The sequence below is a fragment of the Sinohyriopsis cumingii genome, chromosome 4 (genome assembly GCF_028554795.1).
Source record: "Sinohyriopsis cumingii isolate HCF-2022 chromosome 4, ASM2855479v2, whole genome shotgun sequence".
NCBI lineage: Eukaryota > Metazoa > Mollusca > Bivalvia > Unionida > Unionidae > Sinohyriopsis > Sinohyriopsis cumingii.
In genome coordinates, this window is record NC_142964.1 from 134,011,962 (window position 1) to 134,084,050 (window position 72,089).

At 35.0% G+C, this 72,089-nt stretch overlaps 1 protein-coding gene across 2 annotated transcripts; it reads right to left on the reverse strand.

The window, feature by feature from the left end:
* Window positions 1-5,556: 5,556 nt before the first annotated feature.
* On the reverse strand, window positions 5,557-55,544 carry LOC149802123 (protein PRRC1-like). Of its 2 annotated transcripts, none has more exons than XM_089956512.1 (9): window positions 55,471-55,544; window positions 49,410-49,553; window positions 45,216-45,349; window positions 38,801-38,885; window positions 35,912-36,069; window positions 33,852-33,906; window positions 23,316-23,425; window positions 15,061-15,218; window positions 5,557-14,007 (listed from the first exon to the last, which is right to left on the reverse strand). In XM_089956512.1, the coding sequence occupies exons 2-9, from the start codon at window positions 49,510-49,512 to the stop codon at window positions 13,692-13,694; spliced, it is 1,119 nt and encodes a 372-aa protein (XP_089812638.1). In that variant the 5' UTR covers window positions 49,513-49,553; window positions 55,471-55,544; the 3' UTR covers window positions 5,557-13,691. The 2 variants fall into 2 exon arrangements, with proteins under 2 accessions (XP_089812638.1, XP_089812637.1); XM_089956511.1 differs by having other exon boundaries at window positions 45,216-45,361.
* Window positions 55,545-72,089: the final 16,545 nt, after the last annotated feature.

Here is a 72,089-nt window from a genome sequence, read left to right on the forward strand (position 1 = left end):
ATCTCTTGATGCAGAATTAAAGGAATTTAAAACATTAATCAGACTACAACCGAATAAAATTCAATGTGAAATAATGCGCAAGGTGATTTCAGAAACTTCCTTGAACGACTTTTGGAAAACATGGAAACCAAACGATTTGATAGTGGCAAGTAGACAAATTGTCAGAGACACACTTCAACAGCAGTTATTTCAATTACACAAGAAAATATTTCCAACACTGCCAGTGCAATTGTGTTATAGACCAGCTGATTCGCGGTTACAGAATATCGACGTTGATGTACCAGGACCCTTGACAGAGTCAAGGAGGAAGCAGAATCTTGTGTTGAATGATAATGTCGCAGTTGATGTCAATGTTGTTGAAGATGCGCTGCACGCTGACCAATCTCCGTGGACGCTAGGATACGCAGTGACGATTCATTCATCTCAATGACTGACTATTACTGATACAGTCGTTTGGATTGTTGATGATCGCATCGAATGGTCGAACTTAGTTTACTTGGCTGTGCCTCGAGTTAGAAAAATATCTCAATTGCGGAGAATCGTCATGGACTTGTCAGAAACCATTAATAATGACATGGACAACGATATAATAAGAAAAAATTGGCTGGTTATAAACAAAGTGATAAAAAAATAGTCGCGACTTTGATCTTGACGTTGACTTTATCATGACACTGAAACAACAGCAGAATAATCACTGTGCGAGCTGTAATTGTGTAATGTTGTGGCAGTATTTGAGTAATAATCCAAGACAATTCACCGTAGATAGAAAAGATAATCGTCTTGGTCATACACGAGAAAATGTGATGCTGACCTGTCTTGAGTGTAATCGGCGTAGGGGTGCTAGTTAAGTGATCTGGGTGGTAATTGTGTGTCCTCGGGAATTACTTGTAATTGTTCACGTGTGAATCCACGTTGAGGAGCAGTTGAATCCAGTTTGTAGATTGCTGGTCTACCAGTAGATCTAGTTATACCAGATATCTTGTGTGCCTTGATGCTCCAGATAGGATCAGTCACTCTTTTTTTACCACCTTCAAGTTCACCTGGTTCATATAAATATCTCACAGTGACAACATTGCCCAGTATTGGTTGTGTTGAAAAATCACGTCGTTGTAAGGGTATATTTTTTTGGTAATTGCGTTAATAGGTTTCATGTTGGTTGTTCGAGTTATTTCATTATTTAATGCAGCTATCACACCTGGTAATCTTGCTACCCATTCTTGTGATCTCTTGTCCTGAATGAATTCCTTTGCGTGTTGATATCCAAATAACCGCTCAGCAAGTGTTTGATTAAATCGTTCAACAATTGCCTGATGACGATGAATTTCAGTATATCTTCATCTGATGGTGACGTTATGTTGCTTCATCAGCGATGATACTGCACCCTGAAATTCTTTGCCAGCATCAACCTGTAACAACTGTGGCAATTGTAGAGGTCCTGGTTGATAAATTCATTCAAACGCAGAAGCAATCTCAGATGCTGTTTTAGTCGTTAACGGTTCTGCATCCTTGTATCTACTTGCAACATCAACTACAGTTAACGCGTATTTATTTGTTATTTGACGTCTTCGGATTTTAATAGTATCATGTGGCAGAAATAATATATCAGCTTGATAAACTTCATTAGAAACACTAACATCAAAATGTGCAAAATGAATTTGTTTAGGCGGTGGTTGGTAAATTTGCCATATTGCCTGTTTGGATAACCAATTCTTAGCAGTAACGTGTGTAACTTTTGCTGCTTCAGTGAGTTTACTAATTGCTGTGCTACCCCTCCAGTATCCTTTTGGGGAATAATAAATTGACTCCATTTGTAATTAATTACCAGCACCTAGCACTAATTTACCTTTCATTGCGGATTTTATTAACCAACTAGCTAATGATTCTTTGAAAGATTTATTTGTAATAGAATTTAGCACGTGAATTAATTTCACATCTGCGATATGCCTATCTTGTAGATTTTTACTTTTATAAGCTACATCATGAGCATGACACGCCTTATCAATAGCGTTTATCGGATACTCACCTGGTTTTGGTTGATCTTGGTCATCAAATCTGATATCAAGTCTGGTTCCAGGGCCACAGTAATTATATCCTGGAAGATGTTTTTCTCCTGGGTATTTAGCCCACGGAGTTCCAGGTAGTTTTGTTAATTTTGCTGCGATGTCACCCCCGTGTTGCTTTTTTTTTTACTTGACTTTGGCTTTGGTTTTGGCTTTTGCTTTGGTTTTTCACCTGACTGCGTGGAGATAAATTAAAATTTCTTTGTACCGCATCGTTCGCACTTGCCCATAACCGCAGATCTGTTATTTTTTGTTGTAATGGTTGTTAGATCACTTGTTGGTGTGCGCGCCCTGTATTTCACACAATATAAATCCATATTTATTTTATATTATTCTAATGGAGATCACTGACTTTTCTGCTACAAGGAAACGAGAACCAGTTAAGCATCATACTGCTTCCAAATGATGTTCATATGATTATCATAGGACCATCTGGAAGCGGTAAGACACAGCTGTTGCTTAACTTGATAATGAAGTGGATGAAATGGGATAAGTTGTATCTGGTAGCACCATCAGTTGATGATCAACGATGCTATGATGTAATAAAAGATTTTAATGAAAACGCAAAATTGTTAAATGAAAACGGTGATGATGTTGTTGAATTTATCACTAATATCAATAATGCGCCGAATGTTGATGATTTAGACAAATCTATTAACAATTTGGTCGTATATGATGACGTAATGTTGGACAAACAATCAAACCCTGCTAGGATATTTTCTAGAGGCAGACACATAAACACTGATATGATTTATGTAACTCAGCGGTATACACAAATACCAAAAGTGATCAGAGATAACTGCAATATCCTTGCTGTGTTTAACAGAGTTGATACTTACACGTTACGAAATATTCATCAGACTTGGTGCAGCGGTGATATGGACATAAATAAGTTTAGAAACTTCTTTTCATGAGTGCAAGCTACTCCACACGGATTTATAACAATCTACACAATCCTTGAACACAGTATCCAGTTGGTCTTGATAATATTTTTGGATGATTAGCAGCAGGGAGGGTGAGCCTCCAAATTGTCACCAAATAATTGCGTATTTTCCTTAAGTTACAACAAAGAAAAGAATTATCAGCGATAATTGGGTAAGCCAATTTGTCATCAACATAGTTGTCTTACGCTGGATATCGCATTTGTTTTAATGATTTTTGCGATCTTCCAGGAAGGCTTATTTTGTGAAAATACGGGTGACCCATTTAGAGGCTGTTCGCCCTCCCTGCTGCTTTATAAATATTCATAAAACCATCTCCATTAATTACAAAGTTGGTAAATATTCAGCAAAACATCTCATTAATTCCAAAGTTGGTACATTTTCATAAAACCATCTCCATTACTTACAAAGTTGGTAAATATTTATCAAAACATCTCATTAGTTCCAATGCTGACAAATATTCATAAAACATCTCATTAATTCCAAAGTTGGTAAATATTCATCAAAACATCTCGATTAGTTCCAATGTTGATAAATATTCATAAAACCATCTCCATTAGTTTTAAAGTTGGTAAATATTCATAAAACATCTTCATTAATTCCAAAGTTGGTAAATATTCATAAAACCATCTCCATTAATTCCAAAGTTGGTAAATATTCATCTCATCAGTTCCAAAGTTGGTAAATATTCATCAAAACATCTCCATTAGTTCTAAAGCTGGTAAATATTCATCAAAACATCTCCATTACATGTAGTTCTAAAGCTGGTAAATATTCATCAAAAATCTCCATTAATTCCAAAGTTGGTAAATATTCATCAAAACATCATCATTAATCATCACATTCATCTACATACAACATACTTGTCACATTCATCCTCATACAGCAGACTTATATCACATTCATCCATGTACACTAGACTTGTGTCACATTCATCCACGTACACTAGACTTGTCACATTCATCCACATACACTAGACTTGTGTCACATTCATCATCATACACTAGACTTGTCACATTCATCATCATACACTAGACTTGTCACATTCATCCTCATACAGCAGACTTATATCACATTCATTCATATACAGCAGACTTGTATCACATTCATCCTCATACAGCAGACTTATATCACATTCATTCATATACAGCAGACTTGTATCACATTCATCCTCATACAGCAGACTTATATCACATTCATTCATATACAGCAGACTTGTATCACATTCATCCTCATACAGCAGACCTATATCACATTCATTCATATACAGCAGACTTGTATCACATTCATCCTCATACAGCAGACTTATATCACATTCATTCATATACAGCAGACTTGTATCACATTCATCCTCATACAGCAGACTTATATCACATTCATTCATATACAGCAGACTTGTATCACATTCATCCTCATACAGCAGACTTATATCACATTCATCCACTTACAGCAGATGTATGTCATAATTATCATGCCGGTGGCCTAGTGGTTAGAGTGTCCTTCTCGGAAGCGGAAGGTTGTGGGTTCGAACCCTGGCAGAGTCAAACCAAAGACTTACAAAAATGTTACTAACAGGTGCCTTGATAGGCACTCAGCATTAAGAGGTTAGTGTTAGGAATGGTCGGCCTGGTGTCAGGATAATGTGACTGAGTGGGACATCAAGCTACATGTCTGCGGCATGATGCTCCAGTGCTAGACATCACTATAATGTGCCACAATGCAGCGATATGACTGCAAAATTGTTAAAGCTGTGTTAAAAATCCTAAACACACACACACACACACATATCACATTCATCCTCATACAACAGACTTATATCACATTCATCCACATACATTAGATTTGTCACATTCATCCACATACATTAGACTTGTGCCGCATTCATCCACATACAACAGACTTGTCACATTCATCCACATACATTAGACTTGTGTCACATTCATCCACATACATTAGACTTGTGTCACATTCATCCACATACATTAGACTTGTATCACATTCATCCTCATACAACAGACCTATATCACATTCATCCACATACATTAGACTTGTGTCACATTCATCCACATACATTAGACTTGTGTCACATTCATCCACATACATTAGACTTGTGTCACATTCATCCACATACATTAGACTTGTCACATTCATCCTCACACAGCAGACATATCAGTCATCCTCATACAACAGGCTCATCACATTCATCCTCATACAGCAGACTTGTATCACATTCATCCACATACCTTAAATTTAATTATCCGTGAATTACAGATGTGCACACTCAACACGTTTACTAAACTACTGCTTATTTTTAAATAATTATATATTTTAGTAAAACAAAGTTTGCATTAGATATTTAATCTGCATTTTTTATATCATGAATACAGACATAAAAGCTATGTATCAAACTTCACCTAACTATAGATGACTAATAAGTGTCAATCATAATTTGAACCAAAGATGTGAAAAGTTCATTTGCAGTGTGAGTTGGGGATGTGTAAGAATTAACTGTTTGGCTGAGACTGTTACTGTGGGCTTATAAAAACTCAAATATGTTTCATTTCCCCAATTTAATTAATATGTATTATAGTCATTCAAATTATAACAGAGTAATATATACTATTATACTGAAATAAGATTATGAAATGAGAATTTAATGGACATAAAACATTACATAATATATAACAATTAAGCTACAATTGGTATTCAAAATTAATCACTTTTAAATCAGTTGTTTCCCCTTTCTGAAAATGACAAGTAGACGTAGATACTAAGACAATTTATAATTACAAGTTATATATACAAGTATGTTTTGTTTTATTTGTGTAAAATTTCTTTCTAATATGTATTAGTTAGTGTTTAGCAGTGTGTTAGCAAAGTTATAAGCTTGTAAATATCAAGTAAGGAAGAAAGAAGACAATGGTTTGATAATGCACAAATTGAACATTAAACAAAACTAAATGGCCAAATAATTACATATCACAATTTTTCACAAGAAAACAGCTTTGGGGACTTTAATGGGACAACTAAATTTGTGAACATTTTATTCTCACCACATTATATACAAAATGTAAATTGGCAATATTTCCTTTTCCTGTATACTCAATGACAGCATACAGCCCCTAGTTTCACTCAGCATTTTATATTTCCTACTTCACCTTGGGATTTTTTAACAGCTTTCTTATTACTTTCTTGGCATGATTGAATTTTTCACTAGCAGGCATCAAGAATTAAAATCCTGTCATATTCCTTTCTTACTCTTAATCTAAAGAATTCATGTATTACATTGCTTTTAAAACATTTTCATGTGCATAGTCTCATAAAAAGAATAAATTATCCTCCTTTCTTTTATTTCTTTTTCTAACAAAAATAACAATATTGTTTTGATGTAACAAAAGTTTGTGGATAATTTCCATTTAAATTTTTGGTAAATTTAGGCAAATTTTCAGAACTGAGTGAAAATGGGGCTTGGCTTAAGCATGTTTAAAACCGACTCCATGGACAAACTAATATTATTCTGTATGTGGATAACAAGAATAGACTCAATCATAGCATTGTCACTTCATCATTTAGCTAGCATCATCTAACGTATATAGTTGCTTATAAGACTAGTCCAACAGCAAACTGCACAGACCCATATCTGTCATCGCATAATGTGCCAGCAGATCTGCATCTGTGCAGTTTGTTATGAGTAATAATTAGTATAAAAAAACCCGCAGACCCTGAACTGCATCCGTATTATGCTATGGCAGATCAGGATCTTTGATCTTTGTAGTTTGACTCAACTTATAAGTGAGTATATACTGTAATTTGTGCTGATAGTGTATATGCTGGATGAACGATCCATTTTATTATATTCACAAATCCCATCCCACTGCAAACAACAGACCCTGATCTGCCATTGCATACTGTGCCTGCAGATCAGGGTCTTGAAAAAATAAAATGCAAAGCTATGATGTCTATCATGTGTCCAGTACTGGAAACATCAATTTTATGGATATTTTTGTTTTGTTTTGCTGATGTATGACTACAATTATACAGGAAAAGTAACATCTTTCAATATTAAAAAAAACCTCCTCCCTCAGTTTATAACTTACAGAATTCATTGTTATGTAGAATGAAATGGTCCTATAAATTGGCAATTGTTCTCCAGACAGAGCACATTTAATTAAGCATAGTAAAATGACTATCACAAAGGGCTGTGCCTTAACTGACCATACATTTTTTGTAGGTATGCAGTAATAAATGTCTCAGATAAGCAAAACCTGGTGGGGAGGGTGAGCTGTGATGGTCCTGGCAGAGTAGGGCTAGTTTGTGCATGTCATCCAAAAGCATAATTCCAAATCTATATTGCTTCAATATGTTCATAGTACTATCACCATAATGTTATATTTAATACAGTCTTAGATAAGCATGACCCAATTAAAACAAAAGGTTAACAAGTAACATAAACTAAAAGTAGATTACCCTGGAGATCAATGAAGCTAGGGATAAATTTAAAACAAATACATAAAAAACCTAAAACAAAGTGGAGGAATAAAGCAAAAGAAGAATAGCATACACAGGCTATTGATGAAAAAGTACCAAGGTACTGCAGAGGCACCTAAAAGAGCTGAACTTGTCCAAGAACAGTTCTTTCCACAGCTAGACTTAAAAAATAATGACATAATAACAGCTCTACAAGATATTGTTGAATTGTTCAATAATTTATTCACAAACCTCTCTTGTCTCTGTATTCAGAAACAGACTAAAACCATAACTGACTGTATTCAGAACAGACTAACACCCTAATAGACTGTATTCAGAACCAGACTAAAACCCCAGCAAGCTGTATTCAGAATCAGACTAACATCTCAACAGATTGTATTCAGAACCAGACTAACAACCCAACAGGCTGTATTCAGAATCAGACTAACAACCCAACAGATTGTATTCAGAACTAGACTAACACCCCAACTGACTGTATTCAGAATCAGACTAACAACCCAACAGACTGTATTCAGAATCAGACTAACATACCAACAGATTGTATTCAGAACCAGACTAGCACCCCAAACAGACTGTATTCAGAATCAGACTAACACCACAACAGACTTTTTTCGGAACTAGACTAACACACCAACAGATTGTATTCAGAACCAGACTAACACCCCAACAGACTGTATTCTGAACCAGACTAACACCCCAACAAACTGTATTCAGAACAGACTAACACAATAACTGCAACTATTCGGAACCAGACCAACACCCTAACTGCAACTATTCAGAACCAGACTAACACCCCAAATGAGCTTGATGCTATTCTATCATTTCAAATAGCTAAAATAATACCCACTTTAATATTTTTCAATAACTACGGTTTTTGACAAGCTCAGTAAGTTGAGTGCTAATAAATCCCCTGGTCTAGACAGCGTAGGTCCACGAGTTCATAAATTGCTGCACCAATAAGAATAGAGTCATTAACGCATAATTAAGTGTCCAGGCACCTTAAGATATGCAAAAGTTGCACCTATCTTTATTAAAAGAGACAAGGATCCAGGTAACTAAAGACCAATATCCATTCTACCAATATTTTGTAAATTGCTGTAGGAGTTATAATAAGGGCTCTTCCATTTAAACATACATGGTAACCATGGATGACAGTTTTTAAAAATATATGCCAGGGTACTCTGATTACTCAGAGTTTGTATGAAACTACAACATTCTAAATTGTTTATATGTATGGCTTTTCAAAAGTGCCATATGTGGGCCCCATGTGTGTTTTACAAGAACAGCCCTAAAGTCATTAACACATGTTATAAACTTAAGTATAATGTCTGGTAACTTTCCAGGTATCTTTGAAAGTACAAAGGTTAAGCTTATCTTTAAAAATGGAAAAAAGCATCCCAGGCACTAAAGACCTATATCATTGCAACCAATATTATCAAACTTATTTTGAAAAACTAGTAGCTAAGCATGTCTATGAATTTTTGAACTTACTTTCTACTTAATAAGGCACAATTAGGATTTAATAATATCACCCGTGCCAGATAGAACTCACCAAAATAACATATCTTTGTCTACAAGAAATGGATAATGGTTCTATAACTGGGATTGCTTTTCTTAACTTCAATATATGCTTTTTTCTAGCTGATTATAAAATTATGTTGCACAAGTTGAACTGTTATTTTTTGATAATTATGTTGCATAAGTTGAACTGTTAGACATTTGATAATTATGTTGCATAAGTTGAACTGTTAGACGTTTGATAATTATGTTACATAAGTTGAACTGTTAGAGGTTTGATAATTATGTTGCATAAGTTGAACTGTTAGAGGTTTGATATTTCATCTTTAATCTGATTCAGACTATATCCAGTTGCAATAATAGCTCACAAATGCATACCATTTATTTAGGAGTCCCCCAAAGCTTGCATTTGGGCCCTCTCCTCTTTTTTTATTTATAAATGAATTCCAAAATACAGATCTGTTAGCCGATATGCAACCGTGTACACATCTAGTTACTGAAGCTATCCAAAATATTATAGTATTTAAGAGGAGATATCGTGACCACGTACATGTTACCAACAGATTATAATACATTTTAGTATTTATAATGATATGTATGACTAACTAGCAGGTATTAATTTTTGAATAAAGTTAAATATTATACTTTCTTTTTAAGAGGGACTCGAGGGAGAATAGTCCTTGACTAAATGAGTCACCCTCTATAAATTATTATTACACAAGCAACTTGATATCACAGAACAGGGACCTGCAAATCTTAGGATTTCATCAAAAGGTTTACTGAAACCACCCTTAAATTATGGACTTGCAGAACAGCAGCAAAAATTACACAATGAAATCTGGATATATTTTTTGGTTTAGCTTTGGGGTACCTCAGATACTTTAATCTATCCATGTTATTCATGTAATACATGACCATGCTATTACTTTCGCTTTGTAAATGGCTGGAAATGTCAGGCAAGTGAAAATGCTACAGGTGATGGGGGATAATTGGCCTTGATAACAAAATCCAAACAAAGTATATAAAACCACTTTCAGATATCTGGCAAGAAAGGCAACAACTGTATTTATTATACATCATCTTGTGTTAATATGGGTCTTGCCCATGGCAGGAGAAATAGCTTTCACCAAGCTAAGAGATCAATCAAAAGAAAATTGACCTCCATGGGTTATGTGACAGATTGCCAACCAGAGAAATTACTAATTACTTTGTTATACTAAAAAATCTGCATTCATTTTAAAAAAGACATTATCCATTACTGTGTCGCAGTCTATAATGATCATGGCAGTAGTAATTCCGATCATAAGAAACCAATTAGTAGGTTTAGACAGATATAGTGACAACTTTTATGCAACTCTAGTAAATACCTGGTAAGAAAATCCAGATGTGGGCAATATATTATAACGGACTGGAAAGACTGTGTCAATGCAAGAAATGCTTATGTTAGGTGACACAAATAACAGTAAATCATAGGCATCACAGTGACTTACTGTATGAAATGCATACCTTAGGTACATGATAATGGTAAATCTCATCATGGGTATCACAGTAACTTCATGCATGAAATGCATACCTCGAGTGACACAATAATGGTAAATCTCATCGTGGGCATCACAGTGACCTAATGCATGAAATGCAAACCTTACGTGACACAATAACAGTTGATCTCTTTATAAGCATCACAGTGACCTAATGCATGAAATGCAAACCTTACGTGACACAATAACAGTTGATCTCTTTATAAGCATCACAGTGACCTAATGCATGAAATGCAAACCTTACGTGACACAATAACAGCTGATCTCTTTATAAGCATCACAGTGACCTAATGCATGAAATTTTAGGTCAATTTAAGCAACTATGCTTTTAGGCTACAAAAGAAAATTAAAACAAAGCAGACACTCTTGCAAATGAATCAGAAAATTCAGACCAACGGTAATTCTGGAAGCAATTTAAACTAAATATTACTACCACTTTCAACTCACAGGTTGGTGCCATGGCCAAAATAATATATGCACCATGTGGAAAAATTATTCTGAATCTGTATTCAGTATCATTAAAAATTATTCCAATAAGGATTATTTTGAATCTGTACTCAATAGCATTAAAAATTATTCCAATATGGATTATGTATAAAAATCCTCTTCTAGTTTTTCTGAACTTCTCTCAATGTCCGAGATTTAACATGCCATAGCTAAACAAATGGTTAAATGTTAAAGGTCCGATATTTTATATCTTGAATATTTAAAATGTTCTCTGATGGTTTTATTTGATTGTATACTTGTCCATAACTTTATACAAGATGATTTCAGAAAAGTGCCAATTTTATTTCTCTATTGAAAAGTAAAATTGATAACTTGGCTGACAAAAATAAGCCAACAACACAATTACTTTAGAAGTATTTGAATATATTGTACACAATAATAGGAAGTCTTGGTTTCTGAAAATCAGTTTGGTTGTAATAACACTCAATAGACTTATGGCTCTGGGCCTCTAAAGAAAACTGTAAACTATTATTTAGAACAAGGTAGCTCTGTAATAGCATTATGTTTTAGATGTTAGTAATCCATCTGATTGGATCAATCATTAAACACATTTTGACAATCAAAATATTTTCACAATCAAACATTCATTTATATAATGCATACCCTTGGTATGGAAATAGTTGAACTATGTGCATTGGATAAGTGCAGTGTCCAATTTATTCCATGTAATAAATGGAGTGAGGCAGGGAGGTGTTCTTTCCCTTACATATAAATTAACAATTTAAACTGTACTTATAGCCAGTGTCAAGTGGGACTAAATTTGCCACTAAATGGTTTATTTCTGAACAATTTTAGTTTGGCTGAAAATTAATCATTAATAAGTCATGCATCACAGGTTTAAGTTAATTATTAGATATGTATAGATTATGCACCAGAGAATAACATTGATGGATTATCAGTTGACACATTTTAAATTACCATTGCTTCCATCTGTACATTTCAATGGTCACACTCTTGCATATGTCATAGTTATATTTCTTTGGGTCATAACTGAAAATTTAATTTAACATAGAAAAAGATATAATAAGACACTACAGATTTTTTAAATATTCAACATGCTAAACTTATAATCTTTTCTTTGATTATTCTCATCTTTTTGCTACATAATGTATTGCATACCTCTATGGACAAAATTTAGTGAATGCATACAAAGAATATTAGTTATTTGTTATAAAAAATAGTCGTTGTTTACTATTAAGCTTTGATGATGGAACAATGTCTCTACCAAGTTATAAACTGTACTACTATTGACTTTTACAGAATTAATGAGAAAGTATATGCTTTCAATGATGACCAGAAATATCCAATTAAGAATTGTATCTTTAAATTTAGTGAAAGTGTGATATTCATTTTAATAGTTGGATTCTATATAGATGGGACAAATTATTATTTAAATGTCTCACAAAATGTTATTCCTAACAATGACTGCAGCACTGAATACACATCTCTATATTTCTACCTAATACTCCAGTGTTTCTTTATGTTTAAAATACATTTATATTTTAATTTAGTTGTATGGACCATGCAGTCTAAAATAAAGAATTCATATCTTATTTTACAAAGACATTTTGGTCTTGGGCTTTAAGTTACTGCATTACATAATTCAAGCTGGTGTTGAATTGCTATTTGCAAACTAAGCAAGTTACTTGGCAAACTGTAATCCTTTTTTACTAAAATCAATTCAGACCAGGAAAATGTCTGAACAAGAAAACTAGCAGAGATGCATGTAAAAGAAAGAAATAACTATTATGAAGGTTTAAAGACAGAATCTGAGAAATCAAACAATAAAATTTGGCACATCACTTCCACATATTTTGCCTTGGTATTGCATAGTATGAAATTCCCTTACTATAAGGTCCTCCTACATAACACCACACCACTTGGGTCTGGTAATGGATCCTATTACTTTGCTTTAATTTTGTTTTATCACTGCTACTTCAATTGTTTTAGTTAATTTTAGTGCACACTAACGAGAACTAATTATAATGTGATTTTAAATAATTAAATAGCCTAATTTTGTGCTTTTGTGCACTGTTATGACACAGCCTTGTTAAGCACCCCTCTCTATAAAGTTCCCTCATTTGCACACAACTTAATTATAAGACTCACATGAACACAGTGACTATACAGTGATACAGTTTCATATGAAAATTCACAAGCCTTCAAAGCAAGCCATTAAAGCATCAAAATAAAATTTCAATTAAAATAAACATGACTAAATGTTTATTAAAAAGATATTTTTCAGATTTTACGACATAATGTTTGACATCATGTGACGTAAGTTTCAGCAACAACATGTACCATTATTATAGAACAATACAAATTTCTTAATGCTATTTGATGAGCAGGATATCGTAGCATGGGATCATTTGATATTAAATTTATAAAACTTGTTGAATAATACAATAACTCACTGTAAGCATCTGTGGCATATAACATTATTCAACTCATTTAATAACTTTAATACAAAATGAATGCATATACAAAATCCTCTATTTATGACATCAATTCCTTTCAAAAACAATGAGACATACATCATAAGTTTGTTTTTTCCAGTAAAGTTAGACCCAAACAATTTGCCATTTTACTGAGAAACATGAGTCGAGTACCACATTCATCATATTATTAACAAAGAAGAATCAAGATACAAAAGATGAAGGTAATCTCTGCTTATACATATAGGCCAGAGATTTTGCAGCAAGGTAAAGAGATTCTCTACGGCTAATTCCAATAAGTGCCTTCTGCCAGTCCGCATGACCTATATGTGGTTGTGCTTCTTCAATCACGTATCCAATCGAAACAGCTAAACCTGACCAACGAAGTGGGTAGTCAGAAGGTGTGCGGTCCTGGGCTGTAAGAATGTACTCAGCTGGGATCAGGGTAGGCTGGGAGAAGACCTGAAGATCGATCCTGTGCTCTGGGTCTTTCAACACAAGGCAGCTCATTTCATACCATCTGAAACGTGCATACTGTATCTTACTCATAATAATATTTTAATATTATTAAGGTATTGCAAATTCTTTCATTTCGCCATTACATGTTTTGATAAATAATGGTCAGCAATAATATCTACCTTTCATGACAGATATTTTAGCAAAAATAGCTTCATAATTTGTGCTAGCTAAAAACTGTATCACTTAAGTACATAAATGAAATGCCTGAATGTGTACTGATAAAAGTCTAAAAGTCAATGCCATTGCAAACAACATTTGTAAATTCACAATTCATTTGCAAGGAAAAATAAACATGATATTTTACTATCCTAATATTAGGAACCATGTACAGATAATTTTACTTGATAGGTTTCTATAAGAAAAGACTTTCCCTTCATCTACATTAGCATTTTCCACCTGAGCATATTATTTGGCAATTTTACCCTTTCTCCTATGATTATGTAAAAAAATCTGTCATCACATAATTCTACCTTTCTATGGCATGTCCTGTATCTTGGACTTAGAAATTCATTAGAACCATAACAAATTTACAACTGGCATGCACATCTATGTTAATCAGATTCTAAGTTTTCATTTCTCCATCTCGAATGAAGCAATGCAAGGACAACAGGCATACCATACTACATTTACTCACTAAGTAAATAATGGCAGGAGTAAACAGATGAAAATGAAGTTGTAAAAATTAAAAGAAATTGATTAATTATTAATCTTATGCAACTTGATTACTATTTGTTCTGAAGCTTTAAAAAGGTTCCCAATATAAATATAAAAAAGTGGTGAACAAATGAATTTGACTGAAACAAGACCATGAATATTCTTGAACTATTTTTTCATTTTCATCTTTCACATCTCTACAAGACAGTGTAAAATAATGTAAATCAGAAAATTTTCCAGCATTCATTAAATGTTTTAAATTAGCAAGATGCAAATTTGCGAAAATATTTTGCTTCAATATATATATATATATATAAAAGTAAATTTCAAAAGATGTATTTGTACTTGAGTTGAATTTACATTTATTTTGCAAATATTTTATAATGCTAAAATTCAATACCTGTCTGGCAAGAGTTCAACGATAAAGCCCTCCACGGAAACCACTGGTTGACTTTCTGGTACATCACCTGTGCGGCGAAGATTCTGGATCCTTTCTTCTGCCCCTTTCAGACCAGCAGTAAACCCCACAGGCTGAGCTGCTGTAGTTGCCTGACTTTCCTGATAAAATTGAAAATATTCAATAAAAAATGTTTCAAACATATGTGTGTGTGTGTGATTTGGATTTTTAACCTAGCTTTAACAATGCTTCAGTCATATCGCTATGATGTCTGCAGTGTGACAGTTTATAGTGATGTCTAGCACTGGGGCATCATATTACAGATATGTAGCATGATGTCCCACCCGGTCACATTATCCTGACACCAGGCCAACCAGTCCTAACACTAACCTCTTAATACTGAGTGCCAAGCGAGGCACCTGTTAGTACCATTTTTTACGTCTTTGATACGACTCGGCTGGGGAACGAACCCAAAATCTCCTACAAAGAGGCAGACGCTCTAACTACTAGGCCATTGGAGCAGTTTTACACATATGGCTGCATGGTCAAAACGTGTAATTGGTCCTATTATAAACCAAAGAAACCCAACCTGCTAGTAAACCATAACAAAATGCATTTAATTCATCAAATGAAGGTATGCTAATAGCAAAATTAAAAAAAGGTTTGCGTGCAAGTTTAACAGATTGTCTAATAAAATTAATATTTAGCAGCAGTGAGTTACTGTAGATTATAATTAACTTTCCAATAATTATAGATTACTGTCTTTGCATGGGAAAATATGAAGGAGTTTTTTGGATTGAAATACTGCACGACCTTGGGAGTGCAGTATATCCATCCTACAAAATGAGTTCATATTTTCCCATACAAATGCAGTAACCTTTTTATTATATGCTCATTTTCTTATTCTACCTAAGGCTTAATTATATAAACAAAATACACTACATGAAACAAAGTGACTGAATGTATGCCATATTCCAAACTAAATACACAAGCGCAGATTCATCATTACACAATAACAACATTATTAATGCTCACATAAATCAGCCCAGATAAATCTGAACTTAGTTGCACACTGGACATAACTTGCGAAAGAAAATGGGGTTTTGGTCTACTTAAAATTGAAATCTGGAGTCATATTGTGAATGAATGCGCATTGCGACAACTTTTCCATTTGATCTGGAATGAATAGATTTTGGTACTTTTGTTGATGCTACAAAAAAGTCTTGATTATGGACTGGATTTATTTGTGACATTTCTACATGAAGTACATCAGATTTCAGCAGCATGTTGACATCTGCAAGTGTGTTTCTGTTCTTTCACTGAATGTTTGAGATCATAATGTGGGGAAAATATGCAATTATCAAAATGACGCTATGGAATATAATGTTTATTTCATTTTGAGTGCAGTAAGGAGGATGTAACTGCACTTGGAATATAGTCGAAATTGCAGTACAATTTCGAAATGTGTAATCAAACTTAAGAACCCATGACATGGCTCATGTATTTCGGATTTGCAGAAATAAGAAAGGAAATTCAGGATGTAAAACTAAGTACATTTTGAAGAAATGCAGGATGTTGTTGTTGTGGGGTTTAACGCCATTTTTTTAGGCACAAGATAGGCTTTACATGGTGGCCAGTATTAATGGTGGAGGAAGAACCTGGAAAAAACCCAGAAAGAACCACCAACCCATGAGAAGACACTGGCAAGTTTTCTCACATGCCAACATAGACCGAATCCAAGACTCGAAGCCACACAGACAGAAGTAATTCAGGATGTAAAACTATATTTTTGCAATTCTCATTACCAGCTAAAGAAGACAGTTTGTGCCTTGCCACTTGCATGTTATTTGTAGGGACCCAGCAATTTTATGAAATCTAGCATCTATCTTGCCTAAATCTGAAACACTGCATCAAGAAAGTTAACGCAGCATGTAGCAAAGTATCTGGTATGTGGCAGTCCACAAAACATCTGTTTTAGTTCATTATGAAACAAATTTAATCAACCAAACTGTAAAGCGCCTACTACGTGAGTGTACATGATTTGTTTACATAGTTCCCAATTCACTATTGGGCACATGTGAGTGCATGAGTGCAATATGAAATGCATGTGAGTGCAATATTGTAAAATACTGAATGAGTCTGACAATGTAAAGATAACGGAGAAAAAATGAGCATGTAACAAACCTGATTAACTCATATTAAATGCAGTTAATAACTCACATTAAAACCTTGAAAGCAAGTTAAAGTTTGAAGCATCTGCATGCAAATTGGTTATTTTAAAAAAAAATCATCAACAAATTGATAATAACTCCCCATTCAGAAGAAACCACTCCATGTATAATTTGTTTTAAAAAATTTTTTTAAAATATATATTACAATTTTATTGTGCTGTAAAAATTGTATATATATTTTTATATATATTACAATACAATATATTACAACTTTTTTATATATTAAAATTTTACTGTGCAGTAAAAAATTTGATATAATTATATTTTTTATATATATTACGATACTACTGTGCTGCAAAAATGTTATGCTTATAGATGATTTTTACTTACGTCATGTGTTTTAGAACCTTCTGAAAAGTTCATTTTAAATTAAATTTAAAATTACATTACTCAAGTAATCAAATCTGCAACATAAAAGCTATATATATAGATATTTTAAAATAAATTTTTGTAAATGTGTTTAAAAAAAGCCACATATGCCCAATACATAAAAAAAAATTAAAAAGGGGAAAGGGGGGGAATAGGCAACAGAGCATACAGTTTCTGCCAGAGTCCTCAGAAGATCAGAGCTTGAAGAAACACTTTTGCCATATCAATAATTTCCAATTTTAATGCGCTCGGTTAGAAAGAAGTAACACAATGCATAGTTTTCCTACCAATATCCTACGTATCTTCAAAATGTCGTCAGAATGCAAAATGGCTGACTCATAAAATTATACATGCTGACAAAACCCTAAACAGGAGTCCCTCATCTGCACTAGAACTGTCCTTGTATACACTACATAAAATTATACATTCTTGACACAACCCTAAGCAGGAGTCCCTCATCTGCACTAGAACTGTCCTTGTATACACTACATAAAATTATACGTTCTTGACACAACCCTAAACAGGAGTCCCTCATCTGCACTAGAACTGTCCTTGTATACACTACATAAAATTATACATTCTTGACACAACCCTAAACAGGAGTCCCTCATCTGCACTAGAACTGTCCTTGTATACACTACATGAAGTTATACATTCTTGACACAACCCTAAACAGGAGTCCCTCATCTGCACTAGAACTGTCCTTGTATACACTACATAAAATTATACATTCTTGACACAACCCTAAACACAGACAGATGCTTTACTCGATGAAAAGAATATCCAGAAATCCAAAATAAGATAATTTCTTCTTTTTTATCGTCTGAGTGCTCAAGCCATCTCTCATTTTCTTGAGTAATAAATAGATTTTCAAGATGGCCACCATGGCAAATGAAAAAACAGAAGTCTTTTGGAAAACACCCATGTTGACATCACTAAATAATTTTCAATCATGATGAATAACTTAATTGGAAAAAGTCTTGGGTAATGAGAATTTACATCTCTGAAATCATGATAGCCAAATTCTAAAGAACAGTATTGACTAATATATAGCCACATGAACGTACTCAATCTGTAATTGTTTCACCATTTTTGATAACTTACCACATCATTGAAAATAATTACATAAAATGCACATAATTGGATATCCTTAAAAAAGCATTTAATTCAGCCTAAATTACTGTTCAAAAAATTATATTTCACAGCCAACAACCTTACATAGGTAAAAAAATATTGAAATTCAGTGAAGTTATTGTTGTTGTTGTTGTTGGGTTTAACGCCATTTTTCAGCACAAGATAGGATACACATGGCGGCCAGTATTAATGATGGAGGAAGAACCCAGAAAAACCCCGGAAAGAACCACCAACCCACGAGAAGCTACAGGCAAGCTTTCTCACATAACCACATTAGCTGAATCCGAGACTCGAACCGACGCAGACAGAGGTGAGATGGCAGTTATCCAAAATGGTGAGCACTTTAGACCATTCGAGGCCCCAAATTCAGTGAAGTAAAATGAGAATAAATAGCACATAATAATGATCACAATAACTTCATAAAATGGAGTCAAATAATGAGTGGATAAATTATTTTATTAGCCTCAAACATTTTTAAAGGTTATCTTGTTAGAATATGCCCTTTAGCATCTGTGACAAATAAAAATATCATTACTTTATTTTTCTCCTTTCACTAAAATTTATATTCATGGACTAATTCTGTTATGCCTGCTACATTCTGTAAATCTTAAACCAGACACATTTTCTGGTATGCAAAATCATGAAACTGAAATTGAAATGATTAAACTGTCATACCTCACTATATTTTAATATCCCTGTAGTATGTACATTATTGTTGTTGAGTGAGTTATCCAGAAACCAATATCAAACTGATTTATCTTTTCTCTGTTTCCATTATTAATGAAAAATTACAATCTTAGCAAAGTTGCTGAAAATAGTTGTCAGACTTTCAAAATCTTAAAACCTGACAACCAGTTGTATTCTCATTTTCAATGCCAGAACAACCTGAAATGTGTTTTTGGGAGCAGAAATTAAATATTGCCACTGATTAAATATCAATGTTTAAGCAGATCTATGATAACTGGATTGGGTGGGTGGTCCGATTGAGCATGAAATCAGTATTAATGAGCCATATTTAGTATATTTAATACCTGTACTGGTTTTCAAAATGCAAAGTTCAGGGACTCACTATCTTGCATCAACTTTCATATGAATTTTAACAAAGTATCAGCTACAATGAATGAAAAAAAAATATTTAAATAACTTTTAAATGACATTTAAATAAAGATTTTAAAGTACTGAAGCACATTTCTCTAAGGACAAATCCTAAAATTTACCAAGATAAGCATGCACTGGATTAGAGGAATGTAGCAGAATTTGCTGTAACATGCAAGTAATGGTTTTTCCTTGTTTATAAAAGTAGATGAATATTGAAGTACATAATTTGTTATATTTTATGTCCTGATTAGTATTATAATTAGAGAGGAAATGGGTTTTTTAACATTGATAATCCATATTTTTTTAATAAAAAAGTGATTCTTGGTCGTATCTTTTAACTGAAATGATGGATATAAACTTAAGCAAGGAATACATATCAGTAAGGTATTTTAAGCTTGTAGCCTCGTTCCAAAGTTCAAAGTTTGCTCTAATCTTCCTCTATTTTGGAGAAACGGTGATAATAATTTCCTGGACTGCTTCAAAGAATGGTAGATCCCCATGTTTAACAACATAAATCTTTGAACTGTACTATTTAGACTTTGAAATGACTTACAGAGCAGACATTTACAATTGGCAGATATGATCTTAAATACAATGGATGAATGTTGATTGAACTGTGGCTTTATATTTATAGCCAAATAAATGATACTGATTGGTATTAAGACTTAAATTTGGTAATGATGGCTATCGTAATTGGATCTGTCATAAAAGGCATCAGAAAGCATAACTGTACAGTAAAGGGTTTGGTGTCAAAACACGTAATTGTGCATTAAAGAATTAAAGGACAGACTGTCTTCTGTCAACCATTATACATTATCAAAAATTTACTATTCCTTCCAAACAACACTGGATTTCCATGAAACTTTATACAGCGTTCCAAGATCTACTTGTCCTATATGAAAATGGTACTGGTCAGACATCCAGCATGGTACCCCTCTTTCAAACCTATCTTAAATTTTTATTTTGAATAACGTGGCTTTTAAAGTGTTGGTATAAAGTAATTAGCATTGTAATAAATAACAATAAAAATATTAATAACCTCCATCTTCTAAATGAATTAAACATAATTTCATCAAAATCTCTCTCACACTCTCTTTTTCTGTCTGTATGTCTCGCATGCATAAGGGAGATAATATGATGAAGTATGTGGAATGAGAAAAGAAAAGATAACTGAACTTGCACCAAGTAACCTACAAGACCTTGGGACTTTTGTATTGGTTAGGTTTAAATGTTCCATGGGATTTTAATACATAATATCTGTAATAAGGAATACTGTAATCTCTTTAAAGCTCTTTTTAAAAAAATTTCTTTCTTCATGTTTTATCAAACCCATTAATAAGGGTCTAAAATAAATTAATTAATAATAAAATGTCTGAAGGACGATCTACCTTCCTTCAACCTTTATCTATCATGTGTGAGTTGGTAAGGCAGCAGACTATTGAGCCAACAAAGAAACATATGGATGGTCAATGAATGAATGAATGCCTTTATGGTAAGTCTCCCCAAACCCACCATCACATCTCCCTCTCTGTCTCTCTCTTTGTCTCTCTCTCTCTCTGAATGAATGCCTTTATGGTATGTCTCCCCAAACCCACCACCATCTCTCTCTGTGAGGACCTGTGTAGAAAGATACCAGCAAAAATCCATTAAAAACAAAGTGTGGCAGATTTTCACCTGTCTGTCATGCAATGATGTCTCTGCATCTAAGAATGATGGATAAATGGAGTCAGACAAAGCAACGGAAAGGGAAAAGTTAGAAATGAAGGATATAAATAAATGTATGGTTGGTAGCAATGTTAATTAAATCATACTAATGACTTTTATGAACTGTAAATACATTTTAAAAAAGTCTGAATTACCTCTTACTGGTTCTTCAAGTTGCTTGGTTTATTTTCCAACTTGTTTAAATATGCTAGCCAGTATGTGAAAGCAACATGTTCAATGTTTAAGTAGTTAACCATGCTGTGTTTGTAGAGCTCAACTTTCTTCATATAAACCATGCTGTGTTTGTAGGGCTCAACTTTCTTTATATAAACCACGCTGTGTTTGTAGAGCTCTACTTTCTTCATTTAAACCATGCTGTGTTTGTAGGGCTCAACTTTCTTCATATAAACCATGCTGTGTTTGTAGAGCTCTACTTTCTTCATATAAACCATGCTGTGTTTGTAGAGCTCTACTTTCTTCATTTAAACCATGCTGTGTTTGTAGGGCTCTACTTTCTTCATTTAAACCATGCTGTGTTTGTAAAGCTCTACTTTCTTCATTTAAACCATCTTTCTTGTTTTATTCATGTCTTATATTTATTTAATCAATGTGAATGAAAATAAAAGTTCAAAAACTAAAAGATGCAACTTATCAATTTGCAAAGGAGACTGTGATTATTTGCAAAAGGTTAAGAACTACACTTTGTAGCAGACACACTGGACCGAGTTCATTCATTCTGTCAATACACCGTTGCTTGTAGTTAATCTTAACTACATTGGAAATGCAAGTATGTGTATTTGTATTCGATATAAATAAAATATATGTATAGTACGTACACTGTATCTTTGATATACCACTCGTATAAATTTTTCACTAAAAGGAAGCTTGGCAAGCCTTGTTTCCTTTTAATGAAAAATTGATTTATGGATCTCATGGTATATCAAAGATTATATTGAAACTACTATCAAATCTTGAGATGCAAATATCTTTTTCAGCAACTGATGCAAGTCAAGTTCTCTTCAGAACTGATGTTTGTTTTGTTTTTGTTTTTTTAAATATCAAAGTCAAAGGAGTAAATGATTAATTATTCTGTAGGTTTTCCAACTCATGAATATTAAAATTGTGTGCTACTAAATAAACTACTGTTATAATAATAATTGTATGTACATACATAATATTACTAGCTCACAGTTCAGTCTCACTGACAAAAAGTACAGTATTTTTACCAAGTTTGCTTATACCAAAAACAGTTGTTTATTTTTAGCTTTTGATTTACATTACTTAAAACTGCCAATTTATACACTTGTTTTCAAGCAATACATGCGATGTAGTTTCACCGTCTTTTAAAATCTCCATAAAGTTTGGATTTACATCTATCTAACAACAAGACTTCCTCCTATTTATTTGTTACATTTGTTTTAGAAGAAGGCATTGCAAATGTTGGATGCAGACAACAAAATCTTTACTGAAGCAGTCGTTCTAGAAATAAAAACAGTCAGTGAGCAGTCTGTTTTCTTGTTTACATTGGAATCTTCTGTTTGCGTTGAAATGCCAATAATTTGACAATGCTAGGGACCCCTTGGCAACAATCAGGTTAGAAATTATAAATCGATGAATGACATGACTAAGTTTTGTACATTTTTTATATCCTTGAGTTGTTTTCAAAATTGGTAGAGGAGTATAAAGAAATGAGAGGGTATGCAAATACTATAGGTCACATACTTTTCCCATCACAGTTGCCCTTCTGAAGACCTCCTGGAAAGCCTCTCTCACTGCTCCCACCTTGTTCTCCGCAGTTGATGTCACAATCACTGAGATGTCTCCACCAGAATCTGTTTAAATTAATTTGGAGTTTTTATATCACTTAACAACTACAAAGCAACCTGACATAAAGGCAAACTTTTCTGAGCAACCATCTCTCATATGAATCCATACAGGTTCTGACTTTCCTACCTTTTCATCTATACACTTCCTCAAAAGCAACCATCTTTATGCAAATAAATTTTATACACAGCTGAAGTCACAATCACTGAAATGTGGTAAAGAAAGGCTGTACAATAGAACTATGTTTATAATGTACTGTTTATAATGTATTATGGAACCGGCATAACACACTTCAAATATCTAAATACCTGCCAATTTCTGCTGTAAAATTTCAGGTACCAGTAGGTATCATCTCAACCTCCTGATATAAAATATTATGGTAAATACTTGAGATTTTTGTTAAGGCATCATTAACTTTTGGTTTTCCTAATGGCTGGATTATGCTAACTGAATTATTTCTGAAATAAGCAGATCTTAGAAAGTCTGTAAGAAGATTAAAAATTTGGCTCCAAGTGATGTGAGAGCCTCAGTAGCTAAATACCTGCCACATATAGGGGAAGGATGAGGGTATGGCTCAAAACCAACCAAATCAGCCAGTTTTTGGAATCATAACTGTGGTGTTAACCCTTTCTTTGAAATTATGAGCACCACCAAACTGAATACAAAACAAGCAATTCCAGGAATTACATCCCATGATTTTTGTTAGCCTCATTTATTTCAAGCTGCCAATAAAATCTGGTTGAAATCCAATAATAATTGAGTGAGTTACTCTACCAAACAGTAGGCTATACCTCCACTAAACGATGCAGAATGTGCATACAAAAATTTAGGCTCAAAGTGAATAATAATTAAAGGAGATAATGTGTTGTAACAAAGTAGGACGGTCTGAAAATCAGGAACTGCAATGCTCTAAATGATAATGCAATATGCTGACAATCAAACACAGCCAAGATCATACAGTAACGAGAAACATCTCAAATCTGGCTGAAGGCAAATAATCAAGGGATTTATGGCCAGGAAAAAAGGTGGGTGGGTCGGAAAATGTTGGTCTGTATCTCTGCCATACAATGACCTAGAGGGATGACAAATGAATTGAGTCACAGTCTCATCAATTTCAAGCAGCCTACCAAATTTGGATGAAATATAAAATATATGGTGTACAAAAAGTGGGTAGTTCTGATAACTCCACTCCAGCTACAACTCTGCTAAATAATCATGTAGAATGCTGGCAATCAAACTCTACCAAAGGTACTGTCAGTATCTAGCTGTGTACCAAATCAGGCTGAAATCTAATAACAAGTTATCGTGTTGAAACAAAAGTGGGCAGGTCTGACAATCACAGGTTATACGTCTGCTAAATGATGACACAGAACACAATCTAAATCACTCAACATCTTGTCAATATCTAGTTGCACACCAAACTTAACTGAAATCCAGTAATAATTAAGGGAGATTTTTATGTGTAAACAAAAGTGGTGGATCCAAAAATCAGGGGCTATAACTCTGCTATACAGTGACCTAAAAAAGCTAATATTCATGCTCACCCAAGGTCTCATCTGTATTTAACTGTAAGCCAAATTTGGTCAAAATCCAATAATAATCAAGGGTGTTGTTCTGTGTAAAATGGATGGAAGGAAGGAAGGATGGACAGGAAGACAGACCCATACACACATCCCCCAACACATACTTTTTCTACTAAAGGTAGGGGATACTTATATCATCTGAATTTTATAATCCTAATGCATGTTAGAAATTTGTGTGGACATTGCTGAAATATCATAGAACTCATCAACACTCATCAATTATCATGACATTAATTTAATTAATGGTAATAATTTTGCAGAATTCATCCTATCTCATGTGAATGGGTTATCTGTGCATGACACTTGTCAGAGAATCTATTACAACAGCCCAATTTCCTTCTTCCCTTCCCACTGAAAAAATATTATTAACAAACTCTTCCAGCATAGCCAAAACCAGGAACTACTCCATGTGTGCATGTCTAATTCAATCTTCCAGAACTCCAAAGAGATAAAGCCTCTGAAAATAATCCTATGTGGAGATGGGCTAGTAGATAAGTATAATGATTTAAGATCACAATCAAAACAATCCTGTGTGGAGATGGGAAGGAGTCTAGTAGATGAGCACAATGATTTTGAGATAACAATCAAAACAATCCTGTGTGGAGATGGGCAGGAGTCTAGTAGGAGTCTAGTAGATAAGTATGATGATTCGAGATAACAATCAAAACAATCCTGTGTGGGGATGGGCTTGTAGATGAGTATGATGATTTGAGATGACAATCAAAACAATCCTGTGTGGAGATGGGTTGGAGTCTAGTAGATAAGTATGATGATTTGAGATAGCCCTCTCTCATGAGAAATTATGCTGTCTTATTTGCATCATGCTTGCCAGCTGAAGAATCTACTGTGATAAGCTACTTCCTGAATACCAGGCTTGATAATCTACTATGATAAGTTACTTCCTGAATACCAGGCTTGATAATCTACTATGATAAGCTACTTCCTGAATACCAGGCTTGATAATCTACTATGATAAGCTACTTCCTGAATACCAGGCTTGATAATCTACTATGATAAGCTACTTCCTGAATACCAGGCTTGATAATCTACTATGATAAGCTACTTCCTGAATACCAGGCTGGATAATCTACTATGTTATGCTACTTCCTGAATCCCAGGCTGAAGGATCTATGATAAGCTACTTCCTGAATACCAGGCTGAAGAATCTACTGTGATAAGCTACTTCCTGAATACCAGGCTGAAGAATGTACTATGATAAGCTACTTCCTGAATACCAGGCTGAAGAATCTACTGTGATAAGCTACTTCCTGAATACCAGGCTTGATAATCTACTATGATAAGCTACTTCCTGAATACCAGGCTTGATAATCTACTATGATAAGCTACTTCCTGAATACCAGGCTGGATAATCTACTATGTTATGCTACTTCCTGAATACCAGGCTGAAGAATCTATGATAAGCTACTTCCTGAATACCAGGCTAAAGAATCTAATATGATAAGCTACTTCCTGAATACCAGGCTGAAGAATCTACAATGATAAGCTACTTCCTGAACACCAGGCTGAAGAATCTAATATGATAAGCTACTTCCTGAATACCAGGCTGAAGAATCTACTATGATAAGCTACTTCCTGAATACCAGTCTGAAGAATCTAATATGATAAGCTACTTCCTGAATACCAGACTGAACAATCTAATATGATAGGCTGCTTCCTGAATACCAGTCTGAAGAATCTACAATGATAGGATACTTCCTAAATACCAGGCTGAAGAATCTACTATGATAAGCTACTTCCTGAATACCAGGCTGGATAATCTACTATGTTATGCTACTTCCTGAATACCAGGCTGAAGAATCTATGATAAGCTACTTCCTGAATACCAGGCTAAAGAATCTAATATGATAAGCTACTTCCTGAATACCAGGCTGAAGAATCTACAATGATAAGCTACTTCCTGAACACCAGGCTGATGAATCTACAATGATAAGCTACTTCCTGAATACCAGGCTGAAGAATCTACTATGATAAGCTACTTCCTGAATACCAGGCTGAAGAATCTACTATGATAAGCTACTTCCTGAATACCAGGCTGAAGAATCTAATATGATAAGCTACTTCCTGAATACCAGTCTGAAGAATCTACAATGATAAGCTACTTCCTGAATACCAGACTGAAGAATCTAATATGATAAGCTACTTCCTGAATACCAGGCTGAAGAATCTAATATGATAAGCTACTTCCTGAATACCAGGCTGAAGAATCTAATATGATAAGCTACCTCCTGAATACCATTCTGAAGAATCTAATATGATAAGCTACTTCCTGAATATCAGGCTGAAGAATCTACAATGATAAGCTACTTCCTGAATACAGTCTGAAGAATCTAATATGATAAGCTACTTCCTGAATACCAAGCTGAAGAATCTACTATGATAAGCTACTTCCTGAATACCAGTCTGAAGAATCTAATATGATAAGCTACTTCCTGAATACCAGTCTGAAGAATTTAATATGATAAGCTACTTCCTGAATACCAAGCTGAAGAATCTACAATGATAAGCTACTTCCTGAATACAGTCTGAAGAATCTACTATGATAAGCTACTTCCTGAATACCAAGCTGAAGAATCTACTAAGATAAGCTACTTCCTGAATACCAGTCTGAAGAATCTAATATGATAAGCTACTTCCTGAATACCAGTCTGAAGAATCTAATATGATAAACTACTTCCTGAATACCAGGCTGAAGAATCTACAATGATAAGCTACTTCCTGAATACCAGGCTGAAGAATCTAATATAAGCTACTTCCTGAATACCAGTCTGAAGAATCTAATATGATAAGCTACTTCCTGAATACCAAGCTGAAGAATCTACAATGATAAGCTACTTCCTGAATACCAGGCTGAAGAATCTACTATGATAAGCTACTTCCTGAATACCAGGCTGAAGAATCTACTATGATAAGCTACTTCCTGAATACCAGTCTGAAGAATCTAATATCATAAGCTACTTCCTGAATACCAGTCTGAAGAATCTAATATAATAAGCTACTTACTGAATACCAAGCTGAAGAATCTACAATGATAAGCTACTTCCTGAATACCAGGCTGAAGAATCTAATATAAGCTACTTCCTGAATACCAGTCTGAAGAATCTAATATGATAAGCTACTTTATGAATACCAGGCTGAAGAATCTACAATGATAAGCTACGTCCTGAATACCAGTCTGAAGAATCTAATATGATAAGCTACTTCTTGAATACCAGTCTGAAGAATCTAATATGATAAGCTACTTCCTGAATACCAAGCTGAAGAATCTACAATAATAAGCTACTTCCTGAATACCAGGCTGAAGAATCTAATATGATAAGCTACTTCTTGAATACCAGTCTGAAGAATCTAATATGATAAGCTACTTCCTGAATACCAAGCTGAAGAATCTACAATAATAAGCTACTTCCTGAATACCAGGCTGAAGAATCTACTATGATAAGCTACTTCCTGAATACCAGTCTGAAGAATCTACAATGATAAGCTACTTCCTGAATACCAGTCTGAAGAATCTACTATGATAAGCTACTTCCTGAATACCAGGCTGAAGAATCTACTATGATAAGCTACTTCCTGAATACCAAGCTGAAGAATCTACAATGATAAGCTACTTCCTGAATACCAGGCTGAAGAATCTAATATGATAAGCTACTTCCTGAATACCAGGCTGAAGAATCTACTATGATAAGCTACTTCCTGAATACCAGGCTGAAGAATCTACTATGATATGCTACTTCCTGAATACCAGGCTGAAGAATCTACAATGATAAGCTACTTCCTGAATACCAGGCTGAAGAATCTAATATGATAAGCTACTTCCTGAATACCAGTCTGAAGAATCTAATATGATAAGCTACCTCCTGAATACCAGGCTGAAGAATCTAATATGATAAGCTACCTCCTGAATACCAGTCTGAAGAATCTACTATGATATGCTACTTCCTGAATACCAGGCTGAAGAATCTACAATGATAAGCTACTTCCTGAATATCAGTCTGAAGAATCTAATATGATAAGCTACTTCCTGAATACCAGGCTGAAGAATCTAATATGATAAGCTACCTCCTGAATACCAGTCTGAAGAATCTAATATGATAAGCTACTTCCTGAATACCAGGCTTCAAGGAGAATTATGTACAAATAAAGTAGAAGCCAAAACAGGATCACCTACCAGTGATCTGTGGGATATAGGACAATTTATCTCAGCTAATGTTCACATTTTGTTAATGGATAGGATACTTTTCATACATCATTAAATGATGCCGATATATCTTGCTAATTATTGTACAAATGTGTTGTGAATTAAACACTTATGATTACTGTATGTATTGTCTTCTGTGTGTACATAACAAGATGTTTATGCACTGCGTTTTCATCAGCCTGAACTCTGACTAAGGTTTTTTGTTTGTTTCCACCAACTAGTCCTCAACTTTGTCTTGGATAATACCTCAAGGAATTCAAAGGCACTGTGAGAGGAGACATAATCTACATGTTCCAAGATAGATTAAAATTTCACATTTGGAACATCAAACATCTTCTGAACAACTGAATAAAGATTTAACAAGTGGTATACATTCTTTTGCCAACCACAGTACTGCCTTCAGTGCCACCTGTTCCTGGTCAGATTGGACTTTCTGCGCTATTTTTGTTATGGTTTTCTTGAGATGTAATAATGACTAATGACAGCTTATGATCCGACATTTTAATATTATAACTAGCTAATTCTGAAGTTAGAACTAAAAGTGAATTGACCAGCTTGTACAAAACTTAAACATATCCCGATATTTTTCTGAGCATCATATCATACCCATGGACAAATCTTACTCCAATTATTTTTTAAAACTTATAATGTTGTTTCATTCTAATTTTCCAAATTCACACAATCATGCTTGATTCAGATTTAAGGCCACCTGACAGTAACATAATAATCTTCAACATTGATGATTTCGTCCTGTTCGCATCTGACTCTTGCTGATTCCTTCAAGATCAGAAATTTCATCAGAAGAATGATGCGTCCATCTCCAGTTAGTTTTAATTTCACTTTAGGTGGCATTTTATGCCAGCCTCTGTATCAACTGCATATGTAATGACACTGATGGCTATAATTAAATATATTTAATTAATTAAATATAAACCACCAGTGATAAATCTCCATTTTAAATTAATCTGCTATATTCCAGTCAGTTTTACCCTAACTTTAAAGAAAGATATGGTAGCACTGTACTGTATGATTTGAGAACAACTTAAAAGAATTTTGCATCATGCTGTAGGAATAGGTTGATCCAAACAGTAACAATGTAGTTAATAAAAACTGCAGACCAGGTTTATATTACAAGCCATACAGGTCATACATATAGCTGGGGTCCCTGCCAACAAAGAATATGCAAATGTAATATGGCTTGTTCTGAAAATGGCAATAAATATATTTACCTTTTGCATCTCCTCAAAATGTACTTTCTTAGTTATTTCAACTAAACTGAATTACATGGGTTCCAAATAATGATCCACAGTGACAAGCTTAGACTAAATTTCCAACACAAATCACATTCCAATGGAGAATTTACTGCACACCAAAATGAAATGAATTTGATATTCCCAAGCAAACAACATCTTGAGTGTTTCAATTAAAAGAATTTCATAATTTTTCCTCTTTATGATTCCAATCAATGACGGAACAAAAACACATGTGCCTTCATCAAGCCACTCCCTCCAGGCCCATGTACATTGTACAGAATTGATACAGCTAATTACTCCAGTCCATCACAAATAGAAACAGGGCTGACACAAGCTTAATACTGACAAACAATATTCCTGAAGAAAAAAAAATAATACCCTGTGATGACAAAATTACCTCAGATTACTCCTATGACCCATAATGACACCAAACCCTATAAAACTATATAAATCTCTTATCTAGTCCACATTTTGTGTGTGTGTGTGTGCTAACAAACACAGTGCTGTAGAAACCTCACCCGTGATTTCAGGACAATTCCCATATGGCCCTTTTCTCTATTAAGGACATCATTTCCTTAACGTAGCAGTGTATCCCCTGGGGGTGTAAAATTGAGGGTAAAAAATACCCTTGGTGTCAGAACTGGGGGGTCAAATAAAAAATGTGGGGATCAAAAATTAACTGACAAATTTTCATCAGACAACATAAACTCTCTCTCTCTCTAAACATACAAATAAACTAACATGCACAGTTATTATTCCAGTTTTCTTTCAAAGTCGTACCTTTAACAGTCTCCTTATAATTTTTTTGAAGCAATATTATAGACCAACACATTACATACAAGCCAAAAAAAAAAAGCCAAATAAATCTTTATAATCAAATGGGAGTTAATTTACTGCCTGTCGTTAAATGTGTACTATCATTAGTTTCATTGTACTTTGTCCTAGAATACATTTATAAAAAAATCAAGGAGGCTAATGATTCATCTTCTTTCTAATAAGTTACACTTGAACTTTAAGATCTTTCTTTTATTCCAGCAAAGTTAAAAACCAACAAAATCTGCAAAGACCCCCTGACTTTGTAATCCAAATAACACATTTGTCTTGGCAAGTTTTCCAAATTTTTAAAATTATTAAACCCTGTCATGAAAAGATTATTCACTCTAGCAGTCTTTACAGTTCAGTTAAGGGAATTATTTTCTCCATTTTTCATTAAAGTTAGATCCACAGTTACTTTTTTGTGTTCTACTTCTTTCACTTTTTCTCTAATACTTTTTAGTGCACGACATTTTAATCTGGAGATCACTTTCTAGTGCAACAAGCATTGAGGTTAAACACCTAGATGACAGCTTGCTGAGCTCGATGGAAATCGCGTAAGAGCTCATGAGATTAGGGGAAGCTACTCTGTCATAACATAGCCTATGCTAGTCTGGTTCCTTGTTTCATATGTTCCCTGCATTGCACTCTACTATACAAACAGAGGAGCGCAACACAGGGAGCAAACAAAGTGGGGAACCCATCGATGCCTATGCTCAAAGTATACATGATGTCATCCATCGTTCAATGCACTGGGCATTAAATAAATCCTGATCGCATTAGGCGAATCATTTGCATCCAAAAAAAACATGGCAACAAAATGTATGCATCAATGCGTCCCTGATGCACAAATGTGCATAAGGGGAAACATTGATGTAGATACATGTTTTCTGACGACTAAGTTTATTTTATTCAGTGGAAATGACAGTGGATGTGGTCAAATTCTATCAGATTGCCTTCTGACAAATCACTTGCAAAACAAACTAATCTCTTGTATTTTCATTCCATATGTCTCAAATGAGGCTTAGTCCACTGTGCAGGGAATATGGGAATCCTGTAGACTGAGGGTGTAGACCATATTTCTTTAAACTACAGCTCTCCTTTGAGAAAGTAAAGCGACAGAGACTGTCCTCTTTCAATCCCTTCCTACATGGGTATTTAGTCCAGAAAGACTGAAGTGGAACCTGGAGATTTCTATTTATTTTTATCGCTAATTCCACAACTCTTCTCTTACAGAGGTACCGGGTCTTCTGAGGGATGGTGGAATTTTTGCATGCAATTCAAACAAGTAGCTTCTGACACTCATCTAATGAGCTCTAAGGTAATATGCTGTAATGTGTTCTTAAACCACAAAATTACTAGTGGCAGGAATCATCAAGAACTTGAGACAAGTATTTTGTCCTCATCACTGGTACAATCCAAGCCGAGGCCACATAGACAAATCATTATAACTGGGGCAGTGTGAATGCTAAATCATTTAGTAAAATTCATCTAGAACTCTGTAATAATAAATACCCATAATCTTTAGATGGATGGGATATAGTTATCTACACAAGCTTTGATCAAAGTCACTCGGATGCAGATCATTTTAAAGATTGTGCTTCCCTAGTAGTACCTGCCTTTGATGAAATGAATGTTGATTCTGCTGGAACTTTTTTCTGAATAGGCATTAGGTCATTATCAGAATAGCAATACTAAAGCCTAAAGTCACTTTGAATCCTAGTATTTTTGGGGAACTATTCCATACTTAAAAAGGAATTTCACTGCTGGAAGAATGGGCCCTAAAGCTTTTGGGGTGTATTTAAAATACGTAAAGAGGATCTGGTTTCCCTTCTTTCTTCATTTGACTCTATATATAGGAAAATTTTAATGTGGAAAATAAATATTTCCTTCTTTATTTGATTCAGAATCCTCAGATTATATGACTGCTATTTGAGAATCTGAATCAATCCTTGCATGGGATAAAATATTTCAGGCCACTTCATATCAGGTTGGAAACGATTTCACCAATTGCCCTTTCTTCTGAAACCCAAGATCTATTGTCATCATAGTCCTCAAGATCCTTTACATCCTGTTTAATACTATTAGGGGGAGTAGGCAATCAGCATAACACAACATTTGTCCAATTTCCTTTCCAAACGATTCAAACTTTGAACACTTTCACCAAAGGCAGGATTGTGTATGCAATCTGGGATAGTTGTTGGTTTTGGCCATGTGGGGATGGTTTACACATTTTTCAGTGGGAAATAGAGAACTAGATGGAAAATAACCCATCATAATACAATCTCTAACAGGTAAGTGGTAACAGGTAAGATTATCACAGATTTGTCTTTTATCATTAAAAGCTTTAGTTGGCACAAGGAATATTTTACATTATATACATCTATGTTTATGACTGATTAGTTTTACATGTTGCAAAGAAAAGAATGTGTATATATCATGTCAGTATTATTTATATTATTCATTTATTTTCAAAGTACATCAACACAAAACTTTATATTAGCAAACTTCTGTAATTTCTTATTAACTCTGAATAAGTTTTCTTTACAGCTACAGATATACTCACAAATGATTTCCTTCATCCCAGGGTCAAGGGTTGTTATCATGCTTTCTACAGAGCTCTGCAATAAAAAAACACGAGAAAATCTTATAGTACATTATATTTCTCTGGGAATACTTACCCAATCACATTAACTTTTGGGATAAAAGCTTGCTACCGTCTGAATCCACCCTATTAAAAGAAGATCACTTTTTCTGTCTAAATCATGCAAAAGGCATTAGCTATTGCCCATTATCTCCCTTTGCCACCACTAGTTGTCTCCAGTTTTAACCTGAGTGAACTACTAAGAAGGATGCTCACAAAGCAGGGTCATTAGCAGGGTCTTTAAGTAATGTGATTGGGTAAGTATTCTTGGAGAAACATAATTTACTACAAAATATGCTTTCTCCTTTTGTTACGAGTATATGCTCTTAAAATAAGTAACAGAAATGAGTGAAAGACAACAAGCTTTGTAAAATTTTACAAAAAATTTATTTACCTAGAATACACAGTGAAAATGAAAAAAAAGAACTTACAGTATTGCGAATTAAATCCTAAAATAATCCAAGATTTACAAACACAAATCCATATAACATAAAGTCCTGAATAAAACTCAGTACAAGTCCCAAAAAGATTCAAAACTGAAGGCGATGGTGTGTCTGTTATAGTTTACGGAGTGCTGATGTGTCAACAGTCTTTTGTTGAATCACTGTAATATAATTCCTGGTCTAAATATATTCTAAATTCCAGTGAATGGCCTTATCCAAGAATTTTATCTCCGCAAACTTTGTATTTCCAGAGAAAATAATCACTTGAATTCAATAATCTGAAGAAAATAAAATTCAGCCCAAATTGGTCACAACATAGTTCAACTTGAAAGTGCTAGATGTTAAAGCATGAATGTCCAAGTCCTCACAATTACAATTTATATAGTTCTCTACTTGACCTCAGGTCACAATTAGCATTTTCTAAAAAAAAAAACATTACCTAATGGAAAATAACCTTCTAGAATGATCTAATGATCATTGTTTACCTACAACAAAATAACTTGTAAAATTCACTTAGGAAACTCCAAAACCTGACCCAAATAAACACATTTACTCCTTCTTGTTTACCTGAATAATAATCCTATTAAGCTCATACACACAGAGAACAATTTAGCTATGTATTAGTTGTTGACATAAAATGAAATGAATTTTAAAAAAATTAAAAGTCAATCAGGTCAAGCAGAAATGAACTCAATTTTGGACAAAGGACAAATCCAGCATACAATGTTACATTACAATAGCATGTATTGAAATATAAAAAAATTAAAACTAAAAACAAACAATTAAATTAAATAAACGTAACATTTGGAATACATTCTCTAATCTCAATAACATTAGGAATATAGGTTGGAGGTCATGCTAAGCATCTTAACTGACACACTGTGGAAGAAAGATTGGATTTATTGTGTGAATGATAACCCACTGTCCTGCTTAAAGGAGCACAGCCTATCGATAGTTCTATGATCTGTGACTGTTCACTGCAGGTAAGAAGATTATTTAAATCTTCAAAACAGTTATTTACAACTTCTTAAAACATTTTCAATGAATTTACACTTAATTTTACAGGAAGCATTCTGGCATCAATTTTTTTCAATTGATGCCAATCCATCATCAAATATGGTGATCACAACCTAAAAACATAACATTTAAACAACTTTATCTCAAGCAACAGAATTTTACCAACTTTGAAAGGAATCATCCTGTCATATAAAGGCATTTTAATATTGGACAAATGATTCTGGTTCGCCATGAATAAAAATACAAAAATCTGTGAACATAAAATTATAAAACCTTAAACCAATTGTTTAACATATTCACTCAACATCATTTAAAGTGACTGAACAGAAATCATCCTATAGACAAAGATTTCTAGACCAACTGTTCTTGTCTTTGGTTTTTAGGTAGATATCAGATAGGTAAATGACCTAAAACTCCTTGCTGTTGATAAAAGCACATACTAGACTGCAAACTGTCTAGGAAAAAATAAGCAACTAACGTTTCAGAATTTTGACTTAAAGTAGATCTATTATATTTGATTACCTTTGTTTTCTCCATCACCCTGGATACAAGCTTATTTCCGGATATCCAACCAAATAAACCCCTAGCTCCTGATGGGATGGGGCTTTGAGGTGTTGCTTCAACACTCTCCATGGGAACTGTTATGTCAGAACTTGCCTCATATGGACTCTGGATCGGGTCTGAAAAGAATCACTGAATATGAACTGATTTAAAGTTTAATATTTAGGTTACACAGGGTCTGATGAACTTTTAGATTTACAATTAGCTAAGATTTACAAATCAATGATATTTTTAGGATATATATTTGATCTACTACAGATTTCCAAAATAAAATATTTAACAAACACAATGCCGAGTTAAATAGGTTTTCTTATCTAAAGTCTTTATTTTACTGTCAGATGCCTTGTCTGACAATATCGGGAGAAAGAAACAAGACACATGTATAGAGATATTCAAGAATAACAAAAGACGCATGAAAAATCGGGATGAAATCAATCACATACAGATATTCAAGGATAACAAATGATGTATGATACATCTGTACATTCTTAGGTTGTTGTTGTTGTAGGGTTGAACGCCATTTTTCAGCACAAGATAGGCTACACATGGCGGCCAGTATTAATGGTGGAGGAAGAACCTGTGAAAACCCCAAAAGAACCACCGACCCACAAGAAGCTACTGGCAAGCTTTCTCACATAGCCACATTGGCCGAATCCGAGACTCGAACCCATGCAGACAGAGGTGAGATGGCATTGATCTGTAACGGACAGCGCTTTAGACCACTCAGCCACATATTCCTAGGTAAAGTCATGCTCTGAAATCAAAGGAGTACTGGCAATCGGGGTCCATAACTGTTCTAAATTAAAATGTGGAATGCTGGAAGGTCTTACCAGTATAAAATTGCATGACAAATTTAGCTGAAATCCACAAATCTATGGAAAGTAATGGTGCAGAAACCAAAGTGAGTACTATGTGCAATATCTCTATTTATTTAATTTAATGCTGGAAATCAAACTCAATCAAATATTTATCAGCATAAGTTCCAGAACCAAATTTGGCAAGAAACCAACAAACCATTGTAAAGTTAAGCTGTGGAAACCAAAGCGAAGAAGACAGGCAATCAAGGGTTTATAACTCCTGTAAACTAAGTTGCAGAACACTGGAAATTAAACACATTCAACTCATCTATATAAGGCACTCAACCAAATTTGATTGAAACCCAACAAACCTTGATAAAATTATGCTGCAGAAAGCAAAGTCAAGAGAAAAGAACATGGGAAACCATATCCACTGAAGGTCTCAGGACTTGTCGATATAAAGCCCCATGTCAGATTTGATTGAAATGCATCAAACCTTGGTAAAAATATGCTGTTAAAAACAAAGTCAAGAGATCAGCCAATGAGGAGACATAACTACAGTTGTACAAAGCTCAAAATAATTTTTTTTAAAAAGTTTCATTGATAAAGCTGCATATTAAATCTGACTGAAATCCAACAAACCTTGGTTAGGTTATTCTGTAGAAACTAAAGTCAGTAGGATGGTCATGGGGCATAACTCCTGTTAACGTCATTGAAAAATGCTTGAAATCAAGCCATGCAGGCCTCATCAGTATAAAGCTCCATACTAAATTTGAATAAAACAAACCTTGGAAAAGGTATGCAATGGAGAAGAAGAAAAAAACAGGAGGAAACTAAAGTCAGTAGGATGGTCATGGGGCATAACTCCTGTTAACAGGAGGCAATTATGGAACATAAGTCCTTCACATAATGCAGAAATCAAACTCCTTCAAGGTCTCATCATTACAGAGTTACAAACCAAATTTAGTTTTAGTCCATGTAGAAATGAAAGTTAGGGAAAAATGCAGTTTGGGGCCATAACTCCTCTTGATGACAGAAAAGGCTTTTGAGGTCTCATGAATAAATAGTTAGATATCTTTATCTATTTGCATGTGAATTAAAGCTATCCCTGAAGAACAAATTTCTTCCTTTGAGAAGATATACAAGTTACATCATTTTCATCAGGGTCAGGGATCATTCAATATTCAAAATGAGTCTGTAAAGGCAGGTCGAGTTACAATTCATGGGTCACTACGAATAGCCATATGAAGCTTCTTTTGATTTCCATATCATCACAGGTTTCTCATACAAGCCAACTGAGTCTTGATCTCAATGAGTTGAGCAATCGACTAATCCTGATATTGTCTTTAAAGCGTGAACAAACTAAGATCGGTATATATTTTTAAGTCAATGATTACATTTATAGGATGGATTAAAGTGAGCCGGATATGGTAATTTTGTGTTAAACATAAATTTGGAAGAGAACAACATATACCCATAATGAAGATTTTGTTGTACAGTGCACATACAACATTCTTGATAATAATAATAATAATAATATAACAATAATGATATTAACTGCACAGTACTTGTTCAAAAATCAATTTTAAAAGGTAAACATGTGTACAGCAGTAACGTGTATGCACTGACCAGGGTTTTTCCCCCATGAATGGCTGCTAGTGACAGGTTCGACTGTACTATGCAATTATCTTCTGAATATGTCATACATGCTGTGCAGAGCAAAATATGACTGACAAATAAGGTTATCAGGGTTTGTAAAAAGAATTTTAAGCATCTAATTAAAACCAAATTAAGTTATTTTGTTGTGTTATTTATCTGTATGCTAGCTTTTCTTCAAAAATGGTTGGAAGTACTGAACTTTGCTTTCTTTTTCATATATATGCTTAAGTGCATACATAATGTTGCATACACCATTTTATGTACAGACTTACTTTTAAATGTGCATAGGAATTCTGTTACATTTGACCCCTGAAAAAAATTATACTGTTTGGAATCAGGCAGATTCTAGATAAAAATGCCAACCAAATACCTACCTGACAAAATCTAAACTCACCTGGAGCCTTTACTTGTGAGACTATGGTAGGCTGGGCGGAAGAGACAGTATCAGTTGCTAATGTTGACGCCACAGTTGGATTAACCTGTACAAAAGGAATTAAGTAAACTAATTTAAAAACAATCTAAATGTATGAAACATGTATATACAAACATTAAAGGCCTGATATTCTATTGTCCCATGTGAATAAAACTTTCATGTGAGAGGAGTAGTAATAACTTGATTTTTAAGGAGGCTGCCATACTAGGTGTTATATTAGCACTATTTTCATTTAATAGTACTGACTAGCACATCATAAGAAAACCTAGTCTTGCAAAGGAGAATGAGATTTTCATGATGTGCATTGTGCTGATCTTGCAGGGTATCTGATTGGCACAGTTTTTATTAAACACTAACAAGAAAACCATATTCGTCATTTGGTGAAAACTTCATGCTCAAACAACTTTCCATTCAGGGAGTGCTCTACAGATATTATGAAGTTCTGAAATGGTAGTGGAAGTAAAGTGAAGTTGTTTACATTTGCAACATGCACAGTGGAGAGAACTTTGGTATACCACTATGTTACGTATATGCACTGTGGCTGAAATTTCTTTAGATATTGTACCTGTGTAAATTGTACATGATCTAATCACACAGCTACCTAATATGACTGCTCCCTTGTGCTCAACAAATCAGCCTGAAATAGTCCAAAGTACACTATCTTTAGCAGTTATTAAATTAGGGAAAATGAATTTTACCAGACCAAACAATACCAGCTTCTGAAAGGGCAATGAATGAATTAATGAATATATAAAATGTTAAAAAAGTTATCAGCTCTTTTTCTTTTTGTACAATTTACCTCTGAAGTCCAAGATGTGAAAATGACCAAGTGGAGCTAGCAGGTTTTTTAAAGGTGTACATCTGAAGTAAGTCCAAGCTGTATACTCTATAACACATATTACACCCATCAATCATTCATCAAAATAAAGGGAATTAAAGGTTCTTAGAAAAATGCCTAAGATATACAATGTCTATTTTAAACAGCCATCATAACCAGTGGGAAACCCCATGTAAATTATAACCCACTGCAAAATAGGAAACTGTGGAGTGCCACCTCAGGAGTAGTAGCAATAGCAAGATTTTCAAGATGGCTGCCATGGTGGTCATATTGGATGTCAGATCAGATAGGTACTATTCCAACTAACTAAAGATCATAACAAGTCTTTTAAGTCAAAATCCCATGCTGATATCACCATTTGAATGAGAAGAGGTAGCAATAAGATTTTCAAGATGACCAGTGTTGTGCCACAGTGGATGTTCAGTCAATAACATTTTTATTTAGAACCAATCATACACAAGAAATTTTCTGGTCAAAACCGTATGCTAATATGACTTTTTATTCAGTATGAGTAACATTAAAGACTTTCAAGATGGCTGCCATGGTGGCCATATTGAACATCAGATCAGCACAGTTTTATTTAAGACCAAAAATTTTTAAACTGCAATGTTGTTTTGGCCTTCCATTCAGCAATAACATGATTTTCAAGATGGCTGATATGGTAGCCATCTTGTCTGACCAACAGAAACAGTTTCATTATGACCAACTAGACATCACAATAAATCTTTTGGTGAAAACCCCATGTGTGTAAGACTTTCCAGTCATGAGGAGTAGCAATAAAACTTTCAAGATGGCTAATAAACTGACCAACTAATTTTCCATCAACTTTTTGCTCCAGCCATTCCCATTGCTTTACGTTTTTAAACCTTTATCTAAACTTTTTGTGTCATGCTCTCAACAACTCGGTACGTCATGTTTTGTAAGCATGCTTCTTCTTTTCATAGCCATCAGTTTCCATTACATAAAGATTCACTGGATGAATTTAAACCTTTGACCAATCAGAATACTCTTTACGAGAGTCGTATGCTAACTAATATATGAAACAAATAATTTACAAGGGTCATTGTGGAATGGGACTAGACAGACTGTTTTTAAAAGACCGAATTGGAGATGATATAAAAAATGGACTATATCAAGAAAAATCTGATTCAAGTCAGGAGAAAAGCAGAATTCCACTTTAAAACGGAGAAAAATCATGTCTGATAAGTTCAATTGGCTTCATGCCCAGGTGAACCAAAAGTCAACTGCTTCATTATTGCTACGAAAAGTGTAGAAGTTTGACCATCCAGTAGCATAAAATGTTCTTAATAATAAATTATCGATACCAAAAGTATAGATATTGCTACTAGGGGTGAAATGATACACCTGTGCCATGTATTGATATGATTCAGCATACACAGCCTGTGATATGATACATATCGATACACATATGAACTTTATAGTTTATCCATCTTTGGAATGTAGTTGGTAAAATTTTATGTATTTTGACATATTGGTTGTATTTCTAGTATGCAGATAAAAGATAGACATATAGTTATCATGTAATTATATGCAGTTCTCATCGATGACAAGGACACAAAATTACTTTCAACAGACTACCTGTTGGTTGTCAGTGAGTTTTATTGGAAGTTTTATGCATTTCAGGCAGGCTAAATTTAACTCACTTTAGCCACCAGACCCATTGTTTTGCACTGCATGAACACTTTAAAAACACTTTATTTCCAATTTCATGTCTCACTTAAACTTGGAAGACATAAACCAGGAAGACATTACAATGTTAACTGCTAAACTGAAGAAATAATGTGATTTACTTGTGCAAAGAAAATTTAATCTTGAAGAAGTACTTCCTGTGGATACAAGAAATTGCTGCAGCCACATGTATTTTTTGGGGTGTTTTTTTTTAAGTAAAGAAGGTAACCTTTGACAACACCTAGAACTTGAGCGGTTTGAAACTTGACCCTCGCTGATTCTGTGCTAATTTTATCTATTCCATAGGCACCTTCAGTCACTGTTTAAATATCTTTGAGTAAAGAGAGACATTCCAAATTTGCTCCAAATATATAATTTAAGGAGACATGCTGTTGTTGTTGTTGTTGTATGGTTTAACGACATTTTTCAGTACACTATAGTCTATACATGGCGGCCACTGTTAATGGTGGAGGAAGTACCCGGAAAAAGCCTGGAAAGAACCACCGACCCACGAGAAGCTACTGACAAGCTTTCTCACATACCCATATTAGCCGAATCCGAGACTTGAACCCACGCAGACAGAGGTGAGATGGCAGTGATCTGTAACGGAGATCGCTTTAGACCACTCGGCCACATGGGGCCCCAAGGAGAGATGCTCCCAGAATTATATCTCCCCCTTTGTCACCAAAATAAGGGGGGTGTAGAAAAAAGGATATGGAGGAGGAAAAGGCCAAAGTTCAATATTTACCTAACACTTCAACAGCTGTCTCTCTTTATTTCTGCTCACTTTGTTAGAGCTCTACTGGAATCAAAATCTTTTAAAGATGTCACAGCTAGTTGTATAAGCATTAACATGTTAACTGTTTCTGAGCATATTCCTTATATGTTGATGAATATTTTTCTGTGCTTCCTTCTGAAGGGGCATACACATGGCTAGGTTTGTAAGCTTGAATAGATTGGGAAACTGACCTTTATGACCGTTATTTACAATTTTCCTGAGCTCATAGATATTATAGTTTGGATACATCTGCTCCAAAATACAATTTTTCACTAACATAAACTCTGCCAAAGTTTCACTTTCTTGAATCAGTAATTTACTGACTTCTATGCCAGATTTCATATATATTCCATAATGCTGTATTAGGATTTTAGTCCATCAATTCCATAGTCTGTTACATAATGCTGTATTAGGATTTTAGTCCATCAATGCCATAGTCTGTTACATAATCCTGTATTAGGATTTTAGTCCATCAATGTCATAGTCTGTTACATAATGATGTATTAGGATTTTAGTCCATCAATGGCATAGTCTGTTACATAATGCTGTATTAGGATTTTAGTCCATCAATGTCATAGTCTGTTACATAATGATGTATTAGGATTTTAGTCCATCAATGCCATAGACTGTTACATAATGCTGTATTAGGATTTTAGTCCATCAATGTCATAATCTGTTAAATAATGATGTATTAGGATTTTAGTCCATCAATGCCATAGTCTGTTACATAATGATGTATTAGGATTTTAGTCCATCAATGCCATAGACTGTTACATAATGATGTATTAGGATTTTAGTCCATCAATGCCATAGTCTGTTACATAATGATGTATTAGGATTTTAGTCCATCAATGCCATAGACTGTTACATAATGATGTATTAGGATTTTAGTCCATCAATGCCATAGTCTGTTACATAATGCTGTATTAGGATTTTAGTCCATTAATGCCATAGTCTGTTACATAATGCTGTATTAGGATTTTAGTCCATCAATGCCATAGCCTGTTACATAATGCTGTATTAGGATTTTAGTCCATCAATGCCTAAGTCTGTTACATAATCCTGTATTAGGATTTTAGTCCATCAATGCCATAGTCTGTTACATAATGCTATATTAGGATTTTAGTCCATCAATGCCATAGACTGTTACATAATGCTGTATTAGGATTTTAGTCCATCAATGCCATAGTCTGTTACATAATCCTGTATTAGGATTTTAGTCCATCAATGCCAGTCTGTTACATAATGCTGTATTAGGATTTTAGTCCATCAATGCCATAGTCTGTTACATAATGCTGTATTAGGATTTTAGTCCATCAATGCCATAGTCTGTTACATAATGCTGTATTAGGATTTTAGTCCATCAATGCCATAGTCTGTTACATAATCCTGTATTATGATTTTTAGTCCATCAATGCCCCAGTCTGCTTGTGCAGACAGAGGTATTCAAATACATATTTTTATTTCTTAATTTCATTTTTTCATTCTCATTTATCCAGTATATCTTAACCTTGATAGGGATATATGGTTTTGTAGCCTTGGATTCGCAGGGCTAAATTGCATTCAACTTTTAAATTGTCTGTATTTTAATTAAGCTGTGTGTTCTGCCCTTTCTACATTTCTAAATAATGCTGAAAGGGAGATTGACTGGCATGCTGTCTATTTTTATCCATCCAACATGTACATCTAGCTCGTATTTGACACCATTTTCAGTCTCAATATCACTCAGTGGTATCGCCATTTCACTTTCCCAGCTCCAATAATCCGAAATACTTCATAAATTTAAAAATTAATGTCACCATCACTATCATCATCCAGTATTTGCCGCATGAATAGTAATCTGAAGATGGACCATGTAGGTTCAAACTATGCCATAACGCTTACTCCATGGCACAATGCTTACTCCATGGCACAATATGCCAATCAAATTTAGTTTAACAACCATTCATTTCATTCTTGAAGAACCCAGATTTGTAAACAGTTGCCTACCCAAAAAACAGATGGCGCAACAAGAACGTTTTGATAAAAATTTTATACTTCAGCGAGTACATATTCATATGCAGGACTTTCAACCAATTTGCGGGAGTTCTGCAGTTTTGCATGATTAATGCAATCACACACCCTGGCAGTGTTTAACAACTTTACATATCAAATAATGAATTTTTGTGTGAAGTTTCTTTGTTGCTTTGTCAGTACTTTTGGTTTGTCATGCAGGGAATCAGCTACATTAATTTTTGATTGGTCTTATTGTTTAACCTGGACCGGAACAAGCACTAACCACCAATGAGAATTCAATCTTACACATTTCACCTTGTGACACAATGGTAGTGTAGCTTTGAAAACAATGAAAGTAGACATTAGATAAAACTCAACATAAAAGCTTCGCATAAACGTGGTTATTAAATGATGAGTAAAGTACTTCATTACACACATGGAACATATTTGGAATGTATCCTTTATCCTGAACATGCTGCTGGGTTAAGATAATTAGCATGGAATTGGGATGGGGTACAGATTATGAACCATGTCACTCTGTGTTAATTTGTAGATGACAAGTGATATTCTCAATAGTCTTTTTCAGTTTTACAAACAAAATGAGTTTCTGTTACTGCAAATGCTATTTCATATATATTCTAAATTTAAGAAATAACAAAGCCAACTAATAATAATTATTCATGATCAATTTGTATCAATTCTCAGTCTCTTTTGTGTATGGTTACAGCAAATGTATTGATGCATCAATATATCAATGAATCATTTCACCCCTAAGTGATATTAAATGTGGAGAATTTTGACCACAAAATGTTCCTAAAGCTACAGAACAAAAGTGTAGAAGTTTGACAACCCTAATGCACACAATACATACTTCTGCAGACATTACCACAACCAAATTATGTAAATGTGAAACTTGAGATTTTTTTTATTATGACAAAAAAAGCTTGAAATGACAACAAAAATAAACATTAAGTTCCAGGTAAAGGTTACTGTTTTCTATACAGAGACTATATGGCACCAATACGATTATGACAATCATTTGTTCCTATCAGAGAATAAGATTGAGGATTACCAACCGCTGACCCTTGTGCTTGTGGTGTGACTGGAACTTGAGCTACCCTTGCAGTTACTGTAGACGGGGGGCCACTCTGGAAGACTGGAAGAGGTGCAGGTGGCAGAATCGTAGATCCTGGTGTGCTACCTGGGATACCTGGAGAGATTACTGCAAAGTACAGTTTAAAGAATGTTCTAAAAAAAACATGTTTATGATAGATCAAAGTTCTTGACAAAAAATATTTAGAATAGGGAACCTTCATACATTACTACTCATGTCCTGCTATGGATAAGATGCAATCAACATACTGTATAAGTTTTATATTTTATTTTATTTTAAAAACCCATAAACTGATGAAAACAATTTTGTTATGTATATGTCAGTTCCCAGATCCTGAGTTGATTTAAAGTAAACAATGGAATGAACAAAGAATTTTCAGACAAAAAGTTTATATCAACACATGGTCAGTTTCTTTGTTATCTTTCTTTCCTAAATTTAACAACCATTTTTTTTTTACATTTTTATCTAAATGAACCAAAAGGCTATGAATGCTGTGTGATGGAAAGTTTAATGGCATAGCATTTCTCAATTTCTAGAGAAATCATGTCAAGCATCCATGCCAAATTGTATTAATTACTAGTAGGCATAATAAATTTGCATCCAGGATTTGGTAAATTTGGGCACTTTCCCTCTTAATGTTGGAAAATGGAGTGCCAATACGGTCATAGTTGGGGATTCTAAAAATAGAGCATCAACAAAGTAACTAAAAATAAAATCAGAACAGAAGTGAGTGCTATATTATGTAATGATTTTTCCCCACTGCTGTTAAATAAATAATGTAATGATTTTTCCCCATTTGTGTTAAATATCGAATGTAACGATTTTTCCCCACTAGTGTTAAATATATAATGTAATGATTTTTCCCCACTAGTGTTAAATATATAATGTAACGATTTTCCCCCACTAGTGTTAAATATTGAATGTAACGATTTTTCCCCACTAGTGTTAAATACATAATGTAACGATTTTTCCCCACTAGTGTTAAATATCGAATGTAACGATTTTTCCCCACTAGTGTTAAACGTAAAAATACTGATATTCTCATCTTATACTTCATGTTTCAAAGTTGTTTTTTCTTACAGCTGCATATAAAATTCATAACCAATCTGCAATACACCATAAAGTCAATCACTGGCTTTAAAGTTTTTTCTTGTGGCCGAGTGGTCTAAAGCGCTCTCCGTTACAGATCACTGCCATCTCATCTCTGTCTGCGTGGGTTCGAGTCTCGGATTCAGCCTATGTGGGTATGTGAGAAAGCTTGCCAGTAGCTTCTCGTGGGTCGGTGGTTCTTTCTGGGGTTTTCCCGGGTTCTTCCTCCACCATTAATACTGGCCGCCATGTATAGCCTATCGTGTGCTGAAAAATGGCATTAAACCCTAAAACAACAACAACAACAACAAAGTTTTTTCTTACAATTGCAAATAAAAATTCATAACTAATTTGCAATACATCATACAGTCAATCACTCATGTTTCAAAGTTTTTCTTACAATTTGCAATACCCCGTACATAAATACATACAGTACAAAACTTATTGCGTACAAAAATATAATAAAGAATTCTGAGTCAGCATAAGCTGAGTCAGCATAAGTATAATGTGCTGGCATTTCTATTATTACTGTCCTTATTGATCAAATTCATCAACAGAACAAAACAGCATAGATTATAATCTAATGGTACAATATGGTATGGTATTGCTATATTGAAAGCTGTCAACCCTGATATGTATGATGGGGGAGTGGATGTCAGACTGTTATAACAATTAGTCCTGTTTAGCTCTGTCTGAAGAGTATTAAGAGGGTTACTGGAGGCCAAATTTTCAAAGACATCTCACACAGTTAGCAGCCCATATTGACATGGTTACACAGATTTTAGTGTAATTGCTTTATTTTACCAGATCCTTACTCTGATGCCTTTTTCCTTCTTGCTTGTCGAGGTAAATCATGGCACAATGATGTGGTTGCATTTTTCCAAACCCAGCAGACCACAATATCAGTTGTTTGAAGAGTGATGATAGCTGAAAAATGCTGGTCAGTTAAACTAGGGGCAAATTTTTATTAAAAATGAATGTATAACCACATTCAGTTGAAAGTGACTGCAGTGGACATTCCATAGCTATCATCCCTTCTGAACCAAATGAAATGGTAGTCCAGAAAAGCAACACTGTATAGGAGCAAATCAGGTTAAGTTCTACATTTCTTGAAAATAATGTGTGAATGATTAATGGAAATTTGCATTTTTCTCTGTGTTTACGACTGCATAGATTTCAACATTTTAAAGTTTCAATTTTAGCATGATTTTCACAACTGAGCTTCCTTGATTCAACCTTATATGTAAGCCAAAATTTATTATTTTTTCAGTTTAAAATGTATCTGCCATATACTGTAATTGACATAATACTCACACTGTGTGCTCAAAAATTAGTACATTTGTAAATTTTATGAGGTTTAAAGGTCATCATAATAAGTACATGCTGACAATCTCATGTAGTTTTCCCAACATGTATATATACATGATAGAAGACAAGCTCACTTTGTGTATACTGGAACTTTCCACTCTGAAGGATCATTCTTTCCCTCTCAGGATGGTCACACCAAATAAAATACAAGATAGACTTCTGAGACTGAGTTGTTCCTCAAAGTTAAGTGGTAATGCTGCATCAGGCATCAATGATGATTAAGTTATGACAATGTTCATGGTGAATTTTACTAGTCACTTCTCTTGCTGCATGTTCTGACCGAGACACAGAACTAGAACAGGCTATCTCTATGCATTTCAGACCAAAAGAGGTGTGCATTCAATAAGGCATGTGCCGCTAAACCCTTTCAGAGACCGCCAGTCTTAAGAGACCCAAAATTCTGCATCAGGCTGCATATGTAGGTGCTCAGAACATACATGCAGACATTGAAAACAGTAAAGAGTAGAACATTCTCAGGAACCCCATTAAAGTAAATTGATCACAAATTTCCTTTCTGTTAATGAAATCAGTCAATCAACAACTGCTCAAAATCAAAATTTTAGATCCATGCCAACGACTTTCAAGTTCAGAGTTAATAGCCAACAAAAGTTGGAAATGTACACATATTTTACTTTATTCTACAAATATCAAACAAAAGTTTGATGCTTCCCTGTTAATGGTCTCTACCTGCACTTACTGTTAACAGAGACCACATAAGTGGATAGCATGTTTAGACAGGTATTACAGGGCCCCCGAGTGGCCGAGTGGTCTCAAGTGCTCACCGTTCCAGATTACTGCCATCTCACCTGTCTGCATGGTTCAAGTCCAAGGCTCGGCTAGCATGGGTACGTGGGAAAGCCTGCCAGTAGCTTCTCATGGGTTGGTGGTTCTTCCCTGGGTTTTCCAGGGTTCTTCCTCTACCAGTTACACTGGCTGCCATGTATAGCCTATCTTGTGCTGAAAAATGGCATTAAACCCTAGAACAACAACAACAACAGGTATTACATAGTTTTAATGCATAAAACGCATTAATCTTGGTTATATCGAAAATCAAATTTACTGTCCATCTGTTATCAATATCAAACGAATTCTGCAGAATGCTGTATCTTACATGCTTTAGTGAGACAATGAAAAGTTCCAGTACAGTTGATTTAGTGTGAAAAGATGGTTTTTACCTATGATAAATAGTAGTACCCTCCACAATGAATATACACATCAAATTTCATAACTGTAATCTGAAATCTTGGCATTGATGTCTAGACCAACAACAGTAGATGCTTTGAATGCAAGAAAAAAATATATGTATTGTTACCTGTTGGAGTTTTTATTTGTGCAATACACTTATGTAGAGTTACCTGTTGGAGTTTTTATTTGTGCAATACACTTATGTAGAGTTACCTGTTGGAGGTTTTATTTGTGCAATACACTTATGTAGAGTTACCTGTTGGAGTTTTTATTTGTGCAATACACTTATGTAGAGTTACCTGTTGGAGGTTTTATTTGTGCAATACACTTATGTAGAGTTACCTGTTGGAGTTTTTATTTGTGCAATACACTTATGTAGAGTTACCTGTTGGAGTTTTTATTTGTGCAATACACTTATGAAGAGTTACCTGTTGGAGTTTTTATTTGTGCAATACAGGTATGTAGAGTTACCTGTTGGAGCTTTTATTTGAGCAATGCAGGTATGTTGAGTTACCTGTTGGAGGTTTTATTTGTGCAGCCTGATGCTGCTGTTCTGCCTGTTCTGCTTCCTCCTTTGTGATGATTTCTGTTGACTCATCAGATGATTCTTCCATCATTTTGGCACCACTGACAGGAGTAATCACAGACAAATGTGACGCTGAAATATAACAGTATATTCTGTGGTCAATATAAAATATCAATTTAGACTATTACCAACATTACAAGCAATGTCTGCAGTCACCGAGTGCTAGAGATATAGAACATTCAAATTCCCTCAAAATGCAAATGTATGTAGCTATCTTTGCAGGTGGAATTAAGGAATCTAAATCTTCTGATCAGTTTATCTCAAGACCATGTCAGTAATCATGACAAAATGTTTAATAAACAAAATGAAAAAACAATAGGCCCAAACAACTTATGTGACAATTACATGAAGCACTGAATTTGAAGCCCAACTGAGTAGAATTTACATACCTACAGCCTGGAGGTCAAAACTTCACATACAAAAAAAGAAAAATATTGCTGTTCATCATTTCATACTTAGATAGAAACCACAGGCACTAAATATTGATTCTAAAATCTTTAAGTATGCAATATATTCCCAACCAGCCATAATGGACACTGTCAGAAAGTTGCATGCTATACTAACATAGCAACAGACACATATAGTGAGCTGTCGTTCAGCATTAAGACAATTTGAAGGAAAGGGTTAAGTTAGTTACAGAGGTTTGGAATGTTTGTAAACAAAACCATTTAGTGCACTGTCTTTATCAACACTTCGTAAGGTTTTCTTTTCTATTCTATTTGTTTACACTACCTTTGCAAGTTTTCCTGCATTTACTAGTTTTGTTGGTGAAATACAGTAAAGCCTGAAAGACATTAAAATACTGTGAAGTGTGGACCCATTTTTATTTTAATGAAATAGAGTAAAGCTTGGAAGATATTAAAATACTGTGAAGTGTGGACCCATTTTTATTTTAATGAAATAGAGTAAAACCTGAAAGACATTAAAATACTGTGAAGTGTGGACCCATTTTTATTTTAATGAAATAGAGTAAAGCTTGGAAGATATTAAAATACTGTGAAGTGTGGACCCATTTTTATTTTAATGAAATAGAGTAAAGCTTGGAAGATATTAAAATACTGTGAAGTGTGGACCCATTTTTATTTTAATGAAATAGAGTAAAACTTGGAAGATATTAAAATACTGTGAAGTGTGGACCCATTTTTATTTTAATGAAATAGAGTAAAGCTTGGAAGATATTAAAATACTGTGAAGTGTGGACCCATTTTTATTTTAATGAAATAGAGTAAACCCTGAAAGACATTAAAATACTGTGAAGTGCAGACCTATTATTATTTTAATGAAATAGAGTAAAGCCTGAAAGACATTAAATACTGTGAACTGTGGACCCATTTTTATTTTAATATTTTATAAGTTTAGTCTCTATTATGTATTATTTTTAAACATTCTAAGTTTATAAGAGACACCATACAATTAAATCACTAAAATATTTACATTCAATTTCTTTCAGATAATATCAAGCTGATTTTTCTACCACACAGTTAATTCTGACTTGTAATACTGCTAGACAGCATGACACTTAGCTCCCATTTCATCTGAACAATCTAACCTATGTGTTAAAAGTGCCCTTAAATCTAACAAATCCAAACCAATGTAAAATCAATAGGCATTTAAATGTAATTACATGCATTACAAGCCCAGTAAAACAACTGATCAAGGCACATGTTGTCTAGAATTAAAGTTATTATGAAAAAATTCTACTTGCACTCAGTGACATTTGCCTTTTGACCCCCAAACCATCAGGTTTCTTTTTCACTCAACATATAAACCATCCATTATATGTTAAGTTAAATAGTTTAAACTAAATTAAAATCGCAATATACATATTCTTTTTACCAATAATAGCTGACCTTTTGACCCAAAATTCAAAAGGCTTATACGTGATTCCATATGCAAGCCATTCACACAGTTTTGTCCAAGTCTGTCAACCAGGACCAATATCATTTGCAGAAACCACTTGTCTTGACCTTTTAAACCCAAACTAATAAGCTTCTTCCCCATCCCAAGTACAAGCTATCCACAACGTTTGATCAAGGAATGTCATGTAGAGATACGGTTACTCTGCTGAAACCTTCTATCAGTAAATTGTCTTCATTGATAGGATTCTTGCTAACACCAAATGAAAGCTATATAAAAGTTAAATGTGGTAAATGGCAGAGAACTCAAATTACTGTGTGGAGACTAAATAGGGAAAACACAAACAAAAGGGTAATGTCATAAAATGTGCTCCGCTTTATAGTGTAAAAAAGGTAACTAAGAACACGATTTACAAAAGCTTCAACAATTTCAAACTAGAACAGAAATAAGAACGCTTGTAAGAAAATGCTTGAAGTTGTCACCTATAACAATGTTGACTTGCCTGGTCACAAAGAGCACGTTACCCTCAGTTTCATGTATAGCAAATTCATGTGTAGCAGTTTCATGTATAGCAGTTTCATGTATAGCAATTTCATGTGTAGCAGACTAGGTATGAGACCACTCACTGTTCTTGACCCTGTGGTCTAGTAGTGTGTGTGTGTCTGGCTAAAATGCAGAAAACCGGAGTTTTAATTCAAATGACAGCTATACTTTTACCCTTTCCTAAAACAGTAGTAGGGGATGTGATGTTTTTTGACCCCACCCACCCAATGACCAGTTGCACACAGAAGCCATTAGATCAGACTGAGAAGTGAATCTGATCAACTTCAGAGGGCAAATATCAATGTCAAGGGGTCATTGAAATGAGCATTTTTCTTAGTCTTTAATTCAAAACCCAGCTATACCTTGCTCCCTTTTCATTACAGAAACAAAAGTTGATCAAAGGTGCAGTAACTAAAAATTTTGATCAAGAAAAGATCATAGGTTTTTTTTTTAATGTGAAATATATGCAAAATTTTCATTTCCTATTTTTACAAAATGATAACTGATGAAAAATGTACCAATCTATTACAATTCAATCCACCCATTATCCTATACCTATCAGAAATGCTACACTTAAAACCAGATTGTTGCAAATGTTCTTTAGTTGAACATATTTTTAAAAATCCCATTTGTTAAAATGTTTTATTACCATTCATTTCATCAGGTAACTAGCATCAGGTTCACAGACATGGTTATTGGCAAAAGCAACCAGATCAGAAATTTTATATTTTCTCAATACTTATTTCAAAAGTTAACTTCATTGTGATTTTGACCTATATTTGCTTTAGCAAACTGTACACAATGTAGGTTCAGCCCACTTCATTCAACAACCAATTCTGAGCTGTACAGCATGGACTTCCATTAAAGTTGGAGGGTGAGTCATCTAAGAAGGTGTCCAGTGCTAGGGACCTATGCCAATGGGGATAAAGTTTTCTTTTGTAAGTAGCCAGGTGTTAAGTAAAATTAGCCAGGCAAATCACCCAGCTCCCAGCTGATAACAAAAGACCTGTATACTGCTGGATTTATAGAAGTAACCATTTAAATTCTAAATTGGAATAATTAAAATGTAAAATTTAAAAATACAGGATTTAATGAAAATATTGTGTAACAAAATGCACTTTTTGTATCTGTATTAACGATTCAAAATGTTTATTATATACAGTTATCAAGGATATGTTTAGGATATACAGTTATCAAGGATATGTTTAGGATGTACAGTTATCAAGGAGATGGCTATATAGTTTTCAGATTAAAATTTTATGCCAGGGCAATCTGCTTTAGACACAACATATACAGTGTTTTCTCTAGCATTCCAATAAAATGGATCATAAAGACCAATGAGTGGAGTTCATGAGTGGAGATCATGAGTGGAGTTCATGGGACCCTTTGCACTTTCACTTTATTGCTTACTTATTACATCACCACTGCCATGTCCATTTATATTGGCTTTAAATTACAGCAGTACATTCTGTTAGTTCTTTTTATACTAAATTAATGTCTGATACTAAATTATTTCTCAATTTTTATTACATGTTCAATGTAAGAATTTGTACAATAGAGATATATTAGAATTGAAAGAAAGGTTCCTATATATAGAGTGATTAGTTTTCTTTTAAATTGCTGAACCAATGTTAAAATAAGATCTGGAGAAAACACTGCCAATATACTATATTAATAGAGACACGTGTCCTAAAGGCAGCTTGGTTCCAGAGGCAAAGGGGAAAACACTGCCAATATACTGTATTAATAGAGACACGTGTCCTAAAGGCAGCTTGGTTCCAGAGGCAAAGGAGAAAACACTGCCAATATACTGTATTAATAGAGACATGTGTCCTAAAGGCACATTGGTTCCATAAGCAAAGGAGAAAACACTGCCAATATACTGTATTCTCTATTTAATAGAGACATGTGTCCTAAAGGCACCTGGGTTCCATAAGCAAAGGAGAAAACACTGCCAATATACTGTATTCTGTATTTAATAGAGACGTGTGTCCTAAAGGCACCTTGGTTCCATAAGCAAAGGAGAAAACAATGCCAATATACTGTATTAATAGAGACATGTGTCCTAAAGGCACCTTGGTTCCAGAAGCAAAGGAGAAAATACAATTATATGTATTTGCATGTGTGTGGTCAGTCTTGGCTAGGCTAGGAAGTGGTTTTGTCTCACAGTGACATGGGGCAACTGTTTGGCAATCCAAGCCACAAAGAATACACGTGGTTAGATTATACATGAAAAACTTCACAAATTCTTCTGTAGTTACATACATGTAGACCAACAATTGTGTAATGAAACTTGACTACTATTACTCCTACTAGATTTTTAGTAAAACACTGGCAAACTAGCAATATGCTACTGGAAATGTTTGGAACTGCAAGCTGAAAAAATATGCATGGCAAATTCTTGTAAGTCCCAGTTAATTTACTTTATTTCTATGTTAGCAATATATATATATATATATATATATATATATATATATATATATATACTGGGCCATCATATGGGGATGATATGGACTACAACCACAATGAGTTTTGGTGATTTTTGCAGAATTGGCAGTATTTTATCTGGGGGGTGGAGGGGGGGGGGCACCTATGGTAATGATTGCTCATGGCACTCTTTTGTCCTGTGCAAACTTGCAACGGTCCTGCTGTGCATGTGTATGTGTGTGTGTTTATGAAATTTAATAAATATTTAAATATTGCAGTGAACCTGCAACATTAAAATGCTACTTATGTTTAGTTACTGCTAACAGAACAAATAGCAGATATCATCCCAAACTGTTTATTTTGCTGGTGAAATAACAAAACAATAGGAATACATTGCAAGTGACATATCAAGTCTAGTGGTACAATATGCAAGCCAATGACCCTCCCCAGCATAACAGTTTAGGAAAATAGCACAGTTGCTCGTATCATTGCTTACAATTTAACTATCAGTCGTACATTAGTATAAAATAGTATTATTTTATATTATATGTACGACTGTGATATAATCTGTAAGCAATGATACAAGCCTCTGTTGAAAACGAAAACTCGTCTGCACAAGTAGCCCATGTTATCAGATTAAACATTATACTGCAATAGAAACAAAATGAACAGTCCAATTCTACAACAACATATAGCCATGGATTTATAACCAGATTTTTAAAAAAGCAAGGGTCTTTATTAGTATGATTCTATCTATAGTTCGTTCCACACAGCATCGCAAATTTTATCCTAATCAGTAAATCGTTAGGTCAGTGTCATTAAATGTGGCTAGTAATACCCAATTCGTTTCAAATACTTCCTGTGAAACGAATTGGGTATTTTTAACTACATTTCATGATGCTGACCTGAAAATTTACTGAGTTACAAACTGGACAAAATTCGCGATGCTGTGTGGAACGAACTATCGCACCAACGAACAAAACGTTATAATCAATCCAATCCCACTGCACTGTGCAATGGAGTAGACCTCGCATTTTATCGTTCCATCCATTATATCGAAGGTGTTCGCCTTCCTGTTGCTTGGCTTAATATAATGTATCACTAGTCTGGATAATTTCCCATAACGTTAGCTGTTTTCTTCAATTACTACATTTTATACTACCTTGTAGATTCTTTGAGTGTTTACAGTTTACAATTTGCCAAGATGGCAACTCATGACGTCACGGCCACGTTTCCTGTCTTGGTGTAAGGGTGATTCCCATACTAAAAATAGACCCGTTACGCTTAGATGGGTAGTGCTAATAAAACCATAGGAAAGAGAATAAAATGGCGTTCGATATAAGCTCCTATTTAGCTGTAAATGTTGTTGTTCTTTTTCAAAACTTTCTGTGATGTTTACTTTTTACCACAGCATTCAATGAATTTCTAAAATATGCATGTTATATATATATATATATATATATATATATATATATATATATATATATATATATATATATATATATATATATGTCTGTGTGTTTTATTTTTATCTTATAGGTGTTGTATAATGTTGTAAAGCGCTTAGAGTTTCTAAAGATTAGGCGCTATACAAAGTCCTCATTATTATTATTATTATTATTAGATAGGAACGTTCTTTCATTGTTAAAGTCTTCAATATTCCCCTTGTTCCATCTGAATCTGATTTTAGTTGATTGTTTGTTGGAGTAATATTTTTTCAGAACTAATGTAATTTGTTGTAATATCAGATGTTAAATCCAGATATATTTTGTGATTAATGGATATTGCTATCCTTATAAAGGAATTACTTATATTTTATAGCAGTAGTCAATTGTAGCAGTTCTTGTAGCTGTTTTTGTGATGATGATTTTTTAGGTCAAAGGTTGCAAAGAACATGGATTTGCAATTAGAGGTAAATAGAACAAGGACCGCAACAAAACGACTTGTATGAATGTTGCTAAATGGGACAGTTATCAATTACTCCATCCATATTCAGACAATGTTGCTGTTATTGTTGTTTGGGGTTTAATTAATTTTTTCAGGACAATAAAAGGCTATACATGGCGGCCAGTATATCTGGTGGAGGAAGAACCAGAGAAATCATGAAAAGAACCATTGACCCACGGAATTCAGCTACTGACAAGCTTTCTCACATACCTATGATAGCCGAGCATGAGACTCGAACCAGCGCCACAGCCACAGGTAAAATGTAGGTGAACTGTAAAGGCGAGTACCTTAGACCACTCAGCCCCACTGGGCCTCTGCAGACATTGTATGGATGTTGTTAAATCGAAATATCATCTTGCCATATTCAAACACTGCATGTGTCACGTCTAGGGGCTACCTTAGACCACTCAGCCCCACTGGGCCTCTGCAGACATTGTATGGATGTTGTTAAATTGGAATATCATCATGCCGTATTCAAACATTGTATGTGCTACGTCTATGGGCTTAAACTAAGTAAAAAGATAAGGTGAAATCCAACAAGCATTCAATTTTCCAAAATATACATTTATTTATCTAAAATATGAAATCAGAGTAAAATAACTAAAAGTAATTTACACTGTATGAATTCCAAGAATAGTATCCTTAATTGGATTATCAATTTTACATTAATCCGGAAACTATCCAAAGTTATTCCGAATGAAGGTGCTTATGTGCTATGCTACCACCATTGAAGAATCATGGTTCAAATAATCAACTTTTTTTTTTTACTTGATCGTAAATTCCACGAAAGTAGAATATCACTAAGTCCGACACAATTATTTTAGTATTCAAGTTTTTTTTAAATAAATTCACATAATCCTCACGGTACTATCTGTTTTAGAACAAAAGGTTTTCATTCTGCTAGTCCAATGAACATGTTATAAATAAATAATGATTCTCTCTCTCTCTCTCTCTCTCTCTCTTATAGAACTGAATATAACTTGAAGAATGAATTGGTGCATATTTAATTCTCTTATATATCATATATGTGCACACCGAATCAACAAAGCCGGACTCACTTAAAGGTTCTATTAAATTAAATTAAGAGTCATTTTCTGACCTTATCAAATTACTAAACCAATCAACAACTAGGCCGTGCATAATATCACTAATTTTGTCAAAGAAAGTAATTAACTGTGAGGAAAATGGTGGTTCCATGAAGATTCTTGTAATGTCTATTCAGCAACTGCATGCATATACATGCTTACCTGGCCTAAAGAAGAGGTGTAAACCCTTTTTTCAGAGAAATGTTCATCATGAAACTGTTTATGGTTGTCATGTGTGTGCAATATCCATATGTGCCATATCTGCTTTCTTGCAATATTTCATCAGGAATGAACCAAATGTGTTATGTTTTAACTGACTATAAAATTTAGTTTTCTGCCTACATCTAAAAACAAAAAATAGGTTCAGCTTTTGTTTACCTATTTTTCACCTGTTTAGTGATGTTGTGACTGTTCATTATCTTGAAAGCTTTGCTTCAAGCTGAACATTGATTTCCTGCCATTTGCTTTGGTGCATAATATATCTGATATATGGACATGTTTGAACAGTATTTTATTTAAGAAAACATTTTTTATGATTAGGAATAAATCATTATTTAAGCTATTGTATTTGATTCTCAGTCGCGTATGCTGAACTTGATACATCCGATCACCAACAAAATAATACCAAGGAATTTTATGTTCGTCCTGATTCAGGAAAGTTTTACACTTTTGAATGAATGTGTTACTAAGTATTTCAAATGGCAACGTGTGCCACGGTTAAATTATGGAAGGCGGAAATAATTTTTTATAAAGTGTCGTTCAGCACAAAGGAGCTCGAAAAGTACTGGATGATCGAATGGTATCGGTATCATTGTTAACAACTAGCGGCTGAATTATACCTTGTGAGTGCTTTGGAGCCAAACCATGGTACATTTTGAACAGCTGCGTTAATTTATGCTTATAGCATCTATGATACAGGCTATCCCACCCGTTTGCTCATATAATAATGCCCGAGCCATACTTTTTGTAGTACCTGTTACTGTTCTCATAGCCTTCAAATTTATTTGTTCAAGTGATTCTTTGTCTTGCATATTACAGATACAATCAGTATAGTCAAGCATAGAATACAAGATTTATACATTTTTTTTCCAAAGACAGGCGATCCAATCTATATATAAAATTATTTGAAATATTTACTTTCTCCCAGGGCTTTTTAGACAAATGCTTGACATGAGCTCGCCATGCGGCATCAGCAGACAATTTAATACAAAAATGCTTATGTTGAAATCTTTCTTGTTTACTGGACATATGCAGTTTACGATGGTTATCTGAATTTTTCTTTCCTCTAATGACTCGGTTTTGTACGGGTTAAAGGTCACTAGCCAAAGACGGGACCAATGTCCAAATTTAGGATTTGGCTAGCCTCGTTTGGGTTATCTACAATTATAGTGTCAAACTTTACAAGTTCCTGTGTTATTTAGCAGCTATGGCACGGCGTGATATAGTGTAATATCATCTGCGAATAAATCTTAGTGATGACTGTGTATCATTTACGATGCAATTTATATATACTAAAAATAATAATGGTCCAAGGATGGATTCTTGAAGGACTCCTGAATTTATTAACTGAAAATCAGAAAATTGGGAATTCAAGACAACTTTTTGTTTTCTTAATGACAAATAATGTTTTAACCGCGACAGTAGACTACCTCGAAAGTTAAGTTTAAGAAGTAATTCGGAATGCCAAAGGTCTCACCAGGAGTTAATTCTCCTTGACTTTTCATTTCAATTCTTTGGCATACAAACATTAGTATAGATTCAAATTAGGTTACTAGTACCAAAGAAAAAGTAATTATTTACAAAAAATATATATTTTTGTCTACTGTTATGAACTTATAGCATCAATGACTTATTTTTCTTAAACCAATGCTGGTCAATTTTCGTACTATTGCCTCAAACTTTATGGAATTTCCCCACTTTTCTCTCTTGATTTAAATGTAAACATGACCAAAATATAGTATGCAGCTTAGGAAATGATCAGAATACATTATTTAAGGTTTAAATTGATAATTAAAACAAATACTTCATAGGCATTTACTCTTGAATGTCTTTTTTCAAGTAAAAATTAAAACATTTCCCAGTGACGTTAGAATACAGTTTTGACGTCATGAAGCTATATTCAAGCTACTTCAGATGGATATAGTAAATTAACTATATGGTTGTCATTTTGGAAGTAAATACCACGTATAATATATCAAAATCTTTGAAATTGACTGCAGAATATGGCAAGTTTTTCAATAAGTTGACAACACAGCTTCAGTGGTTCTTTAAGGTGGCGCTCTACAGTTTCGTATTTTGCATAGGGTTAGAATTTTCAAGAAAAAGAATTTCCCAGGATTTCTTCACTGGTTATACTGGCTATATAATAAAGAATTTGCATATCTTAGGTGTTGGTAACAGAACTTTTAATTCCCTTTATTTTGATCTATGATTGATGGGTGTAATTTAGGTTATAGAGTATACAGCTTGGGCTCACTTAAGATGTGCTCGTATGAAATAAAAAACTGCTAGCTCCGCATGGTCATTTTCACTTCCTGGATTCAGAGCCGATAACTTTTTTATTTTTCAGATATTTTATAATTCATTCATTGCACTTTCAGTAAATGCTATTGTCTACTTCAGCAAAATTCGTTTTCCCTATTTTAATAACTACTAAAGTTAGTGTACTTTTGATTAAATCTGGTTAATTTGTCAAGCACATGGGATCATCCATTGTGTTAAACCGTGTTCGTAGATCATGTACAATTTCCACAAGTACAGTATCCAAAGAAATGTCAGCCACATTACATAAAAGTTGCATAGAGGTATGCCAACATTATCTCTCTTGTGCATGTTACAAATGCAAACAACAGTAGTAAAGTGGGGCACCCTAGCGACAATGGGAATTAGCATTACAGAGACCCCTGGGTCACTCTAGCGACAATGGAAATTTAACATGGAGAAAAATCGTGGGTCACTCTGGCGACAAGGGGAATTTAACATGGAGAAAAATCGTGGGTCACTCTAGCGACAAGGGGAATTTAACATGGGAATAAATTGTGGGTCACTTTACGTACAAGGGAAATTTAACATGGGGAATAGATCGTGGGACTGTCTAGGGACAATGGGAAATTTAACATTACGGAAACCCCTGGGGGGATGTAGCCTCAAGGGAATTTAACATATGGAAATTGAACATGGTGGATCTGTATAGCGTCAAGGGGAATTGAACATGGTGGGACTATCTAGGGACAATGATGGTAGAGGGTCAAACACAACAGAGACAGAAACATACATAAACTAGTACAAGCGTGGGATTTATATATAAAGCATTACCAAGACCTGAAATCTTGCTGGGGTGTTCAAAAATTTGCATAATTGTAATGATGCTATAAATAGCTATAATCAAGGAAATGCTCAACGACAAAATGGATGTGACTAAAAGTAACGTTAAAATGACGAAATTGTCCCAGAATTTAAAGGAAAATAAACATATCCCCGAAAATTAAGTTACAATGGTTTAGACTAAAATGGATAAAATTAGTAACTACTTACAATATCAACTTCTGTGACGATCGTGGATAAATACCTATGTATCTATAATCAGCTGAAATTCCTATGAAATCCCACTATCTATTTATAGCTCCAACTTGTGGGTTTTTCCTTTGGAAAATCCCACTATCTTTTTATAGCCTCAGCTTGAGTGACGTTCCTGTTTATGAATTCTAGTATATATGTATAGCTACAAAATGTGGAAATCCCCAAGTCGATATTTATAGTCTCAAAATTTCCAGCGTCAGTGACGTCACTGTACTGAACACTAGGGGATAAATGGCAACAGTGTTGCAAGTGGCTGACCTGAATACGCGCTACTGTAGGTAGGTAGGTAGAGTGTATCTGATAGGGATAAAGTGAGTTTTATAGGGACAAACAGAGACCAATACACACACACACATACACACACACACAACATACGCGCGCAGACACACTCACACACACACACACACACACACACACACACACACACACACAGAGGGAAGAGGAAAAAACAAACCCCAAATATACTATCCACACTCGGGAGGAAGAAACAAAACAACCAAATATACGATCTACACAACGTACGCTAACACACACACACACACACACCACACGCGCACACACACACACACACGCGCGCGCGCGCGCACCACAGAGGGAAGAAGAATAAAACCATTATACACTATCCACACGGAGTGAAGAAATAACCCTTTACATATACTATCAACAGAGAGTGAAGAAAATAACCCATTATATTCCATCAACAAAGAGTGAAGAAGAAAAAGTTTTTTGAAAGCACCTAAGCCCTCACCTGCAATGACCAACTCTGCCAAACACCTACACCCCACCCCACCCCCACTCCCAACACTACAAAACCCATTTAACCCGTTATTTTATGGCATCAGTGTGTGCTTTAGGAAACATCAAGACACAAAAATGATGGATGAATAGACTGACTATTGTTTACGAACTTGCATGCCTAAAGAGCGTGCGTGAAGGAAAACATCCTTCCATTTCAATTCTAACTAAAACATGATCCAGAGGGATAGAGAGAGGTGAAAGAGCACAATTTCATAAAGTGTGAGTAAAAATAAAACACGCCATCCTTATTATACAATGTCAAGACCAAGAGACACTTACGTTTTCTTTCTGGTCTATTCTCTTTTAGAAGGTAGTATGAAATTTCACATCAGGGCCAACGCATCGGCTCACATTGTCAATTTTTCCATTTCCATGTCTTTACTGGCACAAGTTCTTCATCATCTTCAATTTCTTCTTCTTCTTCTTCTGAATCCCTCTTCTCTGTTTCGTCTTGTGTTTTGTTTCTTCTCTTTTCTCGTAGGGCACTCTGAATTACAGTGTCCTTTCCCCTGACAACGATATTAGGTATCTTGACTTTTGTCTCTCTTTCTTAGACGAAGCAGGTATTTTGGAGACAAATACCCATTTACCTTTGCAGATATAGCAAACTTCATTAGCACACACTTTCGTATGACTCTCATCAAATCAACGACCAAAAGAGTAAGTTTTGTTGCCACTTTCGCCTGTGAATTATGCTTTCGTATGACTTTTAGCAAATATTTGACCAGCAGGTCGATCTGTGCTGACTCTTCCATCTTCGTGATCGTTTGAGAGCGGAATGAATACTCTGACGCTAAGACACTCTCCTTATATACAGGGACCTGCTGCGTATGAAACCTAGTCAAATGTAATTTTGCAATAAGATGAAACGATTTCATTGAGGAAGTAAAAGGCAATGATGTACCGTATCGCCTCACACAAAACCTGAAGTGTTAGCTCAGATCCGTGTCAGCAATTTCGAAGACGACATAACTGAGCTTTCATCAATGTTCTCCAATTATGCCACAAAACCACGAGTCCTGATTCACGCCAAAAGAAATTTCGTTCGGTCCATAAAAAATAGTATCACATCTGAGAAACGCAAAAACGAACTTCCAGAAAACTGAGAACGACGGCTTACACCTACAACGTAAATGTATGAGTTCAAGTAGTGCGTAAAACTTAGTCAAATTAAATTTTTATAGTCAAGACGAAACGATCTCTTTTCGAACAAGAAAGCAGACACCAAGCGACAATGGCAATCCGTGTCACACAACACTTTTCAAAATGTATATGATCAGAGGTTTGTTCTAGCGATCTGCACGGTTAAATTAAATGTTGATGTATTTTGCAATAAGACGGACACAACTTCCATGGGATCGCCCATGGTACGATTGTTCGTGCATTAGTTTAATTTTTAAAAATATTTTTTATATAAATCGCCTATAGGATAGACCCAGTAAAGCATGGCCATTCTCGTCACTGTCTGAATAGCTACTCAAGTCAATTCGAAGTGAACGCGGTAAGAAAATAAGTATAGCCAATGAAATGGCTTACAACGGGTGATGCATTGTTTTGTTCTAGGACTGTGTAGCATAATAATCCCTATGTTCTTGCGTTGTTACCATTACAGTGCAGACAGACTGAAATGTGAACTTACAAGCCCTCTTTGTCTGTGTTGTACCATTTCTTCTTACCACATCAAAATACTGAGCGTCACAGTATTGGTTCGCGTTTTCAAGCTGACCATTTTTTTTTATATCTCACTTAAACATTTTAACATAAACACTCACACTCACATCGGTAGAGTCAGAACAGATGTGTTACAGTATTGAGGGGCATGTTATCTTTTTTTCAAACTAATAAATTTGGGGTTTGTATGAAGTAAAGAACCGAAAGTACAGTGAAACTCAAGGATGATGACCCAATCTGTCTGTCTATTGATGCGTGTATTTACTTAAGAAGAAATATGACCTCTAAAACACAAAGAGATACGGCAAGCATGATTAGAATGAACATAACGATGTTTTCCTTCCCGCCCGTGTAATTTAGAGCTTCAATCCTCTTTGAAGACAAACTTGGTCTCCTTTTGTAGGGCTTGAAATAATAAAAAACCTGAAAAAATCTTAAGCACTTTGCTATAGATAATTTCATCAACAGACTAAACAATATAAATACCGTTACAACACTAGAAAGCCTTAAATCTTCTATCAAAAAGAAATGCATCAAAAAATTAAAGATTAACGATAACTAACCAATGAAACCGAATTTAACAAAGGCAGTGACATGTGAAGAAATGGCTCTCACTTTGGAAAGGTAGGCGAATGTACTCTGTCATGCACCATCAACTTGAAAAAAAATTATAAACAGAGAGAAACCTGAATTCAAAATTCAGTTGTTTTTTCTTATACATTGTTTCGTTTCTTTTTTCTTTTTTGGAACAAATCTAAGCACTAATATAGAGTGGAAAAGGGAAAATGCACATACAAGCTTTGATATTTCTGAAAAAATGAAGGGATATTCCTAACGTCCATAACCACCTATGGACTTGGACTTGTCTGTGACTTATCCACAAAACAAGATGTACATATTTCTGGTCAAGCTGCAAGTGTGTGCGTGCTTTTGAAAATGGTAAAAATTGGATATACAATTTTCTCGTGACACTTATAAAGTGAAGAGTCTGTGCAAGTGTCAAAAGCCAAAGTCATATAAGTTTTGTATTTTGTACGGCTTGTAAAGATTTCCACTTTAGAAAATGTGAAGTATCACAAGTTATTATCACAAACAGAAGTGGAACATAGGGGCTTGCAAGAAAGAAAATAACCCAGACAGTTGGTGTCATCAAGAGTGCTAGAGACGGTACCCGAACTTGCTTGCTTGCTTACTTGAATTAAAGTGATTTTCGCTCTAATGGAGCATATATCACTGGTTTAATAACGCACCGCGTGATTTTTAATTACTCCTGGGGAAGGAAAGAGAGCCTCATCCCCCCAGGCTTTTATGTACTCACAGACTACTTTTAAATTTAGCCACTCAGGTGTAGGACTAACTAATCCTTAACAACCTGACTGAAAGGCTTTAAACATGAGTGGGAATAGTCTCACCACACACTCATTTTTCTGTCCGAGCGTGGTAAAGGAGGGAAAAGGTGCTCAGCAAGACAGCCATGGGTGTTAAGTACTCAACAAAACGCTAGCCCGTACTTATTTCAAATCAAGTCCCGTTTTTGCTAATGGACAGTAAAAAGTACCAGTAATGTGTTAACCACTTGTGCAATTAGTTCAAATCTAACGATTCTGTTAAATTTCCTACTTCCTAACATATCTATCTAATATTAGTACTTAGTGTACATAAAAATAGCCATACTGATCTTATTTAAATTATTATGTCTAAGCGACATATACCAGTTTGGTCACTGTTAGGTTTAAAAAGTTAAGTTTGTTGCGGTGTTCCAATGGGTCAAGTTTGTTTCGAGAATAGTTTAGTCAAGGAGGGATACCAAGCCAAATATGGTTCCCTAGTTAATAAAAAGCAATCTTTTGGAGCCCTAAAAAAGTCTGTTTTTTCTGTTAGAAGGTAACACGTCTCTCTTTTGCTTTCACGTTCTTTCCTGCACTCCTAGTCTCATGATTCTTGATATCAGGAAATGCGTAGCCATGATGGGCGGCAATGTAAGCAGCGGCTTCTACCAGTTGACTGAGGGGGTATCCAGTGTAGGTTTGTTTGTAGAATTGGGGAAGAACTCTGACCCTAATCCCCATTGAGAAGGTCTTGGTTTAAAGGTGTCTAAAGATTTGTAGGCAACGTATTGTATGGCTCTAATAAACTACCCTGCTTTGTTGACGTCATACAATGCTTGATCTAGTCCCATTTCGGTGTACTTCTCAACGAGTGTCAGCGTCCCCCTCCTCCTCCTCCTCAATCGCCTCAATTTCCTCTTCTGGTTCTGATACTAATTCTTTAGTTGAGGTAGATAGTTTCAAATCCGCTGTTATGGTGTCTGTCGCTGTTATTGTTGCTGTGGTTGTTCTTTCAGCTGAGATTGCCTGTAGTATCGGAGTGAGAAAAGAACGTTGTTGTTGTTGTAGGGTTTAACGCCATTTTTCAGCACGCGATAGGCTATACATGGGGGCCAGTATTAATGGTGGAGGAAGAACCCGGGAAAAACCCGGAAAGAACCACCGACCCACGAGAAGCTACTGGCAAGCTTTCTCACACACCCACATTAGCCGAATCCGAGACTCGAACCCACGCAGACAAAGGTGAGATGACAGTGATCCGTAACGGAGAGCGCTTTAGACCACTCGGCCACTCGGGGCCCCAGAAAAGAACGTAGTGCCTCCGATAATTACATTTGAGTTTGCCATACCGTTTGTCTAACATAATTGGCCCTTTGTTTTGCCACCACTCTTTAAGGGGCAGGTTGTTTGTTAGGTATAGTCGGCTTTTGACTAGATGTTATTTGTGTTCTCGAGGTGGGTGGAGTGCCAACTGGCTAGGTCTGCATTTCTTGCTCCCGCTACTGTTGCGTATATTTCTTCCCTCCACACCGAGTTCTGGGCCTAATTCTTTTAATTTCGTTGTACCCGAACTTACATTATCCATATTATCACCAACAAAAAAAAAAAAAAAACGCACAAACCTAAAAAAAAACACTCACTCACTTTTTTACAGAACATTACTATTTTTAAAATTTTGATAAGCGACGGAAACGAAGGACTTAGAGTCGCACTTTCTAACCAAGATAAAGAAATCATGTGCTGATAGACTCACTTCTGTATTTTTTCTTCTAACTGACTAACATATCATAGGCAATGGAATGTTATTTCTTTTCGAGAGTATGGGGTAGCCCTGAAATTTTTTTTTTTGAACTTGAAGCTATGGCGATCGCTTAGGTTATAAGATGGCGACCTCCTCTGACGACAGACTTTCTCACAGGATAAGGTCTCCTTCTTCGGAAAAGAGAAGAAGAACTCTTTGGTGTCGATACAACTGTTGACAAAGCCTCTGTCAGGTTCATGCTGCTGCTGTTGCTGCTCTCTCTGCTGTTTATGAAGTCTGTACTTCTCCATCCATTCTTCTTTCTCCTTCTTGAATTCCTCCTTGAAGAGCTCTTCTTTCAGGGCTTCAGTGACTTTTAGCATTCTCACATTTTCTATCTCTTCTGGCTTCGGTATCAGACTGTGTCTGACCCTATGCAAATTCACGTAGGCTTCGTTTAGCTTAGCTAGTTTGGAGCACATCTTCGTAGGAGGATGAGTTAACAATGGATGGGCAGACTGGAAACTTCCCCGGTTCTTAAAGTCAAAGCGCGGACGTGAAGGAAAACATTACTACACGGTTTTCTAGCCGGAACGTTCAAATAGTGTTATGGGAGGGATAGAGAGAAGTCAAAGAGCATGAATCAACATTCCTATAGCCAAACAAACCACAAAGGCATTTGTTTCTTCAAAACACAACATTTTTTTATTCATACTAACAAACAACTCTAACATTTTTTTAACAATAATCCAACACTATAACATCAAACATTTTTTTCAAATACCAAACATTTTTTTTTTCAATTCACACTCTACTTTAAACAGGGCTGACAACGTTGTGAATGAAATTGTGATTTCCACTGTTGGAAGTCATTAGGCCATTGATGGACACTACGTTTCCTAGTTAGAGACAAAAGATAAGCATACTGGTCACAAAACCATCGATCTACTTTCACATTGTTTCTAGAAGAATGACGAGGTTCAAAATGAGTCACTAAATGTTCTAAAGAATAGCCCAGGCTGCAATGATGCAGAAAATACACACAGTACTGTCCACACACCAAGGAATATGTGCCTTGTTATTTCACATTATTGAATCGTGTGGTCTGAGCATTTCTTCTCATAAAGTCAATGATATCGTCTTCCAAAGGGGGCAGTCCATAGGAATCAAAATATTCCACACATCCTTCTTGAGGAAAGTAGACGGCTACCCAGTGGGTTCCTGGGAGATGACTATCGTCCGTGTTGATCACATAAGCTTGATGGTTTTGAGGTGTGCAATGAGGGAGTTCATCTTTAGCACAGACGACAGGAATCCAAGAAGCAGTGTACAAACTGTGGTTCAAAAGGTAATAAAGTTCTCAGGTATCCATTTTTTGTTTTTTTTTTCTTCTTCACAGGTAATGATAAGTCATCAATTCGATCCTGACTTTTTGCTTGAAAATGTCTGACAAATAACCGTTTCTTCACCTTGTCTCCTCACTCTGATCCAACAGAGCTTCGATGCGATGGATCTCTTGAGTTGTTAATGGAGGACAATAACGTTCACGCAAGCCTTTATACCACTGTTGTAACACGTCTTCTTCCGAGATGAGACTCCAAGCTTCGTCCAGATATTCGTCCAATTTTTCTTCTTGACTCAGCATCAGGCATTTATCGTGTTGAATTTCACTGGGATGATCGTTATGACATCCATAGCAATCTTTCTTGATCAATTCCTTAATTTTTTTCTGTCAAGACTATAGCATAACAGGAAACTAAATGTGATTCTTGTTCTGGCCATCTAGACTTCATCATGATGACTTCTTCGTCTTTGTCTTGGGGTTCTCCTTCCTCAGGATCTTCACATTCCATGTCCAAAGAATCCCTACTATACAAACATTGATAAAAGTCTTCCATGACTTCTAATAGTCTGGAATGACTTTTCTCAAACTGTTGGTTTATATCGTATTGTCCAATTCAGCATATAGGATGACGTTCACCGTATTATCTGCGCGTAGATTTTCTGCAAACTGAAATTCCACACGCATCTGGCCGGATTTTATACGGTGAAAATGTCCCTCTTCGCTGTCTTGACTTACAATTCGTTAGAGAACCGTTTTCGAAAATGGAGTTTCACTGTAACTTTCCCTTTGGAGAATGGAATATTTTGTCCCAGATCTCCTTTTATAGCAATGTTGACAGTGTCTAAATACGACTTACTGACGGGCAAATAGTGAGGATGTACAAATTCACGGTGTACGTGATAGGTGTTTGCACCTTCCTGGTCATTGTTTGTGGTACTATCCACTTTGAAAGGAATGACACGCAGTAACGGCACAGAGGTGTGTCCCACCACGTTGTACTCCACCACATCGGAATACACAAAGATCAAATTAAGTCCTTGGTTCAGTTCTACCGGGTTTCCAAAAGCTCTGTAAAAATTCATGTTACTTTTGATCTTGGGGCTCATATTGTTTGCGACCATTTCTGCATGTCCACCCAAAATTTCAAACAAACTACCATTGAACCTGAGGGACAATGTGTTTGTATCTTGAAATTTGATCACGAGACGATGAGCCACTTTATGGTACTCAATCTTCACACTTTTTTTGGCTCTGTTCAGTGCTTTGCCAAAGGCTAAGTTGAACCTGTCCGCAATAGTGTCCACCAAATGTTCACCACTAAAATAATAACCTGAAGGAATTTTCAAGGTGTAGATAATGAAGACTGGATTGCTGGCTGGTCTTGTGTCCCCTAAACACCCGATTTTGTTGATTTCTTCCTCCAATTGGGCATTCAGGATTTCCACCTCGAAAGTGTTTTGCTTTTCGGTGATGTTTTTGATTTGTGTTGGGTGAATGATTTCCACTAAAGCCACTTCCCAATGGGCTTCGTGATCTAACTGGATGGTCTGAGGTAATTTGACCGTGTAACAGCACAACGTGTTCTTGGGAAACACCTCCATGGAACTGTCACTGGGTAAGGTTAAGTAAAATTGGTTGTTATTGCTCATAATTCCAGAGTTTTGTCGCTCTCCGAGGCGATACTGGAAGTTAGAGGAGTGTCTCCGCCCAAAATGGGTTGTTCTTGTTGTTGTGGTTGTTGTTGTTCGACTGGTGACTGGCACTGGCACTGGACACTAGGTTCCCGTTGTTCCCGTTCGAGGAGAATTTCAGGGAGGGATTAGGAAGCAGGTAACCTATGTAACTGCTCAGTACAATGGTCCACAAGTGTTTGTCTCCTTGTTGCAAACTCAAATTGGCAATGGCTGCATCGATGACACAATACACCACGAAGGTTTGGCAGAAAAAGACGATTTGCGTTTTAGGCACACGTTTTCCATACCACACCCACAAGGGTTGTGTTTGTAAATCTTGCAGAGAAGAATTGGGTGAAGGAGTGATCGCAGTAGCTGAATCTGTGTGAAAGGGCATGATGGTCACTTCTTTTTATAGTGCGAAGCGTCGATGCAAGAATCAAAACTGGGTGGATATCCTTTCCAACGTACTTTGACTTCTTCGACACGACGTTTGCCCACTTTACGGTTTCTGCGTTTGCCAATGCCTTTGATGTCGTACACGTCGTCTTTTTTGGTGACACGACTTGATTTGAAATAAGTACGGGCTAGCGTTTTGTTGAGTACTTAACACCCATGGCTGTCTTGCTGAGCACCTTTTCCCTCCTTTACCACGCTCGGACAGAAAAATGAGTGTGTGGTGAGACTATTCCCACTCATGTTTAAAGCCTTTCAGTCAGGTTGTTAAGGATTAGTTAGTCCTACACCTGAGTGGCTAAATTTAAAAGTAGTCTGTGAGTACATAAAAGCCTGGGGGGATGAGGCTCTCTTTCCTTCCCCAGGAGTAATTAAAAATCACGCGGTGCGTTATTAAACCAGTGATATATGCTCCATTAGAGCGAAAATCACTTTAATTCAAGTAAGCAAGCAAGCAAGTTCGGGTACCGTCTCTAGCACTCTTGATGACACCAACTGTCTGGGTTATTTTCTTTCTTGCAAGCCCCTATGTTCCACTTCTGTTTGTGATAATAACTTGTGATACTTCACATTTTCTAAAGTGGAAATCTTTACAAGCCGTACAAAATACAAAACTTATATGACTTTGGCTTTTGACACTTGCACAGACTCTTCACTTTATAAGTGTCACGAGAAAATTGTATATCCAATTTTTACCATTTTCAAAAGCACGCACACACTTGCAGCTTGACCAGAAATATGTACATCTTGTTTTGTGGATAAGTCACAGACAAGTCCAAGTCCATAGGTGGTTATGGACGTTAGGAATATCCCTTCATTTTTTCAGAAATATCAAAGCTTGTATGTGCATTTTCCCTTTTCCACTCTATATTAGTGCTTAGATTTGTTCCAAAAAAGAAAAAAGAAACGAAACAATGTATAAGAAAAAACAACTGAATTTTGAATTCAGGTTTCTCTCTGTTTATAATTTTTTTTCAAGTTGATGGTGCATGACAGAGTACATTCGCCTACCTTTCCAAAGTGAGAGCCATTTCTTCACATGTCACTGCCTTTGTTAAATTCGGTTTCATTGGTTAGTTATCGTTAATCTTTAATTTTTTGATGCATTTCTTTTTGATAGAAGATTTAAGGCTTTCTAGTGTTGTAACGGTATTTATATTGTTTAGTCTGTTGATGAAATTATCTATAGCAAAGTGCTTAAGATTTTTTCAGGTTTTTTATTATTTCAAGCCCTACAAAAGGAGACCAAGTTTGTCTTCAAAGAGGATTGAAGCTCTAAATTACACGGGCGGGAAGGAAAACATCGTTATGTTCATTCTAATCATGCTTGCCGTATCTCTTTGTGTTTTAGAGGTCATATTTCTTCTTAAGTAAATACACGCATCAATAGACAGACAGATTGGGTCATCATCCTTAAGTTTCACTGTACTTTCGGTTCTTTACTTCATACAAACCCCAAATTTATTAGTTTGAAAAAAAGATAACATGCCCCTCAATACTGTAACACATCTGTTCTGACTCTACCGATGTGAGTGTGAGTGTTTATGTTAAAATGTTTAAGTGAGATATAAAAAAAAATGGTCAGCTTGAAAACGCGAACCAATACTGTGACGCTCAGTATTTTGATGTGGTAAGAAGAAATGGTACAACACAGACAAAGAGGGCTTGTAAGTTCACATTTCAGTCTGTCTGCACTGTAATGGTAACAACGCAAGAACATAGGGATTATTATGCTACACAGTCCTAGAACAAAACAATGCATCACCCGTTGTAAGCCATTTCATTGGCTATACTTATTTTCTTACCGCGTTCACTTCGAATTGACTTGAGTAGCTATTCAGACAGTGACGAGAATGGCCATGCTTTACTGGGTCTATCCTATAGGCGATTTATATAAAAAATATTTTTAAAAATTAAACTAATGCACGAACAATCGTACCATGGGCGATCCCATGGAAGTTGTGTCCGTCTTATTGCAAAATACATCAACATTTAATTTAACCGTGCAGATCGCTAGAACAAACCTCTGATCATATACATTTTGAAAAGTGTTGTGTGACACGGATTGCCATTGTCGCTTGGTGTCTGCTTTCTTGTTCGAAAAGAGATCGTTTCGTCTTGACTATAAAAATTTAATTTGACTAAGTTTTACGCACTA

Coding starts and splice junctions, on each gene's coding strand:
- LOC149802123 (XM_089956511.1), bottom strand. CDS start 49,512: ATGATGGAAGAATCATCTGATGAGTCAACAGAAATCATCACAAAGGAG. Junction 23,426..33,851: donor TGGGATGAAGGAAATCATTT/GTGAGTATATCT, acceptor TAATTTAAACAG/ATTCTGGTGGAGACATCTCA. Junction 14,008..15,060: donor GTTGAACTCTTGCCAGACAG/GTATTGAATTTT, acceptor TGCACGTTTCAG/ATGGTATGAAATGAGCTGCC.